Genomic DNA, 69963 nt, shown 5'->3' with positions numbered 1-69963 from the left:
GGAACGCTCTTTCCTCCGATATGTCGGTTGAAGACTCGTTTCTTTAGAACAGCTTTTTGCGTTTAGTTTGTTGTCCTTTCGCCGCACCTTCAATTAGCACGGTTGGCTACGTACGGTGCAAAGAAGTTCAACACGCATACATACACACATTCGTATTCATTCATATCCTGCGTCCGTTCAGGGAACCTGCCCGTGTCAGCCATCCTGAATGCGCGACACACGCCGTGTGACGGTGCGTTGCCTGCCCTTGTCTGCAGCTACACGACGGTGCCAGCGGACGGGGCAGTAGAGGGGGTGTGGTGAAGGGCAGCAGCAGGAGCGAGCAGCGAGCAGGGCAGCGGACGGCAGGGCACGGTGGCACCTCAACCCCGCACGGTGCCTTCCCACGAGTCTCACCCCGGTGACACGATGTGTTTGAGGGGGAGCCCGCAGATTGCAGGAGTGCAGTGATGTCCGGGTGAGTTGTGAGCTTAGGTGGTGGTGGCGGTGAGTGTTGTCGGTGGTGAATGAGGGTAAGTGAGAGTGCGTGCGAGCGAGTGAGTGAGGGTGGTGAGTTGTGGCAGGGTGAGTGAGGGGGAATGGTGTGCGTGGGAGGTGATGGTGAACGGTAGGAAATGTAGGTCGTGATTATTGGTGATGAGCGGTGCTGAAGGGGGAGGGGGTGGGGGTGAGCGTGGGTGAGTGATGCTGAATGTTTGAGTTTGCGTGTTGGGGGGTGTTGTGGGGGGTGAGGGGTTGGTTTTTGGTTTTTCGGAGAAATGTCTTTTCGGCGAAATGGGCTGACCATGCCGGTCACATGACCCCGGCCACATTCCACTGAGGCAATCGATTTCCTGTGAGTAACTCTTGGCATCGCGCCGACCAATCGGCAGCGACGAGCGCCGCGGCGGCTCCGGGGCCTGTGGTCTGGGGCCCAAACGGCGCAGGCGGCAGAGGGGAAGCAGTCGCCGTCGCGACCGTCACGCAGACAGCAGCAGCAGCAGCCGTGGCGGAAATTCCCGACAATCGTACGCAGAGGTGGAGTGGGAGGGTGGGGGGGGGCGGCCCAACTGTGCAGTGGCCAAAGAAGCCCCCAACAACAAGAGTCGACCAACTGTGGCAGAGAGGGCTACGACGTGGCAGAGAGAGGTCAAGTTGTCACCGAGGGCCCACCTGGGGCAGTGGAGGTGTCCCAGACGTGGCGGCGAGCTCACAGACCTCCTGTGGCCCAGAGAGACTACATGCAGGCGGTGAAACGGCATCGCAACTCACCGGCTGGAGGGGGCCCAGTTGGGGGGGGGGGTCGTGAGGAAACTGGGTCACGGAGGAGGGGGGTGAGGCGGCCCATTATTGAATTCATGCCTACCAAGGCCACGCCGATGCGGTCAGGTCATCGTACACCCGGACGATGCCAAGGCATGACGTGTTATCCCGAGCAGCTATGTGTGTGTGTGCGTTGAACTTTTTTTGCACCGTACGTAGCCAACCGTGCTAATCGGAGGTGCGGGGGAAGGAAAACAAACCATGTGCAAAAGCTGTTTAAAAAAAAAAATTCAATCTAGATTTAAAAGTGGCTTCCTAATATGGGAAAAGCGTTCCAGACGGCCGCAGGATCTGAAAGCGCGCGATGCAACAGTGGCATGCTACGTCTCCTCCGATGTGGTGTCCGCGTTGTGCCTGCCGCCGTGCATTGCTGCTGTTGTTGTTCGGCGTGACGATGTCCGACGTTTCGCTCCATGTGCCGCCGGGAGCTTCTTCAGGAGCGCGCCAAGCGTGAACGTCCGAGAAATCGGCAACGACCGTGGAAACTCCCGCGCGGTGCCCAACGGCAACGCAGGAGGCAGCCACAGAGAGAGGCTCGATTACGTCCACAATAGCGCGGTAGCCACTTTATTTAATTATTCATCCCACCAGTTTGCCCGGGGAAGGGCCTCACCGAGTCTCGAGAACCATTGGTCAGGAGGGTCACGCCGGGTTTGTGCAGTTGGGGAGGCGATGCCGCCGCTGCCACTGCTGCTGCGTGTGGTTCCAATTGAATGATTTGCATGTCGCTTTTCAGAATTGGGGATCTTTGACCAATGCTGTACTAGTTACACTGTGTCTGTGTGTGGGTTTTGGAGGGAACCGTAGAACCCAGAGGAAGCTCACGCAGAACAAAGGGGAGAACATACAAACTCTACGCAGACAGACGCCTGAGGTGGGAATCGAACCTAGGCTCTTCTTGCTGTGGGCCACAAGCATTACCAACGCAGTGCCACCCTGCCACCCCTACTACTGCTGGTGAACACGGCCTAAGATTTCCGTGGAGCATCCCGACCTTGAGTGACGGAGGCCCAGCCTTTACCGAGAATCCAACCGCAGCTCTCGATTCCAATTGGAAGCCTCGTTCCTGTGCCCTCTTATCGGACTCGGGCAAATAATGAATAATTCAGTGCGTGTGGTATTGGCGCTGCTGTTCTTATATCGCAGGGCGATCATCGCGAAGGGAGGCGCCGCTCTGCTTTGGCAGGCGCAGGCTGCCCTAGTCTCACAGTACGGGGCGATGTCGCTGCCACGTGGTCCCAAAGTGAGTGCTTTTGCGGTGTCATTTGGTCAAATTTGGAGCGTGACGCCGGCCCGCGATGGCCTCCTACTCGTTTTGAACGACGACGCGGCGGCTCTTTTAATGTCCACGGTGAGTGAAGCGTATGGCGCGCAGACGGGAGTATTTTACGCTGAATAACCCAGCGGCAATTGCCAGGGCGGCCCGCGGGATTCGAACCGCGAACCTCTGCAAGCAAGCGGCAGATCCGCGACCGCCGGGCCGCCAAAACAACGGGGAATTTCATTTTTTTCGCCGTGAACTTTGGCGATGGTGCGCGGGAGGGCGTGGGAGCTGGAATCAAACTCGGGCCTCTCGCGGGAGAGGGAGGCTGTTGACATCCCCTCGCTTGGTGACTCAGGCGCCTGGTGCCACACGGTTTCGTTGCAATTATTGCGATCTCACACATTCCGCCCACGCCGCCATCTGGCAAAGGTTTAGATTATTTAATTTAAAGTGCCATGCGTTTCCGAGGGGAGATCGTAGATTCAGGCGTAAACAGAGGGCACAGCTCTGGTGCCATGAATGTCTTAAGCATGAGCATTGGCATCCCCATGCCCAAACCCGTCCCACCCCTCCCATTTTCGTCGGCTCGGAGCCTGGGCCCCACCAGCCTGCGAATCCTCTACGCAGTTGCACCGCCTGCACACTGCAGAGCTACGCCACTGACCATAGACTCACATCGAGACCTCCATAGACCCACCCAAGAGAGAGACCCATGCATCTGCAGAGGCCCGTGGACTCACACGCAGAGCCGTGTACGACTCTAGCATGGAGATCCGAAGAGGGTCGCGGAATGTGGTTGGCGTGGGTCCTGGTGCATGCCATGAAATTCCCCTCCCTGTCCCTTCCCCCCGCCCCCCTCCTCTTGTCAAATTTCTACCCCTTTCTCGATGTGGCTTGGCGCCTGGGCACCCTTCTCCAGGCCATGGGGCGCCGGTGCAGTTGCACCGCCTGCACACACACACCATGATAGGTGCGTCACTGCACGAGCGTGCCTGCTGTATGTATGTATCTTGAACTTCTTCCGCACCGTACGTAGCTAACCGTGTGGTGCAGCGCGAGCCGTTTTTACTCTCAACCGCGACAATCCCACGAATCTTCACCCCAGCATCAGCTGAGCTCGCTGCGTGTGCCAACGGCTCTCGCTGCCGCGCTCTCGGCCCCGAATCGGAGTGACGTTTGGGGTGCGAGGCAGGGGCTGGGAGCCCAGCTGAGAGCAGGGTAGATGGGGGCCACCACAACCCGCCCAGAGACCGCTCGGTTTGTGGTCTTGAGACCCCGTTAGAGACCAGTCTGTCTATAGAACCTGGAGACCTCGTTAGAGACCAGTCTGTCGATGATCTCAAGACCCCGTCAGTGACCAGTTTGTCTATGGTCTACAAACCCCATTAGGGACCGGTCCGTCAGCTGGATTGCAACAGCGAGTAGATGCAGGCAGCCACGGGTGGTTAGCTTTGCCCACGTGAAGCCAAGCCTGGACGTGTCGGTTGTACGCGCATCGGTGATGATGACGATGGCGATTATTTGTGCTTGCTCATGGTCCCGTAGAATGGTGCTGAAACAATGTAACCGCTGTTAATGCGTAACTGAAGGTCAGTCCACAGATCACTAATTTGCGGCTGACTTGCAGCTTATGCGCCACTGACAATGGGTAATTAAGCCAGTCCAAACAACACCGGCTAATAATATCTGCGCGCTCAAATAATGGAGGTTAAAGCCCCTGAGACGCCTCAGCCAGGACTGCGACAGGATGCAGGTAGGGGCTTGCCTGGGTATGCCACGTGGCGCACTCTGTGTGCGTGTGGGTGGGGGTGTGAATGGTGGACGGCACTTTCATATAGTGGGCCTGATGGAAAATAAGAATAGCTTCTACTCTTTCTGGCAATTAAACAGGAGGTGTTCAGATGTACGTACACCAAATCGATACCTTTTTCAAGGCATCAAGTCTGCATTAACCACACACACTTGTGGCAAAACATGCAAAGAAACATGCTCCGATAATATCTGCGTTGTCTTTGAAACTGACTCGCCTACACAAGAGACGGCAGCCTTCTTTATAGCCTTGTCTCACCACCGGTGTCAGACCAGAGAATGCCAAACGGCGGACAGCACAAGGGCAATGCCACGCGTATCAGAGCACTTGCAGCTCGACCTGCTGCTGGTTATTTGCGAAAAAGAGCTGCCTAGCTCATCGGATCCCTCCAGTCGATATCAAGATTCCAACTCTGATGTCGATGACCGCAGAGCTTTGTGCAGCTGTTGGCAGCGCGGGTTGACTGCCTGCTGCCTGCTGCTGCCTGCTGCTGCCTGCAGGCTGCTGTTGCTGCTGCCTGCAGGCTGCTGCTGCTGCCTGCAGGCTGCTGCTGCTACTGCTGCTGCTGCCTACAGCTGCTGCTGCTGCTGCAGGCTGCTGCTGCTGCCTGCAGGCTGCTGCTGCTGCCTGCAGGCTGCTGCTGCTGCCTGCACGCCGCTCGTCTGTGGCTCCGCCTCGGTGAGCGGAGGCACAGCGCGGAGACGCGTTCACAAAGTTCAAATAATTTTACCGTCAATGCGTGCGGTGGATAACAGCACGGCCAGAAACGTCTGCGAAGTCCGTTTTGAGTTTTCTTTTAGGTCTCCGTGCGCGTCAATGGATCTCTATGTAAACCTGTGGGTCTCTACGTTAGCCTATGGTTATTTGTGTGAGTCAGTGGGTCTCTACAATAGCCTATGGGTCTCTAGGTTACCCTTTGGGACTCGACGTGAGCCCATGTGTCTCTATGTAAACCAAGAGTTACACGTCTGAGACCATCAACCCACGACACCTGAGAGAACTCGGTTTGACCACAGGCCACGGCTGAAACCCGGGTCGGCGCCCGCGACCTCAGCGGTGGCAGCCTCCGAGCCCCGACCTCTAGAGCCGCCCAGCCGCTCGCAGCCGGCCGGGATGTCTCGGCTCGGTGCGTGCCGTCATCAGGTGACGATACATCACCACGCACACCGCTACCAGCAGGACCTCGCGACAGGAGGAGGGTGGGGGCGGCGGGGAGAATTCGTTTTTTCTTCTGAGCTGCATTCATTCATTAAAACGGCACAGTGCGAGTGAGTGACCTTGGGCCTCCTTGGGGCACCGTCCTCCATCGCCCCGGTCACCTGTTCAGTAATAATAATGAATCACATTTATAAAAAAGAGCCTTTGTACGAGGTGTACACACGGTGCTTTCCATCGCACTCGGTAAAGAAACGAAACGATCGCTGGCCCAAGGCGGAGGGAAAACGAAGTGGCATTGAGGAGCTGCAGCGGAGAGAGCCGACGCGTCCTGATGCCGCGTTTTAGAAGCCACGCTGGCGCTTCCTGCGAAATCGCGAGCGGCACCAGCCAGGGCACCTGGGCGCTCGCTGCACAGCCGGGGAGCAGCGCGGCAGCAGCAGCAGCAGCGGTGGCCACTGCCAGCCGGAGTGCGGAGGAGGAGGGGAGGAGGAGCCGCGTCTGGGGAAATGCGTGGCGGCCACCGGCCATCGAAGAGCAGAAAGCCTTCGGGATGATGGGCACACATTGGGAGGGGGGGGGAAGGGAGGTCAGTAAATCTGCGAGATACCTCGGCTGTCCACTTTTGAGAGCCGTATTGGGTCAGAAGGAGACTGAATGTTTTGACTCGGCTCTGAATTTTTCATCGACAGCCGCCGAGGGCAATGCGGCCGGCTTGTTGGCGAAGGATCGATGCCCAGGCGCAGACGGGCGCACGTCTGCGTGACGGGCGCGGCGACACGTGGGCAGTGTTTTTCGTGGCGTCGCTGCGGTAAATCCTTCGTGATTGTCGTCTCCTCTGAGATCACTGCCAAACCCCCTCTTTGATCGCCCGCCGTGTGCGTTTGATCTGCATGGCCGTGGCGCTCACCTGTGACAGCTGATCCTGTCTCCACACAAACCCCGCTCGTGTGCTTTGCCACGCACGCTCAGTCACGTTCAGACATTAAAATCTGTTGCCGAGTGACAAGGTGCGGCGGTTAGCCCAGCGACCCGAGTTCGATCCCAGGCCACGGCTGGCGTGCGTGGGGAGTGGGTATCGGAACCGGAGTCTGAGCCCCCCCTCCACCTTCCCCACCCCGCACTGACCTGCGTGGTGAAGTATGGCCCAACAACCCCCCACGACCGACATGGCATGAGGAAGCCTTCATCCGGCGATGATGATGATGGTGGTGTGGATGAGGTGGCGTCACTGTTGTCTGCAAATCATCAACGGCAAGCCGATGGGCACAGCTCCTTCATGAGTGGGACATTACAGACACATTCCAGAGTAGTGTGAGTGTGGCCATGAAACCCAAACTGTGAATCGTCGTATAGTCAACTCATAGAGGCACACAGACTCATTAGAGACCCATGGAGATACATTTACAGCAAGCCACAGACGTGTGATTGTGGCCATGCAAACCAAACTAAGGATCGTATCGTAATCCACTGTGGTCTACACTCCTTCCATGGAAGACGGCAAAACTCGTACTTATGCAATTTGAACTTATACTTCATCTATTTTACGTATTTATTTTTCGGTTTGAAGCTTCTTTCGTGACTGCAGGGATTCATCTTCTTGGTTCTTTCGGTAAAGTCACGTAGATATAAACATAATAATAATAAAATAATAAAAATAAAACAATAAAATTGTTTTATTGTTTTATTTTTATTATAAAATAATAAAACGTTGTAAACTTATTTTATTATGTTTTATTTTTATTATTTTATTATTTCCCTTCTACGTGACTTTACCGAACGAACCAAGAAGATTACGTCTTTATTTTTTGTGATTTGCTCACCTTACCTATACTGTACTTTGCACTCCTATTGCGGTTGTTTGTGTATTGTTTATTGTTGGAACTTTCTGCCCCGTGCCCCGACTGGACATCTGTGAAAAAGAGCTTCATGGCTCATCGGATTTCTAAATAATATTCCGATTCCAAATAAAGATTCTGACACGAGCAGCACTCGAGTGAAAGGCCCTCTCGCCGTGGCCGGAATCTCATCGCCGCGGCCGCTTCTGCGATGACAGCGCGCGAGAAGAGCAATGGTGTTGTGCGTTGCGATTCGTCATGTGACTTTGGCAAAATCCCAACTCAAAGATGTGACCTCATAGCCCAGGCAAATATTTGTCTGGATTGAGTGGGGCATGGGTGGGGGGGGGCTCTTAGTCCCCCCCCCCCCCCGCCTTAACCACATTCTCACCAACCCCCCCGCCCATCCCTATCTCCCGACCACACAATCTCACACGCTAAATTCAGAACAGCCAAAGCACCGCAGAGGAGGAGGAGGAGCCTCCTGAAGGAGCCGTGAGGCTCGGTGAGGTCCCCCCCCCCGCCTCCTTCCTTGGGTGAATCAAGAGGGCATTGTGATCGTTGATATTACGAACGATCGGAGGAGCGGTGGCGCAGTGATCGATTACCCGCTCACGGTCCACCAATCCCGGTGTCCCCAGGACGAGTGACAATAATCACTCGCTGCTGCCACTCATGATAACCGAGCTTCAGGTCGCCGGATTTAGAACACAGTGCGCTAACCGTTGCGCCACCGCTCCACTCCCATTGTTTTTTTAATATTCCCCAATAATTTGCTGTTTTGGGTGTGGGGGGCTGGGGGTTTATAATCTGGTGGGGGGGGGGGGTCTTGACTGATTTGCCTGCTTACCCCTCCGCTCACTCCTCACCCTCCTCTACCTTCCCCCCCGCGGAGGAGTCCCAGACAATGGCACGCAGGAGGTCTCTGAGAAGAGGTCGGGAGGGAGACCTGCCCCCCCCCCCCCCCAGACGGGGACAGCAGCAGCTCGGCAGCGCGAGCCGCGCTTGCGCAACGACCTTTGTGCACAGCGGACAGCGGGGAGTCACGTGGCGTGTGGATTACGAGACGGGGGTGTCTGGGTGAGTCACGTGTGGATGTGCCGTGACCGATGTACACACTGACCCCGGAGGTTCCACTCCGGGTCACCGCTGCCACGCGGCGCGGTGGCGGGGGATGACTCAGAAGGAGGAGAGAGAATCGCAGTCGCCCCCCAACGTGGCGTTCACGACGCTAACAACAGCCCTGACACTGGGGAGCAATATCACTGGCCCTGACTCACAACCAGCTTCGCCCCGATACCAATTGTAGTGACACGTGCCTCGCCTCGAAGACTCATCTGTCAGGGCTAAGGGGCCGGCCATAAATGACGTCACGCACCTGGGGGGGGGGTCAGACATTTGTGACGATGTGTGACGAGGGGGGGGGGGGGTGAGAAAGGTGACGTCACATCAAAATGCGAAACTTTAAATAAATATAGACAACACGTTCTACTTAATTAAATAGACTTTTTAATAAATGTTTTCTCCTACAACATCAGAGTGCAGCGCCACATTAAATACGCATTACAATGACAATAGTTTAAAGCGATTTGAAGCATGTTTTAATTTTGGGGGGGGGGGGCAGAGCTTTGTGACGTCATATTTGAGGGGGGGTCTGACTTTTTGTGACGCCGTGTGACGAAGCGGGGGGGGGGGGGCAAAAAGCGTCTAAAATCGCGTGACGTCATTTATGGACGGCCCCTAACAGTCCCCCGTGACCTTTGTTGGGTTCGGTTTCGGCCTACGGTTGGGTATACAACAGGGGCTAGGGTTAGAGTTTAGGTGCAAAGTTTAGAGTTAAGAGTTAAGGCTCGAGCTCGGGTTTGGGCTCTAACTCGGGTAGGGGTTAGGACTCAGGGTTAGTTGGGGTAAGTGCTCGGGATTGGAAGTTGAGGCGATGTCTGGGGGTGAGAGAAAGCATTTGGGGATAAGGTTAGAGGCTAGACTTGGGTGAGAGGTTGGGGTTTGGGTTATGGCTGGCTCGGGTTTGAGGGCGATGTCTGGGGGTGAGAGAAATGATTTGGGGATAAAGTGAAGGGCTAGACTTGGGTTTGGGCTATAGCCGCGGGTTAGAGTCAGGATTGGGTATAGCGGGTTGGGGCGAGCGTGGGATTGGGGACTGTGGTGGTGGTGGCGGTGGGGGGGATGCTTGTGGTTGAGTAGGGGGCTCCAGGAATAAACATGTTTACGCCGCTTTCAAAACATCGGCTGGAGCCGTCAGTTGAGTCGGCGTGCACGTGGTCTGATAAGAGCGGAGCCATGCGGGTCTCGCATTCAGGGGATGGCGGTGGGGGAGGGGGCACGGGAAGGGGGGGGGCACAAACACAACAAAAGACAAAGGCTTTGACCCCCCCGTGTCGCCTTTAATGGAATGTTGGGGGAAGTGCGGTTAGCGAGCACCTAATGAAGGCCGGAACGGACCACGTTGGCTAGCACCACGCCTGGCCGCCTTTGTCTGCCCAGTGGCGATGTTTACACACCACACCAGGAACCCATTTGAGGCTGAGTCGACCTAGGAGAGGCCGGTTCAGATAATTCGTCGCTGGTGTTGGTCGTGAGCGGGAATCGAACCCGGGGTGCGTGGTTCGTAGTGCCGCTTCCCCACCGCTCCCCCAAAGACAAAGACACAACACTGACGCACATAGACGCTGTACAACAAAGACAAAGATCCCCCTTATAGCCTTAACAGACTCTCGGGGCAAGTGCTGTTAGCGAGCACCTATAAAGGCCGGAACGGCACACGAGGGGGTGGGTGGCCAGCACCACGTCCGGCCACCTTTGTCTCCCCAGTGGCGATGTTTACACATCGCACCAGGTACTCATTTGAGGCTGAGTCGACAAAGACACACACCGACACACACACACCGACACACACACACACCGACACACATACACACTGACACACACACCGACACACACTGACACACACACAGATAGACCGCAGACACCGCACGCACCGAGATACGACAAAACAACAGCCGCCGTTCGCCACAAAGTGGCGGTGACGTCCCCACGGCGCATGTGCCAGGTGCACCTTGAGGCCATCACGTGAAGTGTCGAAGGCTCGCTGGCAGGAATTCACGGGACAGACCCAGCAGGTGCCATGGGTTAGTGCACTTAGATTAGCGGCATCTGCACTATCTGTGCCCCCCCCACTGTTCCAGATACAACAAAGACAAAGATCCCCCGTTTAGTTTTTCGCAGACTGTTGGGGCAAGTGCTGTTAGCGAGTATCTATGAAGGCCGGCACGGCACACGAGAGGGTGGTTAGCTCCACGCCCGACCGTCTTTGTCTTCCCAGTGGCGATGTTTACACACCGCACCCGGTACTCATTTGAGGCTGAGTCGACCTAGGGGAGGCCCAGTACCGGTTCAGATAATCGTCACCGATGTTTAGCTGTGAGCGGGAATGCAACTCGTGTTGCTAACCACTGCGCCACCGCTCCCCCACACTCATTGACACAGAACGAGAGATTCACATTGAACTGGAAGCTCAAATAACCTAAAACATGTTTTTTTTTATCTTACCAGGTAAGGCCCACAGGGCTACGTAGCTCTGGTTTCAGAAGCGAGCTGGCCACAATGATAGCTCAACGAAGTCGTTCATCATCATGTGGAAACGTGTAGCGGCCACATTCTCTAAACCTCACCCCTGTCTCCCTCCTCTAAGGTAACGCCAGAGGCACGCATAAAGACCCACATACAGCGAGACCTCGATACGCAGAGACTCATGTTGAGACCCATAAACGCATGTATGTCCATAGTTATAAAGATACCCACAATCTCATAGAGGATTTGCGTCATCATAAACCATCACTGCTCATCATCATATCCACTTTACAGCCACTGTCCATAATCATCATCCGCTCATCATAGTGACCCTTCTCCACTCATCACCATCAAATATCACCATCGTCAAAACCCAGCCATCACCATCCACTCATGGATCATCATTCCCATCGTCATCACTACCCTTGCTGATGGCCTCACAAGTTACGCAAAGGCACATGACACGCACAGTTCACGACCTGAGCTTACGCAAGGTGACATAAGTCAGATTGTTAGGATGCTCGGAGCCGACATGTGGCCGGGCGGCCGATGCGGGCTCTTCATGGCCCGGGTCAAAGGCACGCGGAGGGTCCCGGGTTCGATTCCGGTATCTGCCGCCCATCAACCCGCGTGACTCACGTTGACTCTTTAGTGCAGTGCACGGTATGGATGACCTCAGCCTGGTCACAAAAGTCTCGCATGAGAGACCCAAAGACACAGAGGCCTATATATATATACATTACTGTACTTAACAGAGAAACCACATACTTCATTGAGACCCATAAACTCACGTGGAGGTCCAGACTTACATAGAGACTCATAACTTACATAGAGACCCATAGGCATACACAGAGACCCATAGACATACACAGAGACCCATAAACTTACATAGAGACCCATAGGCATACACAGATACACACAGACATACACAGAGACCCATAAACTTACATAGAGACCCATAGACATACACAGAGACCCATAAACGTACATAGAGACCCATAGGCATACACAGATACACACAGACATACACAGAGACCCATAAACTTACATAGAGACCCATAGACATACACAGAGACCCATAAACTTACATAGATACCCATAGGCATACACAGATACACACATACATACACAGAGACCCATGAACTTACACAGATACCCACAGACATACACAGAGACCCATAGACGTACATAGAGACCCAATTTTTATTGTTTCTTTGTTTTCTTCTGTAACCTGGTTCCTGTGTCCCCATCATGAGTGAGTTATCTATTGCCCAATGGGTTACCCTGTGCCAAGACAAACCCTAAACGTCGGCGTGCCTAGAGGTGCACCGACTGTGGTGGTCATCGGGATCGTGCGACTTGTCGACGGATTGGTGGTGGCCTGAATCATCCAGCAGCGGATGGATCGTGGCTAACGACAATGACCACGATCCTCGCTCGGAGACCCGTAGACTCGGACAGACTCGAGTTGTGGTGAAGCCGGGTTCTCTCGTGAAGCTAATGAGGTGGGGGTGGGGGGTTTTAGAGAGGGGGGGGGGAGATCCATTTAGACTTTAGAGTCTCGCGCCAAGTCACGGCGCGCCAGCTGCTCAAGGCGGTGCACTGCTCGCTGTGAGAGTCGATACTAAAAACGCAGAAATGTGATCACGTGAGGACACCAAAGACGTGACGGCTGCGATTATGACGGCAGAGTGAGGCGGCCCTGCACGGTGTACCACCGCACTTCACACAGCCACCCGCGTGTTTGTGCACATCTCATCAGCCACACGGGCCTTGTGGGAGCGCATCTTTTCAGCAGCAGCAGCGGCGGCGGCGTTTTGGCTAAGTTTACTCTCGTGGACCAGAGAGAGGTCACTTGAAGTCGGGTCATCCATCACAACAAGCTCCGTCATAGCTGCTTCCATTCATCGTGAACCAGTGTCACTTGCTGAAGGGATCTCAGAGGTAGCTCCGGGATTCCTACTTCCGTGGGCTCGTTTTGTGTGGACTAGAGCGTCACTTGGTGAAGGGGTCTCAGAGGTAGTTCCGTGATAGGTGCTTCCGTGGGCTCGTTTTGTGTGGACTAGGGAGTCACTTGCTGAAGGGGTCTCAGAGGTAGCTCCGTGATTCCTACTTCCGTGGGCCGGGTCTCCAACACAACAGGAGGGTTGCACTCGGAACAGATGCTCGTGGCATGACGTCAATAGTACAGTCCGGACAACATGGGGGGGGGGGTGCGTGGGGACGGTGGGGGGGCTGCATTCCTGAGGACTTGAAGCGTTTCCGAGTCCCCCGCCGCCTGCCAAATCGCTGTGACCCCCCCCCCCCCCAACGTCACCCCCCCCCCCCCCAACGTCATCCGTTGCATAACATCATTAGCCGCCCCGGCTGATTAGCTCACATTCGTCAGCATCGGCCGTGATCTATCCACTGCTGGATGAGGTTGCCCCCACGTCGCGCGGGTCGGTGCGTGGGGTGGTCCCAATTATTCAGCGGCGGCGCGGTGGTTCGAACCCGGCGCCTCTGAGTTCGATTCCCGCATCACGGCCAGCCAACATCAGTGACAGCGAAAATCTACATGGGGCCCTGGGCCTCCTGCCCCTAGGTCGACTCAGCCTCAAATGAGTACCTGGTGCGGTGCGTGAAGATGATCACTGGGGAGACAAAGGCGGCCGAGCGTGGTGCTGGCCACCCCCCCCCCCCCCGTGGTGTGCCTGGCTGGCCTTCACAACTGCCCCTCGTTCACAGAACTGTGTTTTTTCCCAACAGCCTATCACAGGCTAATACGGGGACCGTTGCTTTGACCATATTTCACACCACGATGAGTTGTGGGAGAGTTATGGGGCGAAGGCTGGGAGCAAAGATATTTGGAGCATAGTACACTACAACAATCTATGTTGCTGCGCTGCCCTCTGCTGCCCACCGCTTGGGATCGCGGACGCCTATAGCACCTGTGTTTGTTTATGCGCGGTGCATGGTGGTCCATCCAAAGCGCCAATCCAGGCTTTAACCTGCTTAGCTTCCTCGAGATATGACGAGATCGGGCGCTTGCAGTGATATCATCGTAGGAATAATCACCATCACCACCACTATCATCATCATCAAAACCATCATCATCACCACCATAATTATCACCACCATCATTATCACCACCACCATCATCATTACCACCACCACCATCATCACCACCATCACCACCATCATCATCACCATCATCACCACCACCACCACCAGTATTCATTTCTGAAATCACGAATTGGCCAAACATCCCAGTGAAGCAGCATCTTTGTTCACAAGGAGTATTGAGCCTCGGTCGAGGCTCTCCTGGTGGAATTATCGATCGCTGTATTACATGATCGATTATCGACAAGCTCTGGTGAGCCCCCTCTCGTGGCGCCAAACGGTGATGTGAGCCCAGACATTGCAGGGCTCCGCCTTTACGCGACAGTCGCTGGCAATGCACACACACAGACACCACACACACACAGAGACACCACACACACACACAGACACCACACACACACACAGACACCACACACACACAGAGACACCACCACACACACACACAGACACCACACACACACACACACAGAGGTAAACACCACACACACAGAGACACCACACACACACACAGACACCACACACACACACAGAGACACCACACACACACAGAGACACCACACACACAGACACCACACACACAGAGGTAAACACCACACACACACACAGACACCACACACTCACACAGAGGTAAACACCACACACACAGAGGTAAACACCACACACACACTCACACAGAGGTAAACACCACATACACACTCACACAGCCATCTCCTCCCCACCTTCCCTACTGTGACAACTTGGCAGGGCTCTCCTGAAAGAGTCGTGAGACTCGGTGAGGCTCCCTGGGTGAACACGCGTAATCAGAATGTGTGTTTACACTGGAGGAGGAATCCGATGAGCTATAAAGCTCTTTTCGACAGATGTCCAGTAAGTGTGTGTTGCTACGTCAGACAAGTCGACACCTTCCCGTATGTCTCTCTACATGAAAGAAAATACAGGTACAGTATTTATGTTCTTACACATGCCATCAGCCGCAATGGCCTTCCTCCTGGGAGTGAATATGTTCCAGTAGCAGCGGTTCATAACAAACGAAACTCTAGAGCGGTTTCAACATTCAGTGCATCATCATCATCAGCAGCAGCGTGAGGCTTTGCTTGAAGCAATGTTGCTGAACTACCCGATGCTACGGGCGAGGACTGGTTTCAACATTAAGGGTCTTATCAACAGCAAGGTCAGACTTGCTTCAGCCAATGATATCGACAAGGTCACCGCCCTCTGCTGGGTCCTACAGCTGCTCGACACAACTCTATATCACGCCCACTTCATAACCATCGCGTAGCAATGAATACATATTCATGCTTGTGCCCGCAGGTGCAGGGGCAATTGGGGATACCAGTGCCCCCCATCAGCCCCGGCCTCCTCCCTCCAGATGGCCGCGTCTCTGCAAGCAGCCGAGCGTGCCCAGATGAGAGAGAGAGGGGACGGTTCCTGGTTCCTGGTTCTCGGAAACTCGGATATTTTTGGCGAGGTTCTCAACTCGGCGCGGGATTCACGGCTCTGTTGTTACACGTGGGGTTTTTTTTGCTGTTGTTTGCTTGAATCGGCATGACATTTTCTCTGGTTTTGAATTCCAAGGCATCGCGGAAACACGGCGTTGGGGCTTTCGTGTTCACGCGGAGCGGTGGCGCAGTGGTTAGCGCGCTGCGAGTGCCATGCCCGCTCACGACCAACATCCCTGACGATTCCGCCCGAGATGAGTCCCTGGTGCGGTGTGTGAATCGCCCAATGAGGGAGACAAAGGCGGGAGGGTGTGGTGTTGGTCACCCACCCCGCCACCACCCCCGTTTGCCAGCCGGACCAGGTGAGAACAGGGGGGGGGGGAGGGCACGAACCCTGCACTGCGGTCGGTCAGGTTTATCCGGAAATCGTCGCTGAAAGTGCCACTGGGTAGACACCAAACACAGCCAGAGACAACATACCCCCCCCCCCCGAGTAAGAAAACGCACGCTGTGAGCACACGCGCAACAGAGACAAAGATCCCCAGTGCAGGCGATAACAATGTGCTCTATTAGACCCAGCGCAGTATAAATGCTGGCACATCCCATTCATACAATCGCAGGCATACACGAACACACATTCTTGCTGTGATCATTGCATACCAGTGTAGATTATTACGCATAAACACCCCTGCTGGGCATGCGTGTACACACACGTGGGCCCACGCATCGTTCCCCTCAATGACGCACGGTGCACAATGAAGTGGCAGGCAAGGCACGAATCCCACACAGTCACACGACACGAATACTCAACACAGTCACACGGCACGAATACCACACGGACACACGGCACGAATACTCAACACGGGCACACACTACAAACAACAACAGCCGCCAGTCACAGCACTGCGCTTCGTGGGTGCACTCCTAGTGTGGAGGGCGATCGCTCTCTCTCGCCGCTGTCAGGATTAAGGGGCCGTCCATAAATGACGTCACGCGATTTTTGACGATTTTTGACCCCCCCCCCCCTTCCTCTTCGTCCCACGGCGTCACAAAAAGTCAGACCCCCCCCCTCAAATATGACGTCACAAAGCTCTGCCCCCCCACCCAAATGTTTTTAAACATGCTTAAAATCGCTTTAAACTATTGTCAATGTAGTGCGTATTTAATGTGGCGCTGCACTCTGATGTTGTAGGAGGAAACATTTATTAAAACGTCTATTTAATTAAGTAGAACGTGTTGTCTATATTTATTTAAAGTTGTGCATTTTGATGCGACGTCACATTTCTCTAACCCCCCTCCCCCTCGTCACACATCGTCACAAATATCTGACACACCCCCCCATAGGTGCGTGACGTTATTTATGGACGGCCCCTAAGGTTACGGGCCAGACTCATTAATGTGCGATGGGATGACTGTCCGAGATGGCCAGGCAGGAGCACCCACGCCTGCAGTGGGACCCACTGAGCGACGCGACGTTTTCGGATGCGCTTCTGCGGCCGTCTGGAACGTTCCTCCTTTCGATGTTAGGAAGGCACTGGGAGGTATGCACTTTTATATCATCATCATCATCATCTAGATCGGCAAACTCGTTTCTTTAAAACGGCTTTTTGTGTGTTCGTGTGTTGTTCTTCCCCCGCAACATCCGACTATCGCGGTTGGCTACGTACGTGCGTGTCAGACGTACACAAAGAACACGCTCATTAAAGACAAAAAATCCCCGTGGAGGCTGCACACAGGCGGACACGTCTGTCCTGTATGTTGGCATTCTTACGCACCGTACGTAGCCGACCGTGCTAATCGGACACACCTCGACATGCCATTAAATATAACAAAGCATTTGGCCTTACCCCTTTCCGGAAAGAATGAAGGTGCTAAGATGTTGAAAAGCCAAAAGGAGACATCACAACGCATCACGTCTGCATTAACCACACACATGCGTGTTTGTGATAAAAACGTGCAAACATTTTAAATATTTACGCGATCTAACCCACACAACAACAACACCAAAACCCCGCATTATGGACGAGCATTCTTTGAGCAGCAAGCGCGTGGTGCCCTTGAGACACGTGTTGGCCTGCAGCCTGCCCCGTGTCCTTGTTGCCACAACGCCACCACGACACAGGAGCGCCCTTCGCCGAGCGCGGCCGCCACAACCACCACAGCCACGTGTCCCCTCCACACCACCATACTCATGTTGACGCTCTACTCTGAGTACAGTAGTGCTCATTTGAAGGCTGAGTCGACCTAGGGTGTGACCTAGTGATCGGCTTCAAACACAAAAATTCGCCACCGATGTTAGCCGTGGCCGGAAATCGAACTCAGGTGGCCAGGTTTGTAGCGCAGCGCACTTACTGTGCCCCCCCCCGCCCACACAGATAGTTTTACACACACACACACACAGAAACACACACACACACACACAGAAACACACACACACACAGAAACACACACACACAGAAACACACACACACAGAGTCTTACACACACACACACAGAGTCTTACACACACACACGGAAACACACACACACACAGAAACACACACACACACAGAAACACACACTCACACACTCGGAAACACCCATCACACACACACACAGAAACACACACTCACACTCGGAAACACACACACACACAAACACACACTCACACTCGGAAACACCCATCACACACACACGGAAACACACACTCACACTCGGAAACACCCATCACACACACGGCAACACTTATCACACACACGGCAACACCTATCACACGGCAACACCTATTACACACACGGAAACACACACACACTCGGAAACACACACACACTCGGAAACACCCATCACACACACGGCAACACCCATCACCCACACGGAAACACCCATCACACACACGGCAACACCTATCACACACACGGCAAAACCTATCACACACTCGGAAACACACACACACTCGGAAACACCCATCACACACACGGAAACACCCATCACACACACACACTCGGAAACACCCATCACACACACACTCGGAAACACCCATCACACACACGGCAACACCTATCACACACACGGCAACACCCATCACACACACGGCAACACCCATCACACACACGGCAACACCTATCACACACACGGCAACACCTATCACACACACGGCAACACCTATCACACACACACCCGGAAACACCCATCACACACACGGCAACACCCATCACACACACGGCAACACCCATCACACACACGGCAACACCCATCACACACACACACACACCCATCACACACACACTCGGAAACACCCATCACACACACGGCAACACCTATCACACACACGGCAACACCCATCACACACACGGCAACACCTATCACACACACGGCAACACCTATCACACACACGGCAACACCTATCACACACACGGCAACACCCATCACACACACGGCAACACCCATCACACACACGGCAACACCCATCACACACACGGCAACACCTATCACACACACGGCAACACCTATCACACACACGGCAACACCCATCACACACACGGCAACACCTATCACACACACGGCAACACCTATCACACACACGGCAACACCCATCACACACACGGCAACACCTATCACACACACGGCAACACCTATCACACACACGGCAACACCTATCACACACACGGCAACACCTATCACACACACGGCCGTTGAGTTAAAACGTCGTCACTTTCATACAGCGGTGAATTGTGCTCCGCACAACAATCATCAGGATCAGCCAGGGCCACTCCCCTGCTACTTGGCGAATGCCTTCCCAATCTCCTGCCGTCTCTTCTTGTGATGTTCACAATCGGCTGCATTTGTTTCGTGCGGAAATGTTCACCTGGCCTCAAGATTCGTTTCCTGGAGGAGGTGGGGGGGCCTTGGCTCGGGGTTGTATTTGTTTAGAAGCGTCGCTTGGGTGACGTTTTTAAGAGAGGTTCCTGGAGGGAAAAAAAACCAACTCCGCACTCGCAAGAGTTTAACACGCACACAACAAACAAAGCCAGCCCGTGTAGCCTGCACAGACTGTTGGGGCAAGTGCTGTTAGCGAGCACCTATGAAGGCCGGAACGGCACACGAGGGGTGGGTGGCCAGCACCACGTCCGACCGCCTTTGTTTCCCTAGTGCCAATGTTTTTATACATCACCACCAGGTACTCATTTGAGGCTGAGTAGACCTAGGGGAGGCTCAGGACCGGTTCAAATAATCGTCACTGGTGTTGGCCGTGCGCGGGAATCGAACTCGCATCGCAGGGCTCGTTGCATAGGGCGCTCAACCACTACACTACCGCTTCCTACACACGGGCACACACACACACGGGCACACACACACACGGGCACACACACACGCACGGGCACACACACGGGCACACACACACACACGGGCACACACACGGGCACACACACACGCACGGGCACACACACACGCACGGGCACACACACACACACGGGCACACACAAACGGGCACACACACACACGGGCACACGCACACACACACACACGGGCACACACACACACGGGCACACACACACACGGGCACACACACACACGGGCACACACACACACGTAAATTATGATGACGTAAAGTGCCCAGCAGCAGAAGCAGCCTTTAACATTCCCAGCGCGTGTTTTCAACACGCACGCACGCGCGTGTTAATTTACGACCCGATGTGTCTGTGTCTGTCTCTCCCCACTCATGTCTCTCTGTCTCTTTCAACTCCGCGTGTCTCTCCCTCCCCTGTGTCCTCACGTATTCCCACGTCCCTGCCTCTTCCCCAGCCTCTCTCCGTGCGTTTCCTCGTCTCTCCGATTCTCCCCTTTCATCTCTCGTCCTCTCCCCGAGTCCCAATCTCGAGAGCTCCTCCGCCTGCACATTGATCAACGCGGTGCGCTTCAGCTCATCGGTCTATCGGTCTCTCCGGACCAATATCGTCCATCAGCATGTCTCTAGAAGCACATTTTTGCTGGTTTTGACATTCTGGGCCTCTTCAGTAAGAGACCGCGGACGTGTCGCTGACTCGGCAATAATCTGGGTCTCGTCAGCAGAAACACCTGAGGGTCGAAACGCTGCAGAGTTGTCTTGCTGCGACACATACAGCTGGATGATATTGTACTGGTAGGAACCTCCTGGTTACACCAGCCTACAGGGATTATTGGGTCCGTCCGTCGTGCAGGGAGGGGCTGGGTGGGTAGGGGGCTGGGCGGGGAGGGTGGGGAGGGGCTGGGTGGGGAGGGTGGGGCAGGGTGGGGAGGGGCTGGGTGAGGAGGGTGGGGAGGGGTGAGAAGGGTGGGGAAGGGGCTGGGTGGGGAGGGTGGGGACGGGCTGGGTGGGGAGGGTGGGGCTGGGTGGGGGATGGGAGGGGTGGGGCTGGTGGGGAGGGGCTGGTCACCCCGTGGTGCTCTTATAAAACTCAACGTTTAACCTTCTCACGCCGGCTTGTGCCCGCCCTCACAGTCGGGCATATTTGCGGAAATCCACCACGCCGCCGTTGATCCTGGCCATTGATGAGACCCAAATGTAGAAACCGGCCCAGAGTGCGCGTGCTTTAAACAAATACTTGCTGCTGTTGCTGCTGTTGTTGCTGTTGTTGCTGCTGCTGCTGTTGTTGTTGCTGCTGTTGTTGTTGCTGCTGATGTTGGGCAGCGCATTGTGAGCAGGTAACAGTCAATGAGCGTGGGTGGGTAATGAGTCTGAGCCCAGGGCACCCAACGCAGTCGCGACTCTCATTGTCTCAGTGGTTTCCCACGCGGAGCAGTCGTCACCTTCCCACGCCTCTCCCTCTTCACGCGCCGGGGGGTCTCGCCACGTGACCCTGAGACCCACGCGGGGCGGTGGGGTTGGGGAAGGTGAGAGACGTGGGGGGGTGGGAGGGGGGTCACGTGACACAGCTGTACCTGGAGCCGACAGCCACGCGACACGATAAGAAGTGGTCGTGGGGAGTCCACGGGGGAGGTGAATTGGGGTCAATTCTTCGGTAACGGAGTTACGGGGTAGGCAGGGAAGGAGGGGGGTTTAAGGGGGTTATCAGCCTGTGGGGCCGTTCATAAATGACGTCACGCGATTTTTGACCCCACCCCCTCCCATCGTCACAAAAAGTCAGACCCCCCCCCCCTCAAATATGACGCCACAAAGCTCTGCACCCCCCCAAAAAATAAAACATGCTTCAAATCGCTTTAAACTATTGTCATCGTAGTGCGTATTTAATGTGGCGCTGCACTCTGATGTTGTAGGAGAAAACATTTATTAAAAAGTATATTTAATTAAGTAGAACGTGTTGTTTATATTTATTTAAAGTTGCGCATTTTGATGTGACGTCACATTTCTCACCCCCCCCCCCTCGTCACACATCGTCTACACCCCCCCCTAGGTGCGTGACGTCATTTATGGACGGCCCCTATGACCAAATAACCCGGAAAGCGCCCCCCAAACTCGTCACAACTCGGAAGGCCAAGCGAGGCTTGATCCTGGACAGGTTCTGGACGAGCGGCCGCCAATTGTGCAGGGAACATCGTCGTTGTGGGCACGTGCGTAGCGTTCCATTGTTGTACTGCACACCGCTATGCTTGCATCCTATGCCCCACGCCTTCACCAAGCCCCGCTAACCAGAGCGGTGAAGTATGGTCAAATAAATAATCACGAACCGCACCGCGGCATGGGAAGGCCCTCATTCAGCAGTGGCTTGAACATGTCAGTGAACCCCATGTAAAACAAACCATGCCTTCACATTTATCATTTGGGCCACATCCAACAGCTGATACGTTTATCACACTTAATTTGATGAGACTCGCAGAAGTGGAAACCGGTTCAGGGTTTACTTTGAAACAGACGCTGTTGGGATGAAGAGGGGAAAAAAGACCTTCGGTTGACAATGGCTTGCTGGGTTACATGGCCCCTAAAGCCTCGTTGGTGCTTCACGTGGAGATGCCGGACAACGCTCGTCTGTTATTTCACGCCGCACACCCGAGTATGTAGAGCACAGACGCACAGGAATAACACACCTGTGTACACACGACGATAAGCCAACGCACCTGTGTTTGTGCACACACACACACGCGGCTTACCGTGATGCCAGGTGACACCAGGCCAGGGGGCATCTGCTCTGCGCGTGGATAGTGGACTGCGGTGCAGTGGGGAGCGGTGGTGCAGCGGTTAGCGCTCTGCACTACGAACCCGGCGACTCGAGTTCGATTCCCGCTCACGACCAACACCGATGCCGACTATCTCAACCAGTCATGGGCCTCCCCTCGGGCGAGCGAGCCTCAAATGAGTACCTGTGTAAACATCGCCACTCGGAAGGCAAAGGCGGCCGGGCGTGGTGTTATCCACCCATAGGTGCTCGCTAACAGAATTTTTAGAACTGCAGTGCACACACGCGCGTGTTACTCGAGGGCCATCACACGGCAACAAGAACACTCCTAGGTCCATTAGGCCTGAAATGGGGGTTATTCCTCGGTATAAAATGTCCTCAATCTCCATTTCTGATGAGCCACACAGCACGTGTTGGTCTTCTCCGTTGGAGCACACGTGAAAAGTGTGATGCTGTGTCGGTCGTGGTGCATAGGTAGAGCGAACAAGGACCCAATAACATGTTTTCCAATAACACTGCAATGAAAGGAAAATAAATATTCAACGACGTTTCGGGGAAATGGATCCGTGTGTGCAATCTGTTCTCATGTAAATTAAATCTCGGGTTTCATTTCACGCTGGTTTTTCCAGAAATAATATGCTCCTTCGACTGAAAAGTCGTTTAGCAGACTCAATTTTAGCAGCAAACTTCAGCGAGGCAGTCTCAATGGTCATTGCACGTTGCACACGCCAGGTGATTGTCAAACACGTCCAACTGGACAATCATTTGGCGCGTGCAGTGTAGGAATGACTTGTGAATTACGATTTGTAAACATGGAATAGCGTCGAGCCGGGAAAAAAACACTAGGATTCGAGAAGTGGGCATGGGACAAGGCCACGCCATGGTTGAGACTAACAACGGAATGGCAGACCGAAGACGGAGTGCGACCAGAACACCTAATGCGGAGAGCGATGAATCTGGCTCCTGTGCTGGGTGGTTACATCGTCTGATCACGAGGGGTGGTTGCAGCTTGGATGAGGCCTTCACCCAACAGTGGACTGGACTGTGGCTGATGAGGATGGATAGGCGGGACTGCGGTGGGTCGCGAAGGGTCTGGGGCTTGGCAAGTCACGTGGGAGCTGCCGTGACCCAGGGACTGGGCTCAGGCGCGCGGCGCCACCGCGTGGACAGAGTGGAAGACGGCGCACTGCGTGCGGTAAAGACGTCGGGCTTCCGTTCGTTGCAGTTGAAGGGGATGGCTACATTCGCATTTAGACTGGAGACGAGGGCGACTGTTGCACTTGTCCAAATCATCGGGAATGCGCCCGATCCCACCACCACCACCGAGCACAGTCGGCTGCGTATGGTGCAAAACAAATATTCAAGAGACAGATCTCCACTTCATGGTCATCACTCGTATCACCATCAACAACAATTATGCCTGAACTGTTCTCGCCTCGCCACCATCATCATTATCACCACACCACACACAAGGACCTAACTTTCACAAAACCAACATTCAAGTTTATTAATACACAAACTTACATTATATACAAAACTAGCTTTACTACCCGGCTTCGCCCGAGACTTGGATTCTTGTCTTGGATTAATACACGGCCTACGTGGAGGGTTCATATTCTTAGTTTTTTTCGGTAAAGTCACGTGCCGCATGCGGGTGACATCACAGATGTGACGTCACCACTCACTTTCCGTGAAAAATATATCCATTATTGCGCCCTCCCCCCGCCCCCCAAAATACAAAAGTCTTTTTTTATACTTTTTTTGCATTGTGTAGTCTGGAAGCTACCCACATGCCAAATTTCAAGTTTGATGCATGTCGGGAAGTATGCTCAACATTTCGAACAGACACATTCACAAATGTCCCTTTAATAGATATAGATGCGGGCTTTGTCGCCAGCAGAGGGCAGTGCAACAACAGCCATTGCTGTATTGGACCTCCATGCGCACACCCCTGTGAGGGGGTTGGCAAAGATAATGAACCTCGCCCTGTTGTGAATTGTATGTGGAGGTTTGGAAGGACGCCCGAAATCAAACAATAGAGAAGATGGTCACTCGTTTTTTTTCCAGCGACGTGTTGGACAAGTGCGACGCTTAAGCCAAGAGAAATGAGGACGCCCAACCACCACGTTATTCGTTATTCGCACAATATATTTTTTTAGGAGGCAGCAGATAAGAGGGACGATCAAAGGGACAGCAATAATCTCACAGGAAGCACGAACACAGCGGCAGCCCGCACGAGGCAGCCACCTCGGCGGTCGCGAAACCTCCACCGGCGCCAGCACGACAAAGGCCCGACCACCTTGGGGGCGAGCGTGTGGGGGTTCGGGACAAGCGGCGGTGGCGCCGGCGGTGCTCAGAGCACCACGTAGCGCGTGAGCCCGCCCCCGCGCACCTCGCGCAGGCGCTGGCAGTGGCGCAGCACGCCCAGCAGGTTGAAGAGGCGCTTGTCCACGCGCAGCTTCGAGTTCTCGCGCAGGTCGTTCTCCACGAAGAAGCTGTGGCCTGGTGCAGGGGGGCACAGTCGCATCGTTGTCACTACCGTCAACTTTCCGACAATTCGTCAAGCAAAAACTCAACACGTAGGTACTCTTAGGCTTTTTCGGTAAAGTCACGTAGGTAAAAAATTAAAATAGAAGTAATAATAGAAATAAAATAATAAATCACGACGTTTCGGAGGCAACACAAGTCTCCGTCATCAGGTGGGACCCTCGCAGCTAAAATTACTGCATCAAGTTCAAATCTAGAATTAACACGTAGGCTTTCGCGACCAATATTATTCTGGCGAATTGCCTGATGATGCTGGATGTAATTACCAGCGAAACGTCGTACTCAAAAATTGTAAATGTTGTGGATTCACTCTTCAACACACCGATGGGCTAAAGTAGTGAACTATTTGTCACTTTTGTCAACGTGACACTTTTTTTGCTGATTGGCCGTGTCGGGTGGTGGAGGGTTATGACACATTTATAAATAACGCGATCTGACCCAAAAACGTTTATTATAGCTATTTGTTAAAAGCGACCTGGCTATCCCGAATGATAGCTCAATCAAGTGGCTTATCTTGTGGAAATTTATAGCAGCCAAATATTCCAAATACATGTTTCTAAATTTGGGAGGGAAAAACCAGAGGACCCGGAGAAAAATCCACACAACCACGGGGAGGAGAGAGACACGCAAACTCAGAATATTCTGGCGTCAGGATGGGGATTGAATGAACGACCTCCTGGATAAGTGTGGAGCAAGCGTTTCTGACAAAGAGAACACGCGACTTGATGATTGGGCCGCGGCGTCACCAAACAGCGGCGCTTGTTCCACTCGTTGCATTTGCTCGCAGTTCGTGCCCCGCGGTTGCCCACGTTCATACTCGCGGGGGCATTAACCATGAAGATGCGGTGCCTGCCTCAAAGTGGACATTGCAGATGAAGCAACCTTCGAAAATGTAGTCGGATAGCGTGTGCTGGTGCCCCAATCCGATTGAAAATGTACTCCCCGAGCTACCGCCTTTCTGGTTATGCGTGGCGCCAGTAGGCCGGCGGTGAAGAGCAGCAGTGGGGGGGGGGGGGGGTATGGGTACGCTGGCCAAGCCACCTTTGGTGTGCGGGGTCTCCTGCTCGCGGTAGACACGATGCCGCTTGACGGCAGCCTCCCCAAGCGAGCGCTTCGGCTGCCGCAGCAGCGTGTACTTGGAGGCGAGCGCGCAGTTTATCTCGTGCACGGTGCCGTTCACCTGCTCGTACGCCATGCGGCCCTTCAGGTACCTGCGGCACACACGACGACGTCCTTGTGCATGCGTTGTTGTTGTTCTGTGTGTTGTTTATCTGGTGTATACAATGCAATTCGTCACTTCGAATTAACCTGCCGTGATTCTAACGGGGCCGTGTTTTTGGCCGTGGTTCGCCTCTGGTTTGATCTCCAACACTCGCGCTCAGCCACGGCTTGGGCTCACTCTGCTCATGGAAATCCCGATCGTGGCTGAGATCATGCACGGAGCAGTCAAGATAAACGCATGATTTGAACCGGCTCAGTTGAACCAGAGCAAAGCCCGAGACCGAGTCATCACTAACAATAAAGGGCCTCAGTTCACGATTGCTACTACCCACGTGCAGTGATTCGTTCAATCCTGCTTCTGAATAACGCCGGTGCTTCGGGACTCGTTCCATTCTCGTGTGATGCAAGAGATCGAGGAATAAATGATGAGCAACAACAGCTGTTGTTTGCCACTGCACAGACATAGCAGACGCACAGATAGACAACACATACACAGGTGGCTGTTACTCCAGTCGTACCACAGTCGTAGCACACGCACTGTAGTAAACCACGAGAGTATGCAGAAGAGGAATAGAAAAACTTCACAAACTCTCTCCTGAAGCCTTCTTGTGGCTAACAGACCTCAGACATTGGCATTTTGCCCCTAATCTTATTACTATATGCGAGGATAAAAACCACACACACGAATGTCTACACGCGACAACTACAGCCGCTGTGCGACACGAAGTGATGGTGACATCAGCACGACGCTTGTGCCAGGCTGGGTGCGCTTTGAGGTCACGTGAAGTGTTGAAGGCTTGCTTGTAGCACACGGGTAAGACCCAGGTCTTGGCGGTTATCTGACCAAGACGACCGTGCGCTCTTCATTCACATCGACAACAGTAATTTGTTTTGAATGGCACTCTTCTTGTACGCAGTCGTGTCAATACTTTTTAGGCGACCAGCTACTTCTCGATAATGTCAGACAACAGTTGCACTCTCACGCAGGGGGGCCCGCAAGGATTCACAGTCTAGGGCTGCCTGCGAGGTTCCTGGGGACCCCGAGGGATCCAGAGCAACCTGGGCAGGGGTGAGGGGGAGGTGGGGAAACTCACGCTGGCACTGCCTCGAACTCGCTCACGGTGAGGATGTTGATTGCGGGGATCGGGGGGGGCGCCGGTCGCTCCTTCTTGGGAGGCTGTGCGGGTTGCAACGGGGCCCCAGCGGTCGCCTGGACCCCCGCTTGGGGCCCCAACAGCGGTCCCCCTTGGGCCCCAGTGACATGGGGATCACCACTGGCCTGCATGCTGATAGTGCCAAGAGTCACGGCGAGGTAAAACGTGCGTTAGTGGCTTTCAGAAATCAGAGTGTCACTGAATGGATGATGCAAGCCACTCACTGTTTGGTGTGTCCCTAAATCAAAATGTCATCATCATCATCATCCGCCATGATTATCTATTCACTGCTGGATGAAGGCCTCCTAAAGGCCATCGTTATATCTCCTCAGTCCTGCGAAGCAACTTTCATCGAACTGCTTACGTTCTCCGATCCATGAGAAATGTAAACAATGTGAGTGACGCTTGCGGTGACAGAAGAACACTGACCAGCGTGGTTGAAGTATGGTCAAACAATCACCACGACTGACACATGGGGAGGCCCTCAAATAGCAATGGATTGACAAAGGGCTGTCTGGATGTGTATGTTGAACTTCTTTCGCACTGTACATAGCCAACCGTGCTCAATCGGAGGTGCGGGTGAAGGACAACAAACAAAACACATAAAGCTGTTATAAAGACATTAGTTTTAATCTAGATTTAAAAGTGCATAGCTCCAGTGGCTTCCTAATATTGCAAGAACGTTCCAGACGGCCGCAGAAGCACATCTGAAAGTGCGTCATGCAATAACCGTCTTTGTTCGATAGTTAACCAAAAGCTGTTGCGATGATGACCGGAGTTTGCGTGATGGTTTATGCTCCTTGACGAGATCAGCAAGGCACATACATACTTGCATATACAAGTGTAGGCCAAGGGTCATGCGTCTCCCACGTGTACAGAGCTAACCCTCACACAGGTGTCTCCCTCACCTGGCCACTAGCGGAGGCTGCTTCCCGGGCAGGTGCTTTGGCAGATTCTCAAGCATGTGCTGCAGCGATTCGTTATTCCTGGTGATTTGCGCCATCACCGCCTTGCGACCACACACACATGCACACAACGACCCCCCTCCCCCCTATAGTTGTAGCAAACCGTTGCGGAAAGTGCTGTTAGCGAGCAACTTTGAAGGCCAACATAGCGCAATGCTGGTCTTTACGCACCGCAGCAGGTACTCATTTAAAGCTGAGTCTATTTACTATACTACAATTTTTATTTCACAAAGTAAAGCCCAATGAGCTATATAGCTCTGTTTCAGAAGCAACCTGGCCACAAATAATAGCTCAACAAAGTGGCTTATCATGTGGACATGTATAGAAGTCAAATACTCTAAACGCATGTTTATAAAATGTGGAGGGAAAAACCGGAGGACACGACCATGGGGAGAACATGCAAACTCCAAATATACAGCAGGCGTCAGGGTTGGGATCGAACCCAAAACCTCCTGTACACCAGGCGAGGTAGTTAACATCTCATCACCACGGCAAGATGTTAAGGCCAAGTCGACCAAGGGGAGGTTGTGAGGACCGATGTTGGCCGTAAACAAGAATCGAACTCGGGTCACTAGGTTCATAGCGGAGTGTGCCAACCACTGCACTACCGCTCCCCTACACATGAAGGTCTCCTGTACAGCCACACAGCAAGTGCTGTTCGTGAATACTAGAGGGCCAGCGACAAGAGCTCTCACCTGCACTTCGAGCGCAACCTGGTTTCGCTGCTTCTGCAGCTGCTGCATCTCCTGCACAAGTGCCTCAGCTTCCTGCAGCTCGGACTCCACGCTGTGCAGCATGCGCACTAGCCACTCGTCATCCGCTGTGGGCACACAACGAGGAAAGCTGTGATGAGGTGTTGAAAAGCTGGGAGGTGTAAGGAGCTGTGTGAGGAGTACAGAGCTGTGAGGAGGTGAACGGAGCTGCTAAGAGCTCCTTGAGGTGGAGGCGTGAGGAGCTGAAGTGTAAGGAGCTGTGGGAAGGTAAGGACCTGTAAGGTGTAAACAAGTGTGAGGAGCAGCAGTGAGCTGTGAGGAGGTCAAATGAGCAGTGAGGTGTAAGCAGTTGTGTGGCGTGCTGCAAGGTTTGAGGAAGAGCTGTAAAGAGACATTTGGTGCAGAGACGTGAGCTGGGAGCTGAGGTGGGAGCTGAGGTGGGAGCTGAGAGGAGAGGTGGGAGCTGAGGTGGGAGCTGAGGTGGGAGCTGAGGTGGGAGCTGAGAGGTGAGGTGAGACGTGAGCTGTGAGCTGAGGTGGGAGCTGAGAGGTGAGGTGAGACGTGAGCTGTGAGCTGACGTGGGAGCTGAGAAGAGAGGTGGGAGCTGAGGTGGGAGCTGAGAGGTGAGGTGGGAGCTGAGAGGTGAGGTGAGACGTGAGCTGTGAGCTGAGGTGGGAGCTGAGAGGAGAGGTGGGAGCTGAGGTGGGAGCTGAGAGATGAGGTGGGAGCTGAGAGGTGAGGTGGGAGCTGAGGTGGGAGCTGAGAGGTGAGGTGGGAGCTGAGGTGGGAGCTGAGAGGAGAGGTGGGAGCTGAGAGATGAGGTGGGAGCTGAGAGGTGAGGTGGGAGCTGAGTGGTGAGGTGGGAGCTGAGTGGTGAGGTGGGAGCTGAGTGATGAGGTGGGAGCTGAGTGGTGAGGTGGGAGCTGAGAGGTGAGGTGGGAGCCGAGTGGTGAGGTGGGAAGCGAGAGGTGAGATGGGAGCTGAGAGATGAGGTGGGAGCTGAGAGGTGAGGTGGGAGCCGAGTGGTGAGGTGGGAAGCGAGAGGTGAGGTGGGAGCTGAGAGGTGAGGTGGGAGCCGAGTGGTGAGGTGGGAAGCGAGAGGTGAGGTGGGAGCTGAGAGATGAGGTGGGAGCTGAGAGGTGAGTTGTGAGGAGGTGGTGTGTTGCGAGGAGGCGAGCTGCGATTGCGTATTTCTTCACCGTCCACATCTCGGATCTGCAGCGCCAGCCTCAGCGCATCCACCTTGGTCCTCACCAGCAGCTCCAGGTCCTCCACGCTCTCCACCATCACCACTGCCGACACGGCCTCTCCTGCAAGGCGACATTGGAAGTGAGACGACAATTCAAGAAGGTTGCACCGAACAACTCAAACAGCAACCAAACGTAATGGCCAGCTCAGACGATCACTATCATCACAGCCTCCACCTGCGGGCAAAAACAACAACGAACAGCAGCACAGCACCCAACAGCGTAGACCATTTCCAACATCACAGCTTCACCTGCAAGCAAAACCATCACACAGCAGCACAGCACAGGGCAGGGTTCCTAATTGCACGGCCCGCGGGCCACTGGCGGTCCCTGGTGGCCTTTAGTGCGGCCCCCGATAACCACCCCCCACCACCGCCACGCTGTCAAACCCCAATGGTTAAGTGTGTGGCGGCCCTCACACTGATTGTGTTTAATCGGAGAACGTGGCCCCCCCTCTAAAAACCAGTGAAGAACACCGACATAGAGACCACCACAGGGGGGCACAGCGTCACCTGCAGGCACTCATCACACAGTCTCGGCCACAGCAGCAGCAGTGTCAACACGGCTCCGCGAAACAAACGAGTCGAATTTAATTGAACAAATTTGGCGGAATGAACCCGATGTGCGAACTCTGAGTTGACTGCTGATCCACACTGATGCCATCATCTTCATCTGCAGTCACTGCTGGATGAAAGCCTCCTCCCCAACCTATTACGTCTCTCAGCTGTTCAACACGTGGATAAGAGAACATAAGCAAGTTAGAGACATCATCAACATGAAACGCGAGGAGTTGTGAGCTGAGGAGGGATGCTGTGAGGTGCTGTCGAGTCTGTCTGGCCGGATCGAGGGGGCGAGACGGGCACGGCCTGGACAAGAGATGGAGCGATGTGGTTACAGGAGGACGTGGAGCTGAGTGGACTTGCTGTTGACCGGTACCAGCTGTGTCAAGATCGACCTCTGTGGAGGAGGCTCGTGAAGGACGCTACTGAGCAGTGCCAGGCTAGGTGCACTGTGAGGCTACTGGGAAGTTGGAGGCAGTCGCCCTCCAACAACAACAACGGAGGACAGAGGAGCGATGCTCACAACAACGAGCGCAGCGCCGGGCGGATAAAACGCAGCAAAGTTGACACAGAAGGTCGACACTTCACGTGGCCTCAAAGTGCACCTAGCCTGGCACAGGCGCCGTGGGAACCTCATCGCCACTTAGCGGCTGTTGTTGTTGTTATCGAATGTAGGTTCACACTAAATCCATCATCAGCTTTGGCCAGTCAGTCCACTACTGGATGAAGGCCTCGTCTCAAGCGCGCCGCAATCAAATTACATCTTTCGAGCATTTAAAATCTCCTCAGACGAGGCGAACGAAGGGAGAAGTCACTCACCCGACATCACTTCCAGTTTTTGTCCCCAAGAGTTGAGGTCTTTAATGTATAATCTCGGTTAAGGTCTTTAATGTATAATCTCGGCTGAGGTCTTAAACTCCGGGCCCAGCTCTTCACGCCGCTCTCTGGATTGAACTTCAACACGAATCGATTCCAGTTCAGTTTCGGCATAAAGAGAATCGATTCTATACCTCACCTATGCACCCAACCGCGCGTGTACAATTGATATATTAATGCAATTAGAAAATGTATGAAGTACATTCAGTAGTTTTGTTTTTATGCGTACAAACACGAAGTACAGACTATAAATGACATTAAAGGAATAATCATATTATGGAATCGAATCGCTAATGTATTGTTTGTAAGTTAGGAATCGGGAATCGGTCGTGACGAATTTCAAACGGATTCCCGCCAAATTGGGCTGGGCGGTGACGCCACTACCGACAAAGGGAGTTCAGTTAAAATAAAGTTAATTTAGTTAATGAAAATGGAGCAAAACAAGTTCCACTCGCTACACAATGATCATTCACGCGGCATTAAAATAGACAGCACGATCATCCACGATCAATCACTGTTGAAGGGTTCACTTCACCACACACGCCGTTGACATCTTTCACTGTCCCACAATGTAACGATTTATTCACCGACTGTGAAGATAATTCCTATTCTGAGTGTTCTTTCAAGAGAATACCATGAAGTCATTCGATTTGTGAAAATGTGGTCAGTAACATATAGCACTTGTGCGGCGGTGTTTCTCGCCAAGCAGAGTGGCGCAGCGGAAGCGTGCTGGGCCCATAACCCAGAGGTCGATGGATCGAAACCATCCTCTGCTAGCTGTTATTTTTTTCTTTTACTTTAATGAACAATCACTTTTTTATTGTCATTAACATTACATTTTTCATTGTGGAAAAAAAACCTACCTTTTATTATTTAGTTACTATGTATATAGACGTGTATTTCAATGATTTTTCAACAAATTATATATATGCCGTACTCTATATTCGTATTTGCTACCATGATTAGGGTTGGTCATCGAGCACTCGTTTCGGCAGCCGGTGACCACCATGGAACTTGATTCGCCGGGGTTCGTGGCGGAGTGCGCTCACCACTATACCACCGCTCCCCACAAACCTGCTCACGCACACACCTATCGCTTTGTAAGATACGACATTGTGGAGAAACCGGGGTAGTGCCTCTCATCACGTGGACAATGCAGTCCAATTAAGTGGCTTTCTCCACTCCCCGCAGCTCAATTAAGCCACAATTACAATAAATTATGAGCCGAGCTCATTCGTGGAGCGGGTGACGGTGGAGCGCGAATCGTCGTCGTCCTTTGTTCTCGTCGGCACGTGCCAGGGTCACGTGTCCCTCGTGAATCCTGCACGCGGAGGGTGCACAATTAATGACGTCACAGCACGGGTCGATGTATCTCGAGTGATGAGGGTGAGCTTGCCTGGTGTGTGTGTAGGTGTGGAGGAGTGTGTGTAGGTGTGTGTGTGTAGGTGTGTGTGTGTAGGTGTGTGTAGGTGTGTGTGTGTAGGTGTGTGTAGGTGTGTGTAGGTGTGTGTGTATAGGTGTGTATAGGTGTAGGTGTGTGTAGGTGTGTGTCGGTGTGTCTCCGCATCAAATGGGTACCTGGTGTGATGTGTAAACATCGCCATTGGGGGAGACAAAGGCGGTCGGGCGTGGTCCTGGACACCCCCTCGTGTGCCGTGCCGGCCTTCATAGGCGCTCGCTAACAGCACTTGCCCCAACAGTCTGCTGAGGCTATTTGGGGTATCTTTGTCTTTGTGTGTGACATGCGATTGCGTAACGAGGGATTGGGGGGAGGGGGTGGAGGGGGAGGGAGAATCGGGACAAGGGGAAAGGGAGGGATGGGAATGCCGGGGGGGGATGGGAATGCCGTGGGGGGGTGGGGGGGGTCGTGATTGCATCACGTGACCCACCCGCTATAAACGCGACTCGCGCGTGCCGCCTGCTCCAGTCGCAGTCGCACTGCGAGGGGTCCGCGGCGCGCGCCGAGGTCACGGGGTGGTCACTCCTCCTGGGGGGCACTGAGCACGTGGGCACGTGGGCACGTGGGCACAAGGGGGGGCACGGGGTGGGTGGGCACGGGAGCACGGCACTTGGGGCACGGAGGAGGAGACGCGACCCCAGATACGAGAGTGTTGAGCAAAGTTGCACTGGAACCTTGCACCTGTGGGCTTGCCGTCTGCTGCTGCTGCCGCTGTTGCACCACCTGGCGCTGCTTGCCTGCTGCTGCAGCTGCTGGCTCGGCGGGGCGATATGAACTTGAAAAGCGATGGGGCATTTGATGGCCTCTCCAAAGACGAAGGACAGGCGAGTGCGTGTGTGTGTAAAGATGCGTGTGTGCAGACGCAGGTACAGGTGTGTGTGTGTGTGTGGGTACAGGTGTATGTGTGGGTGTGTGCCTAAATATTTCCAACCATCTTCGCCGGTGGGAAACATTTAGGCTGGCCTGCCTACGATCCTTCCTGGGTTTAACCAGGCTGGATTGTGTGAGGAGCTCACAAATCCTTGAAAGATCTGGGCAAAGTCCCATTGGTGAGCTCCGGCAGGCAGCGTTGGCTGGGTCATGTAGCCCGCATGCCCAGCCACCGCATGCCTAAACAGCTTTTGTTCGGCCGGATCGAGGGGGCTAAACGGGCGCGGCACGGGCTAGAGAAGAGATGGAGTGATGTGGCACAGGAGGACATGGAGCTGAGTGGACTTGCCGATGACTGGTACCAGCGGTGTCAAGATCGGCCTCTAGAGGAGGCTCGTGAAGGATGCTACTGGGCAGTTGAAGGCAGTCGCCCTCCAACAACAACGGAGGGCGGAGGAGCGACGCTCACAACAACGAGTGGCGCGCCGGGTGGCTAAAGCACAGCAAGTTGGTACAGTAGGGGGCACAGGTGGTGCATCAGCCAGTAATCGCGGTCATCTCGGTCAGTCGACCCGTGGCACCTGGGTCTGCCCCGTGACCTCCTGCCAGCGGGCGTTCGACACTTCACGTGGCCTCAAGGTGCACATTGCCTGGCACAAGCGTCGTGGTGACGTCACCGCCACTTAGTGGCGAATGGCGGTTATTGTGGACGCGGGTACAGGTACGTGCGTGTGTGTGTGGATACAGGTGCAGGTGTGTGGGTATAGGTGTGTGTGTGGGGGCACAGGTGTATGTGTGTGAACATCGCCACTGGCGGCTCTGCGTGGTGCTGCTGGCCAGCCACGCGTCGCGTGCCCCAGCGGCCTCCCTGGGGCTCGCTCTGAGCAATGCCCCAAGAAGAAGACTTGGAATGGGGTGACGCGAAGTCTTTGCAGCGTCAGCGTTTTTGAACAACTGTGTTTCCTCCCTTAACACCATAAATCTTCCTTCAAAAATAAAATTCTGTAGCAGAAGATTAGTACTGGATACAGCTCACATTTGCAAATGTGATTTGTAAATGTTATTTTTTTAGATTTAGCGATGCAATGTTGACTTAAAGCTTTCGTGACTGCAGGAATTCAAATTTTTTTGGGTCTTTCGGTGAAGTCGCGTAGGTTCAAATTTTAAAAAATAACCAAACTCTGACGTTTCGATCACGACACAAGCGATGATCATCGTAATGTGAACTGCGTTTGTGTTCTGACCCGCCCCTACTCGACATCGGTGGAAAAAGAGCTTTGTAGCTCGGATTCCTCCCGGTGCAACTCAATATTCTGAATCTAAAGGTGTGTGTGTGTGCATTTAGATACACGGGGCATCTTTGTCTCTGTGTGTTTCCCTATAACGCCGCTCGCGCCTGACCCCACGCAGGTTCGAACCCTGTTCGTGAGCGGTCTCCCCATGGACACGCACCCTCGCGAACTCTACCTGCTCTTCAGACCCTTCAAGGTGAGGCGGTGGTGGTGGTGGTGGTGAGGTGGTGGTGGTGAGGGGGGGTGGTTAGGTGGTGGTGGTGGTGGTGGTGGTGAGGGGGGGGGTGGTGAGGTGGTGGTGGTGAGGGGGGGGGGGGTGGTGAGGTGGTGGTGGTGAGGGGGGGGGGTGGTGAGGTGGTGGTGGTGAGGGGGGGTGGTGGTGAGGTGGTGGTGGTGAGGGGGGGGTGGTTAGGTGGTGGTGGTGAGGGGGGGGTGTTAGGTGGTGGTGGTGAGGGGGGTGGTTAGGTGGTGGTGGTGAGGGGGGGGTGGTTAGGTGGTGGTGGTGAGGGGGGGGTGGTGAGGTGGTGGTGGTGGTGAGGGGGGGTGGTGAGGTGGTGGTGGTGGTGAGGGGGGTGGTTAGGTGGTGGTGGTGAGGGGGGGTGGTTAGGTGGTGGTGGTGAGGGGGGGGGGTGGTTAGGTGTGGTGGTGAGGGGGGGGGGTGGTTAGGTGGTGGTGGTGAGGGGGGGGGGGTGGTTAGGTGGTGGTGGTGAGGGGGGGGGGGTGGTTAGGTGGTGGTGGTGAGGGGGGGGGGTGGTTAGGTGGTGGTGGTGAGGGGGGGGGGTGGTTAGGTGGTGGTGGTGAGGGGGGGGGGTGGTTAGGTGGTGGTGGTGAGGGGGGGGGGTGGTTAGTGGTGGTGGTGAGGGGGGGGTGGTGAGGGGGGGGTGGTGAGGGGGGTGTGTGAGGGGGGGTGGTTGACGGGGGGGGTGGTGAGGGGGGGGTGGTGAGGGGGGGGTGGTGAGGGGGGGTGGTGAGGGGGGGGTGGTGAGGGGGGGTGGTGAGGGGGGGGTGGTGAGGGGGGGGTGGTGAGGGGGGGTGGTGAGGGGGGGGTGGTGAGGGGGGGGTGGTGAGGGGGGGGTGGTGAGGGGGGGGTGGTGAGGGGGGGGGGTGGTGAGGGGGGGGTGGTGAGGGGGGGGTGGTGAGGGGGGGGTGGTGAGGAGGTGGTGGTGGTGAGGGGGGGGTGGTTAGGAGGTGGTGGTGGTGAGGGGGGGGGTGGTTAGGAGGTGGTGGTGGTGAGGGGGGGGGGTGGTTAGGTGGTGGTGGTGGTGTGGTGGTGGTGAGGTGGTGGTGGTGGTGGGTGAGGGGGGGTGGTGGTGGTGAGGGGGGGGTGGTGGTGGTGAGGGTGCGGTGGCAGTGGTAAGGGGGCGGTGGTGAGGGTGCGGTGGCAAGGTGGCGGGGGTGAGGGTGCGGTGGTGGTGGTAAGGTGGCGGGAGTGAGGGGGACTGGTGGTGAGGGGGTGGTCTGGTGGTGGTTGGTGGTGATGAGGGGGCGGTAGCGGTGAGGTGCGCTCCGTGGGGGGAGGGGAGGGGGGACGCGGCGGATGGGGAGCGGTGGCGCAGTGGTTAGCGGCGCGCTGCCCTACGAACCCAGCGCTATCCCAGTTAGACTCCCGCCCCCGCCCATTTGTCAAGGTCGAGTCGACCTGCACCTCTCCCCCTATCTCGACTCGGCCGTAAATGAAGTACCCGGTGCGGTGTGTCTACACATCGCCATTGGGGAGACAAAGGCGGCCGGTGCGTGGTTACCAATAGCCCCCCCCCCACCCCCTTGTGTTCCGTGCCGGCTTTCATAGATGCTACTCGCGAACGGCACTTGCCCCAATAGTATGTTAGAGGTTTTACGGGGGATCTTTATCTTTAGTGATTGAACAAGGGGGTCGCTTGCGGGCGCCCCACATGACCCCGTCTGTCTCCCCCCCCCCCCCCCCCCCCCCCCCCCCCGTTGCCAGGGATACGAGGGGTCCCTCATGAAGCCCACAACCAAGCAGGTGGGGGCACCTGCGCTGGACCGGAGGTGTGTCGGGGTAGGGGGGGGGGTGTGGGGGGGTCACTGTCAAGTTGACCCCCCCCCCACCCCCCGCGTTTCTGTTCCGCGGCCACGGCTGTCATCGGTGTCGAGACGAGCTCTGAACCGGCTGCTGGGTTGGGTCCCTTCCTCCCCTAGGTGGACTTGGCCTTAAATGAAATGAGCACTGCGATCCCTTTTATTGGTGTTCTCTGTAAGCATCGGCGCTGGGGAGACGAAGGCGGCTGGGCACCGACCACCCCGACTCCCCCCGTGGTGGCGACATTCACAGGAGCTCGGTGACGGTGCTCGACCCCGACGGGCTGTGGGGGACGTGGGACGTGGTGGTGGTCGTGTGCTATTGATTGTGACCACCCGAGTTCTATTCCCGCTCACGGCCTGCAACACCCAGTGGTGACGAATATCTGAACCGATCCTGGGCCTCCCCGGGGTCGGCTCTGCCTCAAATGAGTTCCTGGTGCGGTGTGTAAAAACCTCGCCACTGGGGAGACAAACGCGGCCGGGCGTGGTGCTGGCCACCCACCCCCTTCATGTGCCGTGCCGGCCTTAATAGGTGCTCGCTAACAGCTCTTGCCCCAACAGTCTGTTTAAGGCTATTTTGCATGATGTTGATGGTGGTGGCGTGGTGGTGGTTGGCGTTGATGATGATGTGGTTGGTGGTGGTTGGCCGTGGTGGGTGGTGGTTGTTGATGGTGGTGGCTGGTGGTGGTGTGCGCATTCCGCAGCCCGTGGGCTTTGTGATATTCGACAACCGAGAGAACGCGGAGGCTGCCATGATCGAGTTGCACGTGAGTGGCTCCCACCTCCGATCGGCACGGTTGGCTACGTACGGTGGGAAAGAAGTGCACCGTGTACAGTACAATCGCCATCGCTCCACGTGCCCCAGCGCAGTCGTCCCGCCATCGCTTCCTTTATCCATCCCGCAATCACTCGTCCGTTCGTCATCCACCAAATCCCCCCCCCCCCCCCCCCCCCCCATCATAATCCCTCGCCACCATCATCGTCATCAATCCACTGCGGAGTCGTCTCCCAAGCAATCTTCCGAAACTCATCTTGGCAAATAAGAGTTGTCGATAAAAAAAAAATCCACCTCGATAATATTTTTAAGTGCAAAGTCGCGTTTTCACGGCTGTCCAGTGATGTCTCCTGATGGCACGTGCCCACAGACATTAGTCGCCTGCTGCACGTGTAGCAGTGCGAGTCTACGCTTCTATTATTACCTTGACAAAGTGCAACCGCTGTAGACCCCACCCTCCCTAATTAGGCCCCTTTCCGTCGACCAGAGCCAGCCCCCCCCCTGCAGAGCCGCCCTGCAGAGCCCCCCCCCTTTGCAGAGCCCCTCCGCCCGCCTTTGTTTAAGCCCTGTCCCCCCCCACCTCCAGAGGCTTGGGCTGGCTTGGGCTGGCTTGGGTGGTGTGGTGGTGGTGGTTGTGGGAGGCGGGTGGGGGGGTTCGTGCGCATCGGTGGTAGTGGTGGGCGGGGTCAGAATATTAATACTGCAGGAGGAATCTGAGCTATAAAGCTCTTTGTCACTTTGTCACGTGTCCAGTAGGGGCGGTTCAGAACGCTACAACTCGCAATACAAGAACACGACCGAAAAGGTAATTTTTTCATTTTAATCTCCTGAGTAATATGCCCTTGACCTCAGGCTTGACCCCAACTACCCCCCCCCCCCAGGGCATGCGCTTTGACCCAGAGAGCCAGCACACGCTGCGGCTGGAGTTCGCCAAGGCGAACACGCGCGTCTCGAGGCAGCGTCTGAGCCCGCCAGGGCCTCTCGCGCTCCGTCTGCCGATCCAGCTGGGACCCCAGTTCCTCACGCGGGACCCACGTAACCAGAGCACACACGCCCCCCTCTACCCAGGAAACCACGGTGGCCGGATATTAACTACCTCGCCTGGTATACAGAAGACCCTGGGTTCGATCCCCAACCCTCATGCCTGCTGTATAATTGGAGTTTGCATGTTCACTGTCCCCGTGGTCGCGTGGAGTTTCCTCCTAGGTTCTTCGGTTTTTCCCTCCATTTTAGAAACGTGCGTTTTATAGAGTATTGGTCTCCTTTAAATGTCCCCGTGATGAGTCACTATTTTTTTGCTATCTTTTGACCAGATCTTTAAAAAAAAGACGTGTGTGTGTATATATATATATATATAGCTCCAATGGGCCTTACCTGGTAAACTAAAACTAAACAAGTTGCGTTTTGGATTTTTAGTGCCCCACCACAGTTTGGTTTCTCACGGAAGTGGTTGCCGGGTCACTGGAGAATGGCAGGCAATAGGTGACACGTGCGGTGTGCGTGCCACCTGGGGGTGTTCTTCCACAAGCACGTGCAGACGATGCACACTTGATGTCTTGCAATAGGTGCTTGAGCATCTTGGCACCCCCTGTGTTATTGCTGGTTTGGCGCACTGCGCTACAAACCCGGCACCCGAGTTGGATGCCTGCTGACAAATGACCGGTGACGACCATCTGAACTGGTCCTGGGACTCTCTCCGAGGTCAACTCTGCCCGGTTAAATGGGTACCTGGTGTGGTGTGTAACCACCGGCACCGGGAAAAGACAACGGTGGCGGGGCATCTCCCCCCCCCCCCCCAACTCCCGTCTGGCCCCCCCCCCCCCAGAGGAGCTGCTGGGCCCCACGCTGGTCCCCGCCTCCAGGGACGCATGGGGAGCGTTCCCCCCCTTCCAGCTGTTCGCCACGGACCTGAGCTCGTCCTTTCACGGGACCCCCTTGCCAGGGCTCTCCTACCCGGGTCTCGCTCCTCCTTGGCTGCAGAGCGCTCAGGTGAGAGCCCCCCCCCCCCCTCACTCACTCAGGATTCCTGTAGCACTGCCCCGGCAGGCCACGTTTGTCGACTTGGTTGGGCACCACCTTTTATGGCCGCCCCCACATCGTCTCTGCCAAAAGTCAGAAACCGCTCCCCGACCCACACAACCACCACCACCACCAGCAGCGTGTACGAGTCACGCTTGGCGTAACGCGGCTCGCGACGACACTCCTCGTGGCCCCGCCCACTACAGGGACAGGTCGGCTATAACGTGTAAGGCTTGGATACGAAACGGATTTTTCACAATTGAATCATCATGGGGGAGGGTGGAGAGAGGGAGACGGCCCTTCTGACCCCCCCCCCCCCGGCCCAGCGGGGCGTCTGGCAGCGTCTCTCCAGGCGGAGACGGCGTCTGGTCGTGGACCTGCACGGAGACGCGCGGGGCTTTTGTGATGCTGATCACACGCGCGCCACTGCACGTGGACACGCGGTGCGGGGTGGGGGGATAGTGACACGTGTGCCTCTGCCGTCTCTACACAGCCGTCGCCTGAACCCTGCCTCGAACCCTGCACTCCCTACCCCCCTCTCTCCCCGCCAGCCTTGTCGTAACCCTGCCTCTTGATCCCCCCCCCCACCCCCTCACCCAGGCCGCTTGGGGGTCGCCTGCACCCCCAGGTGCAGCTGCGGCCACCCCCGGGGGGAGCAACGCGAGCGCGGGACACCGATCCGAGGCCGCGAGATCCCGGTTATGGGGTTCCGCGAGTATGGAAAACCCTACTCTCCCTTCACCGTGACCCGGGGTGGGGGGGGGGGTAGGGCGGGCAGCTGCTGCTGGTGGGGGGGGGGGGCCTCGGTGGGGAGCTGAGGGGCTCGCGTCTTGGTTGGGGGGCACCGCCATCGTGCGCCTTGCGCTGTTGGGGGTGGTGGTGGTGTCAGTGTCGGACGAAGCTACTGCGGGGCCTGTGTAGCATGATGTTATAAAGGGGCCCTGAATTTAAAAACGCGCGCATATTAAAACACAAATGTTTAACTTGCACAGTAAAGTAATTGTATTTTTCCATTTTGCTATACAGCCAGATAATACGACAAATCGCTAACCTTAAACACCCAGTCGTTCGTAAAAATTGTAGGCAATATAGTACTATAGTAATAGAGAAAGTGCAGAATCACTGAACCGGAATCGATAGCTTGAAAGCGATTAGTGCGGGGCCCGTAGCCTTTGTCGCTACTCGTGCTACTGGGATGACCCGGCACTGGCACTGCTGGTGGTGGTTGTGCGCGTCTCTCCCTCTGCGCCGTGTCGGCCTTCATCGGCGCTCGCTCAGCCAAGTCCGTCGAGGCACCACGAGTCGCCAGACTCGTGGTGCGTGCGCGAGTTGTAGTCCAACTTTTTTTTTAATACATAGAAGTAAATTTCGCAGGGATTATTTTGGTGTTCGCTAAAATAAAATCTTGGCGAACCCCCCCTCCCCCAAACCCCCTACCCCCTTTTTAAAGCGTGCGAGTGACTGCGAAGCCCCAATGTAGGCGGGCGACGTTCATCCCCAGTGAGTTGCTGGTGCGCGCCGCGTGTTGCTGTACGCGCCGCGTGCGCCGACGTGACGAGCCGACGGCCTCGACGCGGCGCTCGCTGCGACGGCACTTGCCCCGACAGACCTGTGCTGGCTACACGGGGCACCTTTATGTTTTGAGTGCGTGAATTATACATCCAGAATATTTATTTATGAGAGTGCCAGCCGCCTAATGAACCCAAGGGTGCCTGCGTCGGTCTGATAACAATCTTCTGCTGCTGTGCGTGACGAGCTGCTGCTGCGCTTGTGGTGATTGGGAGAGAATAAAGTTTACTCTGAGCCTGAACAATCTCGCTGCTCGGTCTTCACCGGGCCCCGTGTCTCCATCCCTCTCGTGTCTGTCTCCGTGTGTCCTCCACACCCCCCTTCCCCCTTGTCTATCGGAGGGGGGTTTAACTTTCCAGCGATGGGGGGGGGGGTATGGGGCTCAACTTTTTTTAAATGCACCCCCAAACCGCCAGTTACTGGGGTACATCGCTGCAGATTTAATCGGCCCGTGTTCCAAGTCGTGACTCGGATTCAAGCGAGCCAGCTCGAAGCAATGCACTCTGCTTGATCCGGCTCTGAGCCATGCCCCCCCCCCCCCCCCCCTCGAGCCGTGCTCGAGATGCGACTCAGCGGCGGCTCGCGCCGTCACGGAGAAGAGCGCCCCGAGGGCCCCGAGGTGGCTCGACGGTCCGAACGCGGAGCCAGCGCCGCCGAGGTTCCTGGGTTCCAATCCGGGATTCGCCCGCTGCCTGTAATCAAATCGAATTCTCAAGTGTCGCGAGTTGGTCTCGTCCTGTCGGCTAATGACTAAGACGCCCATAGTGTTATATCGAGACAGATATCCATAGCCTTTTACAGAGACTCATAATCTTGCATGGAGAGACTCGGTAACCAATAGGCTCGTCCAGACACGCATAGTTGGACATTGAGCCCTAGAAGAGATCTATAGGCTGATAACCCCCATTGATAAATGACCTGGAGTCCAATAGACTTGCAGACGCCCCTACACAGTATTCTGTGACCCACGCACACGTGTAGACTTGCGTAATCTGAAGTTGTGATTAAACCGGGTGTTCCATTGTAACCCAATCAATGGCTGCACACACAACGCAATTCGATGTAATTATTCACTTGATGTGACCCAATTCCAACCTGGGGAGGGAGAATCATCTCGTGTTTGACTCGCGCCACGAGCATCACCAGCGCGGTGCAGGGCGGGCGGCAGAGTGCCGCTGCACTCTTCGCTGTGTGCGCCGGAGGTCACGTGACGGCGATCTCGGTAGCAGTTCAGTGAAGGCTCCTTCCACGGGCCGTTCTTTCGGCAAATAAAAATCGACTAAGATTAGATCTTGCGAGGTCTTTCGGCAGTCGAATGCAACCGCCGTGGGACCTGGCAGAAGGAAGGTAGCGATGGCGGAGTGTGCGTGGCGGTGACATCAACGCCCTGATCTGACATCCCCTCCCCTTGCTGATGATTTCCACCGTAGCCATTACAAGGAGCTGCCTCTGAATTTAGGGGGCACACGGGGTGAAGGGGGAGGAGGAGGGGGGCACTGACCAATAACCCCCAATGAAGAGAGGGCCCCGAATAGGGGACCCACCCCCCGCGCAGACGCAGGGGACCTCATCCCATAGGGGGCGCTGAATTGAACAGGGTGGAGGTGGGATGAGGGTGGGCGTGGGTTTTGGGGGAGGAGAGAGGGAGCGAGGGAGGGAGGGAGAGAAAATCGGGACATGCCCAGACACGCCACTCCACTACCGCCGCTAAATCTCCAGCACTCCACGTCGCGGACCTGCACGGGCACCCTGAACTTTATTTCCCAGTGTGAAAAAACAAACAAACTAATATCACCCTGCATCGTCAGCATCAGCGGCATCGGTGCCGTCATCATCATCGGCAGCAGCAGCAGCATCAGCAGCACGTGCGTGCGTACGGGATGCGCACTCGCGGCCACGTGGGTTGGACGCGAAACTCTTCGGCTCCGCGTATTTCCAGCCCCCCGCCCGGGACCCCCGAAGTAAGCCCGTGCGACTGAGCGGAGAGAGAGAAGAAGAGGCTGGACGTGAGAGAAGAGGCGCCTCAAGTCCCCGTGCGCAGCCATCGCCCGCGACGTCTCTCAAACTCTCGTCTCAGTCCGTGAAGTTTTCCGCCCCCTCCATTCATTCTCTTCGTGTCCTCTCCCTCACTCCCTCGCCCGTCTCCTCCACCCCTCGTGTCGATTGAGCGACGTTCTCCTCTCAACAATCGTCTCCATACCTCTCGACTCACGGTCCATCTCTCATCTTCACCTCAAGAGACACATCGTCGTCAAAATCACCGTCACTGCGTCTCTCGATTTCCCAATGCTGTCATCTCCATCCACCCGTCTCTCCTCTCATCTTCCCTGCGTCGCTCTGCTTTCCATCTCCCGTTACGATATCTCCGGAAGATGCGTCGCCACTGATTACTTTCACGAGCTCTCAAACGTTCTCGTCGCAATCTCCCTGAGCTCCTCCGTACGCCTCCTCGTTTCTCCATCGCTTGCGTCTCTCGCGGCGCTCACCGATTTCTCTCAAGTCTGAACATCTCCTGCCTGTCCCACCTCCTCCTCGTCAACCTCTCTCCTCCAAACACACATCTCAACACCGCGTGTCTCTCAACGGGTCACCCCCTACTTACTACACCTCCAGCTGTCGTCTGATTCCACTCCGCCAAATCTTTACACCTCTCAATATCATCTCGTCCGCCATCTCTCAGCTGCCCATCTCGTCTGCTCATATTTTTGCCCTCTCATCTCACCCGGGCGATCTCTCTCCCAATATCTCTCCTGCCCCACCCGTGCGGCCGCATCTCCGACAAGTCGCTCCCTCTCCGAGTAAGAGGCGAGGACCAGGGAAGTCCTCGTAGTTTGGTAGCAGTCGCAGTCGTAGTCGTTGTTGTCGTAGTCGTTGTCATGGCTCTCCATCTCAGCCCAGCTCCATCGCCAGATCACCGACCTCATCATCACCACCATCACCACCACCATCATCCTCTTCCTCCACCACCTCCTCTGCTGCTCCTCCTCCTCGCCGCGAGCGCCGTTGCGCTCTCCTCGGGCCGGGCCGAGGCTCAGGAAGCGGGGGGCCACCCGGGATGCCCCCTTGGAGAGGAGACCCCCGCCGAGGGGGTCCGCTACCCCGCGTGCCGCTGCGGGGTGGAGTTCGCGCGACCCCTGCCCGAGGAGATTCTCCCCGCGGACCCCGCGAGTCGCCGCGAGCAGGGGTACCACCGTGACGAGGCCGGGGGCTGGTAAGGGCGACACACGCACCCTGCAAGGGGATCATCAGATAGGGGCTCAGAGGGACATTCACTGAGCAAATCGGGGACCCCCAGAAAGGAGAGAATGGAACATTCAACAGAGGAGATTGGGGACCCCAAAAAGGGGATATGGGCACCACCGCGATGCGGCTGGTAAGGGGGCCGCGCCCGACAGAGGAGACCCCACCGGGGTCTCCAGTGTTGTTACTGCGGCGGCTTGAGGTGGGGGGGGGACTTCATCCAGCAGTGGATTGACGATGGCTGATGATGATGAGTGTTGTAGTTGCGCGCGTATTAACTGAGTGTGCATGTCAACGTTGGCCCAACGTTGACACGTTCCACCGTTCCAAATTTACAGGGAAGGCGCAAAGTTCATAAAATCAGAGTTTGAGTCTTGAAGCGAGCCCCCCCCGCCGCCCCCTCCACGTCCGTGTTGAGGACTCGAACCACCAGACCGAGGGTTTAATCTCATCGACCCTGCTGTGTTCAAGCATCACACTGCAGGTCACAACAACACACCCACCCACTCACCGACTATCCCACTCACTCACCCAACCACCTACTCACTCACCGACTATCCAACACACTCACCCAACCACTCACTCACCGACTATCCCACACACTCACCGACTATCCCACATACTCACCCACCCACTCATCTACTCACCCACGCACTCACCCACTCACTCATCTACTCACCCACCCACTCACCGACTCTCCCACCCACTCACTCACCCACGCACTCACCCACCCACTCGCCACACTGCAGATCACAACAACACCGTCACCCACCCACCACGCCGCAAGTCACCCTCTCACTTCTGCGCTTATTCCCTCGCATCGTTCCACTGTCGATTTCCCTCCTCCCATCACCACCACCACCATCATCGTCGTCTCTATCCCCCAAGCTCTTACAACAACAACAATACTCATCTCGCTCAAAGCATAAAAACACGTGTTAACAACTGGTATCGCTCACAACGTTAACGGTGCTGCTTGTCGCTGGCCACTTGACGTTTTGAGCCTTCGCTTCGGAAGACTTTTTAGCGCAAATCCTCGATGGGCAACCAGGTGGGGGGGGGGGACCGATGAGGAGGGGACATCCCCCCCACCCCGCCGTGAGAAATTGGCTTAATTAGCTCACTAATTATAATTAGCTCACTAATTATAATGAGCTCACTAATTATAATTAGGGGTGTGACGTGGGGGGGGGTCAGGGATGGGGCCCGGGGGCTCAGGTTACGGGGGGGGGCGGACACGGACCTCGGTAACGTCACTCACTGAGTCACACTTTATGAATGGCGCGGTGGCGTGTGCACGTGCGTGTGTGTCCGTGTGTGTGTGTGGTGAATGTGAGTGTGGTGTGTGTGTGTCTGATGTGTGTGTGCGTGTGTGTGGTGTGTGCACTTGTGTGTGTGTGTGTGTCTGGTAAGGCCGTAATTATAATATTCAAATATGATAAAATGTCCCCCCCAATATATTGCTATAAAATAGATATCTGTTGATTGTGGTTATGGTTGTACTTTATAAATCCCTAATCTCTGCCATTACATACAATAAAACAAGAAAAGGTAGAAAATAAAAAACAGAGCAATACACTCTTAGACATTATTGTAAAAAATAAATAAAAAGCTAATCCCATGTGTTAGTGATTTTTTTTATTTTAGGCAGGAAATTAGTTTTCAAATTTATATTTTTTCGGGGGGGGGGGGGCCAGACCCCCTGAAAGATTTGCCCCCCCCCCCAATGTTGACACCATGGCTACGGCCTTGGTGTCTGGTGTGTGGGTGTGTGGTGTGTGTGTGTATGTGTGTGTTTGTGTGGTGTGCGGTAGTGTAGTGGTTACCGCGCTGCGCTACGAACCCGATTATCTAAACCCCCTAGGTCGATTCAGCCTCAAACGAGTATCTGGTGCGCAGTGTAAAACATCGCCACTAGGGAGACAAAGGCGGTTGGGCGCGGTTGCTGGCCACCCACCCCCTCGCGTGCCGTGACGGTCTTCATAGGTGCTCGCTAACAGCACTTGCCCTAACAGCCAGTTGATGCTATACGGGGGTTCTTTGTCATTGTATGAGCTAATGCCCCCCCCCCCCCACGTCACGACGCTATTCATAACCGTGATGTCACCGCATGTCGCTACCCACACGGACAGAGACCGCGCGTCCCATCATCCCCCTGGGGGCCGGTAAACTCGGCACCGTCAACTCCGTGAGAAGGCGGCGGTGTTCCGTAAAGGAAACCCGACACCCGCCATGGGAATGTGGAATTTCCCAGGCTCGTTCCAGTGCAGCCAATGGGAGGTGAGCTCCACCCCACAGCTACTATGAGCGAGGAGACCATGTCGACCTTGCTTGCCACTACAGTCTATAAGTACTGTATGTCATACAGTCTATAAGTGCTGTATGTCATACAGTCTATAAGTGTTGTATGTCATACAGTCTATAAGTGCTGGTCTGTATGATCGCGTGGAGTGGGGGTGTTTGGCGCTGCACTGCGCTCATAACCCGGCCACCTGAGTTCAATTCCAGCTCACGGCAGTGGCGATTATTTGAAGCGGTCCTGGGTCTCCCCGAGTACCTTGTGCGGTGTTTAAGACATGAGCACTGGGGAGACAAAGGCAGCCGGGCGTGGTGTTGCCCCCCCCCCCCCGGAATTCTTCAGAGGCGCTATTCGCGAACAGAGAGCGACATTGCAGAGCTGAGAGAGACGCAGCAGCCGGATTGAAGAGGCCTTCATCCAGCAGTGGATTGATGGTGGCTGATGCCGGCTATGTTTATAACATTTACCATCTCGTTACCCACCTCGTCACTCAACTCGTCACTCATCTCGTCACCCACCTCGTCATCCACCTCGTCACCCATCTCGTCACCCGTCTCGTCACCCATCTCGTCACCCGTCTCATCAGCGCTCCATCTTCTCGACGGAAGCTCCTCTCGGACGCGTCCCGTTGCTTAGGCGACGTTTCGCGCTGTGACCCTATTTCATTGTCGTACGCGCTCTGAAGGGGCATTGCCAGGAACGTTGCCTGTTAAGTGTATATATGTCTATGTGTGTGTGTGACCCCTTTGAAGGCCGTGCGGAACGCGTTGAGTTGTTGTCTGTGTTTGAGCGTCGCTAGATAAGTCATTCATTGTTGGTGACCATCGTCCAACACCCCGACTCACCCCGTGAAATCAAATCATCTTGAACCATCAGCTCAGGGAGGGCCGCAATCGGTCATGGGGCCCCAATATTCGATTCTTCTCGCAGTCGCACCGAGGCTATCACACAGGCTGCTTCAAACCATGTTAACACTTACATGAGACTATCGTTTTAAATGAAAAAAGAACGAATACATATGCTATAACATGATAATAAATGTAATGTTAATAACTTAAAAAAGTCAAAGTCTCTACTTGTTCACCATCATTGGCGACACGTGCCTGGGATCTTCTCCAGGTGGTCTCCAGAGCCTCGAGCGCGGCACATTTCTCGTGGCGCTGTTGCACGTTTTACTGGTAGGAACCTCCTGGTTACACCAGCCCACAGCGGATTATTGTGTCCGTCGTGCAGCGAGGGGCTGGGTGGGGAGGGGCTGGGTGGGGAGGGGCTGGGTGGGAAAGGGCTGGTCACCCCGTGGTGCCCTTATAAAACTCAACGTTTAATCTATTCACGCCGGCTTGTGCCCGCCCTCACAGTCGGGCATATTTGCAGAATACACCACGCCGCCGTTGACCCTGCAGGCCATTGACCGAGCAACCCAACGTTCCTACCAGCTCCCTCCGCAGGAATGTGTGTTTTTAAGCACCCTGTACATCGCGGCTCCTCTTGCTTGATCACATCGTTACATAAATGTTGTTCTATGACACTGTTGTTGAAAACAAATCCTATGGTGGTTGTCAAGGGGGCCCCAACTCGTAGCTTTGGCCGCCTGAGGGGGGACAAGGCACCCCGTGCCTGCCCCCCCCAAATACAAAGATCCTCCGTATAGCCTTGAACAGACTGTTGGGGCAAGTGCTGTTTGCGAGCACCTATTAGGGCTTGAAGGGCACACGACGGGGTGGACGTGACCAGCGCCACACCTGGCCGCCTTTGTCTCCCCAAAAGGCGATGTTTACACGCCAGAACCGGGTCAGATTGTTTGTCACCGATGCCGGCGGCCGCGAGGGGGAATCGAACCCGAAGGTGTCGCCGGTCTCCGTCGCGCGAGTGCAGCGCTCACCACCGCGCCACCGCTCCCTACCGCTCACCAACCCCCCCCCCCCCCCCACAGGTACTACTGCAGGCGGTGTCGGGACTGCGCGCTGGGGGGCCGCGTGATGCTGGCGGGGTGTTCGCGGGCGCGGGACGCGGTGTGCGGGGGCTGCGCCCGGCCCGGCGCGCGCTACGACGCCCGCGTGCTGGCGTGCGTCCCCGACGAGGAGCACCAGCAGCGCGGGGGGCACGAGTCCGCTGCGGCCTCCAGCACACGGCGCGTCGACAACATCACGGAGCAGGTCATCGAGGGTGAGCGGGCGGGCGGGCGAGGCTGAGTGGCGGAGGGCATCGCGCGCGTGCCGTCATCCCACCTGCCACGCATCGCTGCCGCGAGGAGCGGTTACGACGGTCATCACGTCATCGCTCACCGTCACCACGCGCCGTCACCACGCGCCGTCACCACGTAGCAGGAGCGAGGTTTTGTTTTTGAGGTGGGCGAGTGATTGTTGAATGGGGTGAGAGCCGGTGAGCGAGTCGGTAGGTGGGCGTTTGGAGTAAATGAGTGAGCGATTGGAGGGAGTGGGTGAGCGACTGGGCGAGTGCTTGGGTGAGTGGACACCCCACACACCCCACTCCAACGCACAAATTCATATTGTAACCCTCTTCAACCCCCCTTTCTCACTGCCCCCCTCCCTTCCCCCTACCCCCACTCTCCCCTTCTCCCCCCCCCTACCCCCACTCTCCCCTTCTCCTCTCTCCCTGCCCCCCCCCGCCCCCCCGCAGTGCTGCTGGGCCCCAGGGACGTGGTGCGGGCTCCGTGGTTCGCCCCGGCGCTCTGCCTCGCGGCGCTCGCCGTGCTGCTGCTGACGGGGCTCGCGCTGCACATGCGCCTACGCGGCGGCGGCGCCGTGCGGGGGCGCTGCGCAACCTGCGGGCACGCGTGATGGGGGGGGGCAGAGGGGGCTACAAGGCTGGGAGAGAAGGGAATTGGGGGTATAGCGAGAGGGGAGCTGGGGTGGGGGGGGGGTCACGCTCACACCCCCCTCGCTCACTGTCAGCCGTGATAGATCCACTGCTGGACGATGGAGACCCCCTCCCCCGCGACGTAAAACAATCTACCTGGCACCTGGCACCTGGCACACGAGGCCGTTTCGTAGCTCCGTCTCCGCGGCGAGACGTGCGCCGCGTTCCTCCTCCGGCTGCCGACGCCGCCGCTTGCCGACGCGCGGCCGTCGGCCAATCAGCTCGGAGCCGGCTCGGCGTGACCGCACTGCGTTTGTCGTTGTTGACGTTTGTTGTTGGTGTGGTTGTTGTTGTAATTTATAATGTACGTGCACTTGCGCCTGTGACGACAGGTGGCGGGCCCTGTGAAACACGCGGCTTTGTCTTTGCTAAATAAATAACTGAAAATCCTCGACGTCATTTGAATACTGCAGAGTTAATTGACGGTGTCAACTTGTGACACTGCTCTGCGCGGTATTCGCTCGGCGCTGTCGGAGAGAGAGCGGACGACTCGGAGACGCGGGGCGGAACCACGGACGAGCGGGATAGGCAGCGGCAGCATCCGGGCTGCGAGGAGCCGGCGCTACCAACAATTGCCCAAGCTCTGTGGTCCTCTACATATCAAGGTGTTATTGGCCCAATTTATGAGCTTTATATGTGTGGAAGTCAGAGCATTGGGGAGAAAACCCAAGCATGTGTGCCTGCATGCGAGGGGGAAACACTCTATCCCATACGGATAGAACACGTTTGCTGTTCTACCTTTTGGCGAGCCAGGCAGGGGAATACTTCCTCGACGCCCACGGGAAGAGAGTTCCACGCGATCCAACAACCCTCGCTGCTGCTGCCTCCAACACAGTGCTGGATTACAGGCAGCCAAGTGCGGAGTCACCACCGCCACCATCATCGGGGGGTGGGTGGTGCGTTAATATATTTAAGGAGGGGGGTGGACATAGAAGAAGCCTGCGAGAGGATGGTGGAGTGGGGGGGTGGAGGATTGGGTGATGGCAATGCCCGTGAAGACGCTGCTCGGCACTTCGCCCAGAAAATCGGACAATTTAATTTCAAGGAGTTTACTCAAATTTGGGACACGTGCAAACAAACACACGCAGTTTAGCCCTGAAGGCTGCCGCCTTCTGTAATGGCTGGTTTATTAATTAAACAATGCCGTGTTGACGAAGGGGACTGCTGCGTGAAGATGAAGTGTTGGGTCTTTGCCACGCGGATCCGAGGTTTCATCCCTAATCAGTTAAAATTTTAAGATATAAGCAATCTTCGGTTATAAGCAGTTCAGGTATTGGATACAGAATCATGGATGGATCCAGGTTCCTGTGTGGAGCTGGGTTCCTGTGTAGACCCTGGTTCCTGTGTAGACCCAGGTTCCCGTGTGGAGCTGGGTTCCTGTGTAGGCCCAGGTTCCTGTGTAGGCCCAGGTCCCTGTATGGATCCAGGTTCCAGTGTAGACCCAGGTTCCTGTGTAGACCTGGGTCCCTGTGTGGAGCTGGGTTCCTGTGTGGAGCTGGGTTCCTGTGTAGGTCCAGGTTCCTGTGTAGAGCCAGGTTCCTGTGTAGACCCAAGTTCCTGTGTAGGCCCAGGTTCCTGTGTAGACCTGGGTCCCTGTGTGGAGCTGGGTTCCTGTGTAGGTCCAGGTTCCTGTGTAGGTCCAGGTTCCTGTGTAGGCCTAGGTCCCTGTATGGATCCAGGTTCCAGTGTAGACCCAGGTTCCTGTGCAGACCCATGTTCCGGTGTGGAGCTGGGCTCAGGTGTGGTGAGGGAGGCTCTCAGGTGAGTCTGCACTGCCCGCACAATCGTGTCCACCTCCGCCATGGCACCCAGACCTGCGGTGAGGGTCGTGAGGGGGGGTGGTGAGGGGTGGTGAGGGTCGGTGAGCAGTGTGGTGAGTAGAGCTGGGAAATGCGATTAGAAATCATCCATTACCGCTGGTCGGTTCTATTGCTGGGACCAATCGGAATGAGTGGGTGAGTGTTGTTGTGTTGACCTACCGTGTGGTGAGTTAGTTGAGTTAGTGAGTGGATACATTTGTGAATGAATGAGTTGTCACCTGCAGTGCGGTGAGTGAGTCAATGAATGAGTGAGCTGGTGGGTGGGTGAGCGTTATAATGACCGGCGGTGTGCTGAGAGGGTGAGCGAGCCAATGAATGAGTGAGCTGGTGGGTGGGTGAGTGTTGTAGTGACCGGCGGAGTGCTGAGAGGGTGAGCGAGTCAATGAATGAGTGAGCTGGTGGGTGGGTGAGCGTTGTAGTGACCGGCGGTGTGCTGAGAGGGTGAGCGAGCCAATGAATGAGTGAGCTGGTGGGTGGGTGAGCGTTGTAGTGACCGGCGGTGTGCTGAGAGGGTGAGTGAGCCAATGAATGAGTGAGCTGGTGGGTGGGTGAGTGTTGTAGTGACCGGCGGTGTGCTGAGAGGGTGAGCGAGCCAATGAATGAGTGAGCTGGTGGGTGGGTGAGCGTTGTAGTGACCGGCGGTGTGTGGAGAGGGTGAGCGAGTCAATGAATGAGTGAGCTGGTGGATGGGTGAGCGTTGTCGTGACCTGCGGTGTGGTGCTAGTTGAACACAGGGTGGCGATGCACTCAACACGGCCGGAGTGATCGAACGAGCCAAGTTCACGGGAACAGCGACCGTGGCAGCGGCGGCAGCAGAGTGCCAAGGAGGCGACTGGGCGCACGAGCGTTCCCGTGTCTCCGTACGCGAGCGTACCCGTGTCTCCGCACGCGAGCGTACCCGTGTCTCTGCACGCGAGCGTAGCCGTGTCTCCGCACGCGAGCGTACCCGTGTCTCCGCATGCGAGGGTCTTGCTCACGCACGCCACCTCCTCGTAGCCGAGCTGGCGCAGCGTGCGCGTGTGGGCGCCCGTGAGCGGGTGATCCCACATGTGCGTGTTCATCGCCGGGCAGAAGAGCAGCGGGCGATCTCGGTCCCAGGCTCGCACCACACACATCTACGTGTGCGGGGAAGGGGGTGTGGGAGGTGTACATGGAAGGGGGGTTGGGTGCACAAGGGGAATATGCGAGATGGCTTCCCATAGAGACAAAGACACTCGCACAGGGACTCATAGACATATAGAGAGACCCACTGACTCACACAAAGACCCATAGCCTAACGTAGAAACCCAGAGGTTTACATCAAGATAACGCAGGCTCACAAACAGACCAATAGAGTCACATAGAGACCCACAGAGTCTCTCACACACACCAAAAAGTGCAAATTAGAATCCTAAAGACATCCACACCTGTGCCCCCCCCGCACCCCTCCTCACCCCCCCGCCCACCCCCCACGCTGCCCGCAGCTCCCCCCACGTCACCGCCGCCCGCTCACCAGCAGGTTGTCGCAGAGACCGCCGGCCACCTTGGCGAGCGAGTTGGCGTCGAGCGGCGCGAGCAGCAGGAGGTCGGCCCAGCGGCGCAGCTCCACGTGGAGCACCGGGTCACCCAGACGCCTCCATGTCTGGGAGACGCACAGGGTGGGGGGTGGGGAATAGGGGGTGGGGGATGGGGGGGTAGGGGCGGGGGATGGGGGGGGATGGGGGGGGTGGAGGATGGGAGGGGTGGGGGGGATGGAGGATGGGAGGGGTGGGGGGGATGGGGTGGGGGATGGGGGGGGATGGGGGGTGGGGGATGGGGGGTGGAGGATGGGAGGGGTGGGGGGGATGGGGTGGGGGATAGGGGGGGATGGGGGTGGAGGATGGGGGTGGGGGATGGGGGGGAATGTGGGGGGATGAGGGATGGGGGTGAGGGGTGGGGATGGGGGGTGGGGGGTGGGGATGGGGGGTGGGGGATGGGGTGGGGGATAGGGGGGGATGGGGGTGAGGGGTGGGGATGGGGGGTGGGGGGTGGGGATGGGGGGTGGGGGATGGGGTGGGGGATAGGGGGGGATGGGGGATGGGGGTGAGGGGTGGGGATGGGGGATGGGGGGTGGGGGCAGCATAGGAAATAAATACCCCACCCCCACCAATGTTCCATCACGATTGCGCTATTATCGGCGGCGCTGCGTCTCGAGATGCCAAGGTTCGTTTCGGAAAACTCGCAGGGCGGCGAGACCCCTTCGAGCTCCGTAGAGAACGGCTCGCGGAGGCGGATGTCACAGAGCTCCATCTGAGAGGCCTTCTTCCTCTTCTTTGAGCGAGCTCCGCTCTGTGCACAGTGCAGAGGGCGGCTCTGCCACATGGGAGTAACGCTTGGCACGTGACGGTCACACTGACGTTCCATATGGCCTCACGTGAACACCTGCTGCGCTGTTTAAACATCAGCGCTGGGGAAACAAAGACGGTTACGCGTGCCATGTGCCTGCCTTCATCAGTGCTCGCTAATATAGCATTTGCTCCCAACAGTCTGTGTTAAATGCTAAATGGGATCTTTTTCCTTGTATAGTGTGCGCGTGTATATGTGTGTGTGTGTGGCACCAGCGGTGTCAAGATCGGCCTCTGTGGAGGAATAGGCTCGTGAAGGATGCTGCTGCTGGGCAGTTGGGAGGCAGTCGCCCTCTAACCACAGCGAAGGGCGGGGGGGGGCACAGTGGGGGGCGCAGTGGGGGGCACAGTGGGGAGCACAGTGGGGGGCACAGTGGGGGGCACAGGTGGTGCATCTGACAATCATCTCAGGCCGGCCGTAACACCTGGGGTCTGTCCCGTCACCGTCCAGCAGCGAGCCTTCCTCGCTCGGTGCACCTAGCCTGGCACAGGCGTCGTGGACACTCACCTGCCACTCGTCGGCGTCGCTGTAGACGGGGACGGGCAGCGACTCGGCTGCGAAGAAGTGCTTCGCGTGCTCCGTGCACACCACACGCACCTCCGGCTACACAAAGACAAAGATCCCCCGTAGAGTTTTAATGTTGGGGCAAGTGCTGTTAGCGAGCACCTATGAAGGCCGGCACGGCACACGAGGGGGTGGGCGGCCAGCACCACTCCCGACCGCCTTTGTCTCCCGAGTGGCGATGTTTTTACACATCAGACCAGGCACTCATTTAAGGCTGAGTCGACCTAAGGAAAGCCAAGGACCGGTTCAGATAGTCATCACCGGTGTTGGCCGCTACGCGACCGCCCCCCTTCGGCCGCACACACAGGCGGGGGTTCACACACGTGGCGGCCCATCTGCCAGCAGGGGCGCAAGCGAGCAATTGCAGGGCTGCACCTTTATCTGTTTAGACTTTAGACTCACATAGGGACCCATAGACTCACATAGGGACCCATATACGACCATATGACCCGTAGACTAACACAGAAATCATAGATGCACACAAGGGTCAGAATTGCATCGGGACTCATAGACTAACACACGAGTCATAGCCGTATATAGTTACAATGGACTCACATAGGACCAGTGGAAGAGTAGGCCAAATACCCCTCGACTAGAACTCCTCATAGTGGGATAGTGGGGGGCTCTTTCACCAGCAGGGGCGTGAGAGCGAGCGATTGTAGGGCTGAACCTTTATCCTGCACCCTCTCAAGCAAAGCGCGATGATGATGAAGTCTCAGTGATGACAAAGTTCCAGAGACGATGGCGACTTGCCTGCTGTGGAAGTTCGAGGATGCGAGCCACCAGCTGCGGCAGCTTCACCGACGCCACGCTGCCGGTGGCTCCCAGCAGCACGCGGGGCCGCCTCCCCGCCCCCCCTCCTCCCTGCGCCATGGGCCCCCCTCGAGCCCCCCTCGAGCCCCCCTCGAGCTCCCCCTGAGAGCCCCCCGATGTCACGGCACACAGAGACCGCCCGTGCCAGGCTGCAGTGCAGCGCACGCGTCCCCTTTAGAATCGAATCGTGAGCGACGTTGAAGTTATACAGATTCACTGCAGATCGATTCTAGTCACCCATCGCAATTGGCATTCCGCGTGTCGTTTTGTGTTGGTGGTTGAGGCGTGTTGAACCATGCTGGAAGTCTGAGTTGCGACTCGATACATCGATCAATAGTTTTTGTAGCGGATGTTGTAATCATTCTGGCTGTTAGGGAATATGTAACGATCCGGCTGCTGGCGATCCACATCCGCAAATTAATTTTGTCGATTCTCAACGTGCCTTTCAATGGGTGCTGGACACGTTCCGTGAATCGCGGAATCGCGACCACGGTAATCGCGCTCGCGATTCACCCATCGGCGATTCCATCAGGGTGGCAGAAACCGTGACGCCGGTCGACGTTTCGAGCAATGTCCCTTCTGCATGGGCACACACACACACTGTGAACAGAGAGGCCCAGAAGAGAGACAGAGATCATAGGTTTGAAAAGCTGTGTCCCTCTAATGGGATCTCCGCTCAAAAGATTGATCCAGCCTCATTACACGTTCTGATTCTGGGATCTCAACACAAAATCTTTCACTTTTTCAAACATCGTGGGGGGAGGAGGAGGAGGTTGAGGCGGGTTGCCATCAACTCTCAGCTGCAGCTATTCCGGGAGACGTTCTAAATTGCCATCAATTAGTTTCATTAAAATATCCTCTACTTTTAAAATGTCCCGGATTGCTTTAGATCAGCGGTCGGGAACTTATGGCTCGCGAGCCATATATGGCTCTTCCGGTGACGGCATATGGCTCCCAGACAATTTTGAGTTGAAAAAAATAATAATACAAAAATAATAATAAAATCAGTCTTGAACTGATTTTAAAATACTTGTGATATTGCTTAATAATACTGTGTCATTTTAAAGTAAACAGAAATTAGTTTTGAAGATAAAATTTCTCGGGTCACTTGGTACCGTGACCAGAAGTCGCATTAAAAGTAAGACATATTTAATTTATTATACGTTAAAAATACTATATGGCTGTCAATGAAATATATTAAGAAATATTTGGCTTTTATGGCTCTCCCAGTCAAAAAGGTTCCCGACCCCTGCTTTAGATCGTCACCGGGATATCGGTCATCAATTCCGACCGAGACTCCCGGCCAAACCGAGGGGCTGGGCAACCCCACGGAGTCGGAGTCTTCATTGAGACTTCAGGAGGAATCCGATGAGCTATGAAGCTCTTTTGCACAGATGCCACCAGCAGACGGCACGAGACATTGGTAGAAGTGTACGGTGAGCCTCCTGCCGTGTTACATCCACACTCGAGTCCAGGTGGTGTACTCATTGTGTTGAGAGAGGGGAGATTATAAGGGGCCGTCCATAAATGACGTCACGCGATTTTGGACGATTTTGACCCCCCCCCCTCAAATATGACGTCACAAAGCTCTGCCCCCCCCCCCCCAAATAAAACTTGCTTCAAATCGCTTTAAACTATTGTCATTGTAGTGCGTATTTAATGTGGCGCTGCACTCTGATGTAGGAAAAAATGTATTTAAAAGTATATTTAATTAAGTAGAACGTGTTGTCTATATTCATTTAAAGTTGCGCTTTTTGATGTGACGTCACATTTCTCAACCCCCCCCCCCCCCCCAGGTGCGTGACGTCATTTATGGACGTCCCCTAATAGCGAAGAGGAGAGTGATGGGGTGAGGCGTGAGAGGAGGCGGCCGCTAGGGGTCGCTGCTGCTGCTGCTGCTGCCTCCACGCGGGGCCGCCGAAACCCCTCCCCTGGGGGTGTCAATCCAAGCTATGGATTCAAGATCGTCTCCCAGGACGGATTGTATTTGTTAGTCTGGATGGGTACGGGTTGAGGCGTGCACGTGGTGGCCACCACCCACGGCCTTCGTGTGCCGTGCCGGCCTTCAGCACGTGCCGCTTGCTGCTCGCTCACAGCACTTGCACCCCCCCAACAGTCTGTTAAGGTGACACGGTGGGGGGGTCTTTGGGGAGCGGTGGCGCAGCAGTTAGCGCTACGCTACGCTACGAACCCGGCCACCAGAATTCGATGTCCGCTCCCGGCCAACACCGGTGACTGATTATATCTGAACCCGTCCCGGGCCTCCACGAGGTCAAACTCGGTGCGGTGTAAACATCAGCGTTGGGGAGACAAAGGCGGCCGGGGTGGTGCTGGCCACCCCACCCCTTCCATGCGCCGTGTCGGCCTTCTGCTGCTCCCTAACAGCACTTGCCCCAGCGGTCTGTTAAGGCTATAATATAAACGGGGGATCTTTGTCTTTTGTGAGGAGTGTAAGTTTATGTCGCTGTGTGAATGTCAACGTGTCCTCGTGTCTCTGAGTGACGTGTGAGTGTGATTGTGATCTCCTTATATCCCCGTGCCATTGTGTGTCGGTGTCATTGCGTCATCGCGGGGTATGTGACAAGAGCTGAGTGTGTGTGTCAGTGTGTGTGTCAGTGTGTGTGTCAGTGTGCGTGGTCAGTGTGTGTGTCAGTGTGTGTGTCAGTGTGCGTGGTCAGTGTGTGTGTCAGTGTGTGTGTCAGTGTGCGTGGTCAGTGTGTGTGTCAGTGTGTGTGTCAGTAGTGGCAAAACAACCTCCTACCTCCTCGCGGTGCCGGACGGGCAACACTGTCGTGGACATTGCTGTGGGGGGAGGGCCAATGCCCATTGGCCTCTCCCCTCATGGCGTCTGTGACCACCACAGTGGCTAAACGGGGGCTCTGGACGGGTGTGAGGGGCTGGTAACCCCTCCACCTTCAATTCATTACCACTAAACCACGAATTAAACATAAACCTGTAACAAATAAGCTTGTGCCGGAGGCCCCGGGGGGTCAGGCTTTTATGACGTCTCCTGGCCAAACCCCATTTGGCGGAGCCAGGAGATTGAATTTTCACCCTCGGGGCTCCTCCAGAAACAACAAAAAACCATTGCGGATGGCCACGTGGAATGTTCGAACGCTCACTGCGGAGGAGAGGCTGCCACTCCTCTGTCGGGAGCTGGACCGGTACCGCCTGGATCTCTGTGGCATTCAGGAGGTCCGGTGGACCGGTTCGGGCTCCTGCCACCATGAGGGGTGGACAGTCCTCTACTCGGGGCAGGAGACTGCCAAACAACAGGGTGTGGCTCTTCTTCTGAACAAAAGAATGAAGGGGGCATGGGAGCGTGACGGTGAGGTGTGGGAAGCTGTAAGCCCCAGGATACTTTGGGCTCGCCTTCCCATCAACCAGAGGCGAGGAGTGGTGGTCGTGGTTACTTATGCCCCCACCGAAGACGAACATCCGTGGAGGGATGCAAGCAAAGCCGATGAGTCAGACGCTTTCTATGACCTCCTGTCACAGGTGCTGGCTAAAGTGGCCACTCGGGACAGAGTCATCTTGTTGGGTGACTTCAATGCCCGAGTTGGTCATGATGCTGACACCTGGTCTGGAGTGATTGGAAGGCATGGGCCAGATCAGCTCAATAATAACGGTAGGAGGCTGCTAGATTTTTGTGCAGCCCATGGGCTTGTAATTACCAACACGCTCTTCCGGCATCGGCGCATCCACACAACATCATGGATACATGCCGGGTCCAAGCAAGAACATCTGCTGGACTACATAGTGACGGACCAGCGGATGCGAACCCATGTCCTTGACACCAGGACCTACCGTGGAGCTGATCTGTCCTCTGACCATCGACTAGTCATCTGTAAGATGCGCCTGCCTTTCTTCCACTCCGGTGGTGGGTGTACACCCAGGATCCCATTCCAACCAAAAGTGGCCTGGTCTCAGTTAGCTGATGAAAGTTGCAAGCGAGAATTTCATCATCGCTTGCAGCTGGGGTTGGCATCGTCCCCCACTCCACCTGATGTCGAGGGTAAATGGGCGAGGTTTAAGACTGTGACTCATGCAGCTGCAATGGCTGCTTTGGGTACGCGGTCCAGACCTCCCCAGAAACCCTGGCTGACAGAGGAGGTGTTCAGGTTAATTGAGAAAAAGCGACAGGCCCACTCTCATCGCCTACAGCATCCCACGTCAGAGAATGAGGAGGTTTACCGCAGCCTTCGCTCGGAAGTTCGGAGAGCCGTAAGGCGTTGTAAGGATGGGTGGTGGTCGCGGGTTGCTGAGGAGATGGAGTCTGCCTCAGTGGCCCGTGATCACAAATCACTATTTAACTCCATCAAAAAAGTAACCTGCAGCGCCACACCTATTACCATCATTAGAGGAAAAAACGGTGATCCAATCTCCGACCCCCAGGAACAGGTTTGCAGATTTGCTGAGCATTTCTGTGAGGTCCTGGGGGAGGGAAATTCTCTCAGCCAGGAAAACATCATGGCACAAAGTGGGGATAACCCTGCTGAGGCTGCGGTGCCTCAAATATTGGAAGAGGTCACCCCCTGTGAGTGGCTGGCTGAGGTTCCAGCTGTTGAGGAAGTACTGAGGGCGATCCGGAGTCTGAGACCAGGGAAGGCACCGGGCAGAGATGATCTCCCAAGCGAAATGCTGAGGGAGGGTGGCGTTTGTGCACAGACTGCCCTATATGACATCATAACAACAGTCTGGACCACTGGACGGGTTCCGCAGGACTGGAAGGATGCCCTGGTGGTCCCCCTCTTTAAGAAGGGGGACCGCACAGACTGTAACAACTACAGGGGCATCTCACTCCTCAGTGTGCCGGGTAAGGTCCTGGCAAGGATTATTCAACATCGCCTTGCTAGGCACGCTGAGGAGGGGCTTGCGGAGCCCCAATGCGGTTTCAGGAAAGGGCGGTCCTGCACAGATGCCATATTTTCTGTCCGTCTGCTACAGCAGAGGTGTAGGGAATTCCAAAAAGACCTACATCTCTGCTTTATTGACCTGGTCAAGGCCTATGATACCATCAGTAGGACTGGACTCTGGGTTGTTCTTCGTGCTTTCGGAGTCCCTGACCCTCTGCTCACGATCATTAAGGACCTTCATGATGGTGAGCGGGCCCGGGTAAAACTACGTGGCCGGGAGTCGGAGCCTTTCCCTGTACACCTTGGGGTGCGACAGGGATGTCCTCTGGCTCCCACATTATTTAACATCTATTTTGACCACGTAGTTCGTGAAGCCTTCAATAGCTGTACCGGGGGAATTTCCGTTTGGTACAGATATAATGGGAGGCTGATCGACGCCCGGGTGCGATCAAGGGATGGCTCCCTATTGGTCAACCACGTTATGTATGCCGATGATTTGGTAATAGCTGCTCATTCAGAAGAGGAGTTGGAGGCGCTGCTGCTGAGACTGGAGCGTGCCACTAAGAGGTGGGGCCTTACCATCAGCCCCACCAAAACCAAGCACCTGCCTGGGTATTTTGTACCATCGGACACTCCACCCCCACAACTCCCAATTGGTGATGGGGCAGTTGTGGAGAGAGTGGAGAGTTTCCCATACCTGGGCAGTGTGCTTATGACCGGCTCCAGTCTATCAGCAGAGGTCTCACTCCGAATCAGTCGAGCGGCAATATCTTTTCATCGGTTGCGTAACGCTGTGTGGAAGCTACCTGGTCTGTCGCTCCGCACGAAGCTTCAGGTCTTCTCGGCCACGGTCATTCCCTCCCTTCTCTACGCTTGCGAGACGTGGACCCCCCTGGTGGAGCATCTTCGCCGGTTGGAAACATTTAGGCTGGCCTGCCTACGATCCATCCTGGGTTTAACCAGGCTGGATTGTGTGAGGAGCTCACAAATCCTTGAAAGATCTGGGCAAAGTCCCATCAGTGAGCTCCTCCGGCAGGCAAGGCTGCGTTGGCTGGGTCATGTAGCCCGCATGCCCAGCCACCGCATGCCTAAACAGCTTTTGTTCGGCCGGATCGAGGGGGCTAGACGGGCGCGGCACGGGCTGGAGAAGAGATGGAGTGATGTGGTACAGGAGGACGTGGAGCTGAGTGGACTTGCCGATGACTGGTACCAGCGGTGTCAAGATCGGCCTCAGTGGAGGAGGCTCGTGAAGGACGCTACTGGGCAGTTGGAGGCAGTCGCCCTCCAACAACAACGGAGGGCGGAGGAGCGACGCTCACAACAACGAGCGGAGCGCCGGGTGGCTAAAGCACAGCAAGTTGGCACAGTAGGGGGCACAGTTGGTGCATCAGCCAGTCATCTCGGTCATCTCGGTCAGTCGACCCGTGGCACCTGGGTCTGCCCCGTGACCTCCTGCCAGCGGGCTTTCGACACTTCACGTGGCCTCAAGGTGCACTTGGCCTGGCACAAGCATCGTGGTGACGTCACCGCCACTTAGTGGCGAATGGCGGTTGTTGTTGTTGTTTGTTGTTGTTGTCAGTAGTGGGGAGCGGTAGTGTAGCGGTTAGCGCGCTGCGCTATGAACCTGGCGACCCGGGTTCGATTCCCGCTCACGGCTAACACCAGTGACGATTATCTGAACCGGTCCCGGGCCTCCCCTAGGTCGACTCAGCCTTAAATGAGTACCTGGTGCAGTGTGAAAACATCGCCACTGGGGAGACAAAGGCGGTCGGGCGTGGTGCTGGCCACCCACCCCCTCGTGTACCGTTGCGGCCTTCATAGGTGCTCGCTAACAGCACTTGCCCCTACAGTCTGTTAAGGCTATATCTTTGTCAGTGTGCGTGGTCAGTGTGCGTGTCAGTGTGTGTGTCAGCGTGTGTGTCAGCGTGTGTGTCAGCGTGTGTGTCAGCGTGTGTGTCAGCGTGTGTGTCAGTGTGTGTGTGTGTGTCAGTGTGTGTGTCAGTGTGTGTGTCAGTGTGTGTGTCAGTGTGTGTGTAAATGTGTGTGTCAGTGTGTGTGGCCATGTAGCCCGCATACCCAGCCACCGCATGCCTAAACAGCTTTTGTTCGGCCGGATCGAGGGGGCTAAACGGGCGTGGTACGGTCTAGAGAAGAGATGGTGTGACGTGGTACAGGAGGACGTGGAGCTGAGTGGACTTGCCGATGACCGGTACCAGCGGTGTCACGATCGGCCTCTGTGGAGGAGGCTCGTGAAGGACGCTACTGGGCAGTTGGAGGCAGTCGCCCTCCAACAACAACCTAGGGCGGAGGAGCGACGCTCACAACAACGAGCGGAGCGCCGGGTGGCTAAAGCACAGCAAGTTCGCAGAGTAGGGGGCACAGGTGGTGCATCAGCCAGTCATCTCGGTCATCTCAGTCAGTCGACCCGTGGCACCTGGGTCTGCCCCGTGACCTCCTGCCAGCGGGCGTTCGACACTTCACGTGGCCTCAATTGTGCACATGGCCTGGCACAAGCGTCGTGGTGACGTCACTGCCACTTAGTGGCGAATGGCGGTTGTTGTTGTTGTGTCAGCGTGTTTGTCAGTGTCTATGATACCATCAGTAGGCCTGGGCTCTGGGTTGTTCTTCGTGCTTTCGGAGTCCCTGACCCTCTGCTCACGATCATTAAGGACCTTCATGATGGTAAGCGGGCCCAGGTAAAACTACGTGGCCGGGAGTCGGAGCCATTCCCTGTACACCTTGGGGTGCAACAGGGATGTTCTCTGGCTCCCACATTATTTAACATCTATTTTGACCACGTAGTTCGTGAAGCCTTCAATAACTGTACCGGGGGAATCTCCATCTGGTACAGAAACAATGGGAGGCTGATCGATGCCCAGGTGCGGTCAAGGGATGGCTTCCTATTGGTCAATCACGTTATGTATGCTGATGATTTGGCAATTGCTGCTTACTCAGAGGAGGAGTTGGAGACGCTGCTGCTGAACCTGGAACTTGCCACTAAGAGGTAGGGACTTACCATCAGCCCCACCAAAACTAAGCGCCAGCTTGGATATTTTGTACCATCGGACACTCCACCCCCACAACTCCCAATGGGTGATGGGGCAGTAGTGGAGAGAGTGGAGAGTTTCCCATACCTGGGCAGTATGCTCATGACCGGCTCCGGTTTGACAGCAGAGGTCGCACTCCGAATCAGTCGAGCGGCATTATCTTTTAATTGGTTGTGTAACGCTGTGTGGAAGCTACCTGGTCTGTCGCTCTGCACGAAGCTTCAGGTCTTCTTGGCCATAGTAATTTCCTCCCTTCTCTACGCTTGCGAAACGTGGACCCCCCTAATGGAACATCTTCGCCGGTTAGAAACATTTAGGCTGGCTTGCCTACGATCCATCTTGGGTTTAACCAGGCTGGATTGTGTGAGAAGCTCACATATCCTTGAAAGATCTGGGCAAATTCCCATCGGTGAGCTCCTCCGGCAGGCAAGGCTGCGTTGGCTGGGCCATGTAGCCCGCATGCCCAGCCACCGCATGCCTAAACAGCTTTTGTTCGGCCGGATCGAGGGGGCTAAACTGATGCGGCACGGGCTAGAGAAGAGATGGAGTGATATGGTACAGAAGGATGTGGAGCTGAGTGGACTTGCCGATGACCGGTACCAGCTGTGTCAAGATCGGCCTCTGTGGAGGAGGCTCGTGAAGGACGCCACTGGGCAGTTGGAGGCAGTCGCCCTCCAACAACAACGGAGGGCGGAGGAGCGACGCTCACAACAACGAGCGGAGCGCCGGGTGGCTAAAGCACAGCAAGTTCGCAGAGTAGGGGGCACAGGTGGTGCATCAGCCAGTCATCTCGGTCATCTCAGTCAGTCGACCCGTGGCACCTGGGTCTGCCCTGTGACCTCCTGCCAGCGGGCGTTCGACACTTCACGTGGCCTCAAGGTGCACATAGCCTGGCACAGGCGTCGTGGTGACGTCACCACCACTTAGCGGCGAATGGCGGTTGTTGTGTGTGTGTGGTCAGTGTGTTGTGTTTTTAATGTGTCTGCGAGTGTCAGTACGAGTGTCAGTGTGTGCGTGAGTGTGCACCTCGCCTGGCACAGGCGCCGTTGTGACATCACCGCCACTTAGCGGTGAACTGCGGCTGTTAGTGAGTCTATCAGTGTCTGTATCGGTGTCAGTGATTCAGTATGCGTCAGTGCAGTGTGGATGTACGTTTTGTGAGTGTGAGTTGTGTGTGAGTGTGAGTTGTGTGAGTGTGTGAGTGTGTCAGTCTACCACCCACTCCACGCCCCTGCCTTCCCCCATGGACATTTAATAAATCTCCAAGGGCCTCTTATCCTGGGGATCTCTCCCTCCTCCCTTTCCTCCCTCCCTTAACCCTCCTCCTCCATCACGACCACTCCTCGCTCCGTGCTGTTCCACCTCTCATAAAGCCACCTCGCAGCCATTGGCTATCGCATACACTCGTCCTTGTGACTCGGGAAGTGGTGGGTGAGGGTGGGTGGTGGGTGAGGGGTGAGGGTGGGTGCGGGGTGAGGGTGGGTGAGGGTGGGTGAGGGGAGGTGGTGGGTGGTGGGTGAGGGGAGGTGGTGGGTGAGGTTGGGTGAGGGGAGGTGGTGGGTGAGGGGTGAGGGTGGGTGAGGGGTGAGGGTGGGTGAGGGGAGACAGTGGGTGAGGGTTAGGGGTGAGGGTGGGTGGTGAGGGGAGGTGATGGGTGGAATGATGGGTGAAGGGAGATGATTGGTGAGAGTAATTGGTGGGTGAGGGCAGGTGATATGTGACAGGTGATGTGTGACAGGTGATGGGTGACAGGTGATGGGTGACAGGTGATGGGTGACAGCGGCTGCTCAGCTATCCAGGGTGCAGGCGGTGCAACTGCATCGCGGCCCTCAGGCGGCAGGGGCCCAGGCGCTGGGCTCCGAGGCGAGGGAGGGATTGGCCATGAGGGGCCCTCGCACTTGGGCCCGTGGTGGCGACCATTTAGTCGTTGTTGTTGCTGCTCTGAATTCGTTTTGCTTAATTGCTGTACAGTACGTGATATTTACGGTGACAGCCCAGGTCCCGATTGCAAGTGAGACTCCATCCCTTTGTCTTGAGGTCTCGCCTTAACTCGCTCATATCACTTACTCATTCACCACGCATTCACTCACCGACCCTCATTCACCCACTCACCCACCCCATGTAGGAGCTGTGGGTTTGGGGTGTGTGATGGGATGGTGGTGTATGATGGGAGCTGTGGGTTTGTGGTGTGTGATGGGATGATGGTGTATGATGGGAGCTGTGGGTTTGGGGTGTGTGATGGGATGGTGGTGTATGATGGGAGCTGTGGGTTTGTGGTGTGTGATGGGATGATGGTGTATGATGGGAGCTGTGGGTTTGGGGTGTGTGATGGGATGATGGTGTATGATGGGAGCTGTGGGTTTGTGGTGTGTGATGAGATGATGGTGTATGGTGGGAGCTGTGGGTTTGTGGTGTGTGATGGGATGATGGTGTATGATGGGAGCTGTGGGTTTGGGGTGTGTGATGGGATGATGGTGTATGATGGGAGCTGTGGGTTTGTGGTGTGTGATGGGATGATGGTGTATGATGGGAGCTGTGGGTTTGGGGTGTGTGATGGGAGCTGTGGGTTTGGGGTGTGTGATGGGATGATGGTGTATGATGGGAGCTGTGGGTTTGGGGTGTGTGATGGGATGGTGGTGTATGATGGGAGTTGTGGGTTTGGGGTGTGTGATGGGAGCTGTGGGTTTGGGGTGTGTGATGGGATGATGGTGTATGATGGGAGCTGTGGGTTTGGGGTGTGTGATGGGATGGTGATGTATGATGGGAGTTGTGGGTTTGGGGTGTGTGATGGGATGGTGGTGTATGATGGGAGTTGTGGGTTTGGGGGGTGTTATGGGATGGTGGTGTATGATGGGAGTTGTGGGTTTGGGGTGTGTTATGGGATGGTGGTGTATGATGGGAGCTGTGGGTTTGGGGTGTGTTATGGGATGGTGGTGTATGATGGGAGTTGTGGGTTTGGGGTGTGTTATGGGATGGTGGTGTATGGTGGGAGTTGTGGGTTTGGGGTGTGTTATGGGATGGTGGTGTATGGTGGGAGCTGTGGGTTTGGGGTGTGTGATGGGAGCTGTGGGTTTGGGGTGTGTGATGGGATGATGGTGTATGATGGGAGCTGTGGGTTTGGGGTGTGTGATGGGATGGTGGTGTATGATGGGAGCTGTGGGTTTGGGGTGTGTGATGGGATGGTGGTGTATGATGGGAGTTGTGGGTTTGGGGTGTGTTATGGGATGGTGGTGTATGATGGGAGCTGTGGGTTTGGGGTGTGTGATGGGATGATGGTGTATGATGGGAGTTGTGGGTTTGGGGTGTGTGATGGGATGGTGGTGTATGATGGGAGCTGTGGGTTTGGGGTGTGTGATGGGATGGTGGTGTATGGTGGGAGCTGTGGGTTTGGGGTGTGTGATGGGATGATGGTGTATGATGGGAGCTGTGGGTATGGGGTGTGTGATGGGATGATGGTGTATGGTGGGAGTTGTGGGTTTCGGGGTGTGTGACACACCCCTGACTCCCACACTCCGAGGAGGGTGTAACTGCTGCTGATGATGTTATTTGTGATCAGCAATTCCCCCCCACCCATCTCTCTGGGGAACGCGACCACAGTCACACCCACAACAACACGCCTGCACACACCTCTCATGCAAACACACACACACAGATCCACCCTATAGCCCTTCATAGGCTCGTTGGAGCAAGTGCTGTTAGTGAGTGAGCATCCATTAAGAGGGGTGATGTGGCTAAGCGCCATCCCCGGACGGCTTTGTCACCCCGGTACTGATATTTTACGCCATCTAGGAGAGCGACCCAGGACCGGTTCTATTATTTCACCACCGATATTGATTGGCTGTCAGCGGCAATCGAACTCGATCCACCTGTCATTGCTTGCTAGACATGCATTAGTGTGTGTGCGGTAAAACCGGTAACCGTCATGCGGTTACCGGTAGTGCAAACAAACCGATTTTTAAACCGCCCCAAACCCACGACCACCCCCACCCCTCGTTTCCCGTGCTTTGTATTAACGGCAGCAACCATCCGTGGGACGGAAAGGGGGGTGCGGTCAGACCCTACCATGTTGGATGCAGGGGTTAGGGGTGTGAGACGTGGACCCAGATGCTTTAGCTCTCTCCTTCATATTCGCTGTATTACTCAGACACTCAAAACCTCACTCACACACTCATTCACTCACCCGCTCAATACAAGACCAGGGTTGCACTCTAATCATCATCATCCATCACGGAGTGGCCAGGTGTCGCCCTTTGGGTCAACTCTCGATAACGAAGCGACCACGTGGGGTGCACGGGGTGGCTAACCCGAGTGAGCAAGCCGATCGCGGTTGTCCTATGGATAGCCTCGTCCCTTGCCATAGGAATGTGGACTTTCCACCGCTCGCTGTGCAGGCATGAAAACCGGAGCTATATGACTCAACATCGTGTTTGGTTGGACTGCTATTCCGCTTGTTCACACAGGAAACCCTGAGCGAGTGTCAAGATTATTGTTTATGGAGGGTCCTGCCAAGTTTTCACAGTTGTGGGGGCCGATGTTGCTGCTGCTGCTGTGTGACCCAAATCGAGTGATTTGAAAGTCGTTTCTCAGCATGGGGGTATGTCTGGCCATGGGAGGGCCCGGAGGAAACCCCACGCAGAACAGGGGGAGCGGTACAAACTCCAACAGCAGCCGTCGGTCGCCACGGCGCTTGTGCCAGGCTAGGTCCACTTTGATGCCATCACGTGAATTTTTGAAGGCCTCGCTGCTGGCAGGTAACTGGACTGACCCATATGTTGTGGGTTGACCGAGATGAGTGGCAGACGCAAACCTGTGCTTGCCACTTTGCCACACACTCTCACAAAGACAACATTCCACGTGCAGCCTTGAAGCCATCGCTCTTCATCGCGAGGCCCACGGCCCCTGGCGGCTCCTGGCGGCCTTTAGTGTGGCCCCTGGCGGCCTTTAGTGTGGCCCCTGGTGGCCTTTAGTGTGGCCCCTGGCGGCCTTTAGTGTGGCCCCTGGTGGCCTTTAGTGTGGCCCCTGGTGGCCTTTAGTGTGGCCCCTGGTGGCCTTTAGTGTGGCCCCTGGTGGCCTTTAGTGTGGCCCCTGGTGGCCTTTAGTGTGGCCCCTGGCGGCCCCTGGCGGCCTTTAGTGTGGCCCCTGGCGGCCTTTAGTGTGGCCCCTGGCGGCCTTTAGTGTGGCCCCTGGTGGCCTTTAGTGCGGCCCCTGGTGGCCTTTAGTGTGGCCCCTGGCGGCCTTTAGTGTGGCCCCTGGTGGCCTTTAGTGTGGCCCCTGGCGGCCCCTGGCGGCCTTTAGTGTGGCCCCTGGTGGCCTTTAGTGTGGCCCCTGGCGGCCCCTGGCGGCCTTTAGTGCGGCCCCTAGCGGCCTTTAGTGTGGCCCCTGGTGGCCTTTAGTGTGGCCCCTGGTGGCCTTTAGTGCGGCCCCTGGCGAGTGGACCTCGACAGTGCACAGCAGATGTGACCCCCCCCCCCCCCACCGTGCTTCCAAACCCCAATGGTTACAAATGTGTAGCGTCTTATCGGCGAAAGTGGGCCGCCCCCCTCTGAACATTAGTAAAGAACACTGCTCTAGCAGGCTGCTGGGGCAAGTGCTGTTAAGGAACACCGATGAAGACCGTCACGGTAGACGAGGGGGTGGTTGCCAGCACCATGTCGAGCCCTCTTTGTCTTCCCAGTGGCGATGTTGTACACACCGCACCAGGTACTCGTGAGACTGAGTCGACCTAGGGGAGACCCAGGACAGGTTGAGGTATTAGTCAGGACGCGAGCGGGAATCAAACTCGGGTGGCCGGGTTCGTAACGCAGTGCACTAACCATTGCGCCACCGCTCCCCCCCCCCCACACTCAGAAAAACTGGTGGTGGGGGGCACACAAACTCCACTCACGCATTTCATTTAGATTGCATGGAAGGATCAGGCAGGATTCAAGGTTAGGGGTTCATTCAAATAATCCAGCCACGATCCAACTACATCACAGCTGCGGTTGTAGCCATGATTGTCCCGCAAACCAGAACCAGTTTTCGTAGCGGTTACAGGAAACCGGTTTTGATAACCAGAGTAGGTATACAACAATATTGCTGCTGCTAACAGCGTGGCTCTGTCACATCTCAATTGCCTCCCAGCAGCAGCAGCAGCAGCAGCGAGTCCGGGGTCGTTCACGCGACGGGTGGAGACGGGAATCGC

General features: G+C 55.8%; 4 protein-coding genes across 4 annotated transcripts; 2 read left to right on the top strand and 2 right to left on the bottom strand.

Annotated features, from left to right (window-relative positions):
- Positions 1-24144: 24144 nt before the first annotated feature.
- On the bottom strand, positions 24145-31946 carry LOC133355087 (spindle and kinetochore-associated protein 1-like). The gene is made up of 7 exons (XM_061572383.1): positions 31816-31946; positions 30389-30499; positions 29172-29296; positions 28420-28520; positions 27452-27643; positions 26178-26347; positions 24145-25091 (listed from the first exon to the last, which is right to left on the bottom strand). The coding sequence occupies exons 1-7, from the start codon at positions 31820-31822 to the stop codon at positions 24943-24945; spliced, it is 855 nt and encodes a 284-aa protein (XP_061428367.1). The 5' UTR covers positions 31823-31946; the 3' UTR covers positions 24145-24942.
- Positions 31947-33252: 1306 nt separating this feature from the next.
- Positions 33253-41077, top strand: LOC133355007 (RNA-binding protein, mRNA-processing factor 2a-like). The gene is made up of 8 exons (XM_061572264.1): positions 33253-33258; positions 33800-33889; positions 35612-35689; positions 37439-37477; positions 38241-38303; positions 39193-39346; positions 40137-40300; positions 40931-41077. Exons 1-8 carry the CDS (start codon positions 33253-33255, stop codon positions 41075-41077), a joined length of 741 nt encoding a protein of 246 aa, XP_061428248.1.
- Positions 41078-43602: 2525 nt separating this feature from the next.
- LOC133355093 (tumor necrosis factor receptor superfamily member 19-like) lies at positions 43603-50712 on the top strand. The gene is made up of 3 exons (XM_061572388.1): positions 43603-45110; positions 49372-49604; positions 50079-50712. The coding sequence occupies exons 1-3, from the start codon at positions 44776-44778 to the stop codon at positions 50237-50239; spliced, it is 729 nt and encodes a 242-aa protein (XP_061428372.1). The 5' UTR covers positions 43603-44775; the 3' UTR covers positions 50240-50712.
- Positions 50713-51418: 706 nt separating this feature from the next.
- On the bottom strand, positions 51419-55964 carry LOC133355081 (phosphopantothenoylcysteine decarboxylase-like). The gene is made up of 5 exons (XM_061572373.1): positions 55820-55964; positions 55010-55105; positions 53631-53759; positions 53085-53253; positions 51419-52132 (listed from the first exon to the last, which is right to left on the bottom strand). The coding sequence occupies exons 1-5, from the start codon at positions 55937-55939 to the stop codon at positions 51585-51587; spliced, it is 1062 nt and encodes a 353-aa protein (XP_061428357.1). The 5' UTR covers positions 55940-55964; the 3' UTR covers positions 51419-51584.
- Between the last annotated feature and the right edge of the window lie 13999 nt (positions 55965-69963).

Source organism: Lethenteron reissneri, chromosome 50, assembly GCF_015708825.2.
Source record: "Lethenteron reissneri isolate LAM-NWPU_2019-01 chromosome 50, ASM1570882v1, whole genome shotgun sequence".
In the NCBI taxonomy this organism is placed as follows: domain Eukaryota; kingdom Metazoa; phylum Chordata; class Hyperoartia; order Petromyzontiformes; family Petromyzontidae; genus Lethenteron; species Lethenteron reissneri.
The sequence above is the reverse complement of the archived record's forward strand: the minus strand, read 5'-3'. Positions and strand labels throughout refer to the sequence as shown.

Excerpts from the sequence above, each read along its gene's own strand:
- LOC133355087 (XM_061572383.1), bottom strand. Across the intron at positions 28,521-29,171 it reads AGGTTGCGCTCGAAGTGCAG|GCGGTGATGGCGCAAATCAC; the intron begins GTGAGAGCTCTT and ends TGTGGTCGCAAG. Across the intron at positions 25,092-26,177 it reads GGAGACCCCGCACACCAAAG|GCCACAGCTTCTTCGTGGAG; the intron begins GTGGCTTGGCCA and ends CCCCTGCACCAG.
- LOC133355007 (XM_061572264.1), top strand. Across the intron at positions 38,304-39,192 it reads CTGCCATGATCGAGTTGCAC|GGCATGCGCTTTGACCCAGA; the intron begins GTGAGTGGCTCC and ends CCCCCCCCCCAG. Across the intron at positions 40,301-40,930 it reads CTTGGCTGCAGAGCGCTCAG|GCCGCTTGGGGGTCGCCTGC; the intron begins GTGAGAGCCCCC and ends CCCCTCACCCAG.
- LOC133355093 (XM_061572388.1), top strand. The coding sequence starts at position 44,776 with ATGGCTCTCCATCTCAGCCCAGCTCCATCGCCAGATCACCGACCTCAT. Across the intron at positions 45,111-49,371 it reads CGTGACGAGGCCGGGGGCTG|GTACTACTGCAGGCGGTGTC; the intron begins GTAAGGGCGACA and ends CCCCCCCCACAG. Across the intron at positions 49,605-50,078 it reads CACGGAGCAGGTCATCGAGG|TGCTGCTGGGCCCCAGGGAC; the intron begins GTGAGCGGGCGG and ends GCCCCCCCGCAG.
- LOC133355081 (XM_061572373.1), bottom strand. The coding sequence starts at position 55,939 with ATGGCGCAGGGAGGAGGGGGGGCGGGGAGGCGGCCCCGCGTGCTGCTG. Across the intron at positions 55,106-55,819 it reads TCCTCGAACTTCCACAGCAG|CCGGAGGTGCGTGTGGTGTG; the intron begins GCAAGTCGCCAT and ends GTCTTTGTGTAG. Across the intron at positions 52,133-53,084 it reads CCTCGCATGCGGAGACACGG|GTCTGGGTGCCATGGCGGAG; the intron begins GTACGCTCGCGT and ends CCCTCACCGCAG.